This window comes from Haliaeetus leucocephalus, unplaced genomic scaffold, assembly GCF_000737465.1.
Source record: "Haliaeetus leucocephalus isolate CR32 unplaced genomic scaffold, Haliaeetus_leucocephalus-4.0 Scaffold68, whole genome shotgun sequence".
NCBI classification, from domain to species: domain Eukaryota; kingdom Metazoa; phylum Chordata; class Aves; order Accipitriformes; family Accipitridae; genus Haliaeetus; species Haliaeetus leucocephalus.
The window spans coordinates 1,513,710-1,584,388 of record NW_010972504.1 but is presented as its reverse complement, the minus strand read 5'-3'; the positions used below and the strand labels follow the sequence as shown (position 1 = coordinate 1,584,388).

General features: G+C 48.6%; 2 protein-coding genes across 2 annotated transcripts; one reads left to right on the top strand and one right to left on the bottom strand.

The window, feature by feature from the left end:
* Positions 1-22,995: 22,995 nt before the first annotated feature.
* On the top strand, positions 22,996-34,635 carry CAMK1G (calcium/calmodulin-dependent protein kinase IG). Its single transcript, XM_010579049.1, has 12 exons — positions 22,996-23,087; positions 25,966-26,094; positions 26,627-26,701; positions 27,475-27,613; positions 27,756-27,879; positions 28,458-28,533; positions 29,113-29,225; positions 30,259-30,337; positions 30,763-30,850; positions 31,623-32,050; positions 32,579-32,709; positions 33,740-34,635. The coding sequence occupies exons 1-11, from the start codon at positions 22,996-22,998 to the stop codon at positions 32,670-32,672; spliced, it is 1,437 nt and encodes a 478-aa protein (XP_010577351.1). The 3' UTR covers positions 32,673-32,709; positions 33,740-34,635.
* Positions 34,636-35,119: 484 nt separating this feature from the next.
* Positions 35,120-59,673, bottom strand: LAMB3 (laminin, beta 3). The gene is made up of 22 exons (XM_010579035.1): positions 59,625-59,673; positions 58,953-59,107; positions 49,711-49,825; positions 49,481-49,554; positions 48,827-49,009; positions 48,357-48,420; positions 47,843-48,018; positions 47,025-47,145; positions 46,439-46,627; positions 46,189-46,344; positions 45,389-45,585; positions 44,359-44,470; positions 43,529-43,901; positions 42,862-43,022; positions 41,626-41,834; positions 40,448-40,651; positions 39,600-39,744; positions 38,046-38,253; positions 36,885-37,026; positions 36,323-36,499; positions 35,715-35,868; positions 35,120-35,256 (listed from the first exon to the last, which is right to left on the bottom strand). Exons 1-22 carry the CDS (start codon positions 59,671-59,673, stop codon positions 35,120-35,122), a joined length of 3,501 nt encoding a protein of 1,166 aa, XP_010577337.1.
* Positions 59,674-70,679: the final 11,006 nt, after the last annotated feature.

Genomic DNA, 70,679 nt, shown 5'->3' with positions numbered 1-70,679 from the left:
CTGGTACATTTGGTAATGGCATCAGGAAAAGGCAGCAGCCAAAGACCTACGTGGTGCCTTCCAAGGGAGACAGCTCAGACCGACCCTCCTCCCTTCTTGCCCCAAATCCGGGTTCCCCATGGACTTGCAAGCAGTTTAAACTTCTGCTAAGCCTTTTTCAACAGCAAATTGTGTTTCTGTAACATAAATATTTGTGGCGAGTGTTGCATTCTGAGATTTTTCATGTATGCATATCTATTTGAGAAATACTCCAGCAGGGTTTTTGGATCCATCAGCTGTCTGTGGGAACAGATTTAAAGGAAGTATCTACATCTGAAATGGAAATCCCCAACTCCTCCCACACATTTTCCAAGGAGACCAAGCACTGCTCTAGTTGGTTGACTCGTGCACTCTCGCAGTCAAAAAACTTACAGCAAATGGCACCTAATTTGCCATAAGCTGATACATTTCACAAACGCACTTTGCATATAAAGACTAAAATATAAATCCCAGTGCTATATTGAAACTGGATATCACCCAAAAGTCAGGAGTCTATTTCTTGGCTTTAAATATCACTAGGAAATATAAAGGGATCCTTTTAGTTAATACTAATTATTATTCAGTCTATCATTAACAGCAACTGCACACGCTTTGATAGATGGGTTGAGAAGAAGCTTCGGGGTTTTTTACCGATAACATGACTAGTTGCCAAACTTTTCTTACTACTGATAATTAGATCCTGTTAGTCTAGCACCTGCTTCTGCTCCAGCACCAAGTGCAGGGGGCTCCTCACACGAGGGGGATCTGTACCTAGGACAGGAGAGGTCTCTGAGCAGACTTCCCAAAAATTTGAGTAGGCAGGAGCTGCTGCCTGCACAAGGGCAGGGGAATACATTCTTTGCCTCCTTCATCTGAACCAATTTTAATAAGATGACCTTTGCAGAACACCAAACTGCTCCCCTTCTTTCCAGCATATGTAACAACTTACATGCAATAAAATGATTGGCAATGGCAACATTTAGGTTTCCTGCTGATAAACGTGGAATAGCTTAAGGTATGTTTTTGCACTTCAGACACGTCCATCAGGGTATGGCAGAGAAAGCTGGGGCACAGAGAACCCATTACAGAGCCTCTCTCAAAATTCCTGTCAGTTGATTCATACTTCTGTAAAACAAAGACCCTGCTGATGTCTCCTCAGGGCATAAGAAATGTTTATAAAATGCCTATTACACACAGGGATTATGAGCAATTTGGAGATTTATTTTCATACCTAAAATTGATAAAAATCTCTAAAAATGTAAAACATTACTTTAATGAAACGTCAGTTTTGCAATTCCTTTGTTCTAACGTACGATGGAAAACAATGTTCCAGTGACCTCCAGTGGGCAGCAGGGGAAATACACCTATCCTCTGCTTGGTATGGCAGAACTCTTTTTGTTTGCAAAACCTGGAGCAAAGACAGTTGGGCTAAGATGCCTCAGCAGAGGCTGCCCACTTTTATTGCCTGATGAACAAGCAGGCCAAATGGTCTGAGATATCGTCCTTGGCATTTTTATCCAAATAAGCTCAATTAACCTGCACATCCCTCTCATATGTAGGGAACACAGGTGAAAGTCTTCACTGTTCTGACAACAGGATAAAGGGGGGGGAAAATCACATGGAGACCTTGCTGCTCTCTAAGCTTGGGTTCATATCTCCATGGAACACAGAAGACACATGAAATCAACATGAGCCAACATGCATGGAAAGCACAAGACAACTGGATGCTTGATGCCAGAAGCAAAGCAGCATTAACTATTTTCAGCTCAAGAGCATTAATCTACTGGAAGTAGGGACATTTTATTTGTAAATAAATTCATCATTATGGCCTGAGTTCAGACTTCTTCAACTTGTGCACACTGATATAGCATCCTCAATTGTTTTACCCCAAATTTTTTGTATCTCAAGAAATACAAGCCATGAGAAGTCTCCAAAGACATGCTAACCTCTTGAATCTCTCCAGTGGGGATGAGTTATCTTTGCCAAAGTTATGGAACATGTGTGGTCTGCAGAGCAAAGATCGTCTCCATCAGCAGCTGCCATTGTAAGGCTGTGCCATATCTTGTACAAAGCAGCCTGATCCCAAAGAAAACAAAAATGCTGCAGAGTAGTTCACCCTCTCTTCTGTCAACACAATTCAAGGTCTCTTACATCAGCCTCATTACCTGGTTATCTTACTAATGACTTCTGGAGGCAGGCATCAACTGAAACACTTTTAGTCTAAGATTAATCCCTCCCTTACTTTTGTTGGTGGGGGCCAGGGAAGAAAAGGAGGAAGCTAATTTTTAAAGCAGAAGTCCTTCTTATCACCATCTGGCCCTGATGAATAGGGAAAGAACTCCATTGATACATTAATAAATCCAGTATTACAACATAGAACAGGTAGCAGGAAGAATGCATCAGTCATCAACGGAAAATCCTCTGCTAAACTTAGAGGAATGACCTTCAAATTAAGAAAAAAAACAGTAATAGAAGGGGAAAACCTGTGTCACATGACGTATATTCTGGCCCTGATTCAGGAACCATTTGCCGTTTGGAAGGTCAACAGGACTAAACATATTAAAAATCTTCTCCGGATCTCACCTTTCCATAGCCACCATCCAGGCCTAAGACCTGCAGCAAAGCTTATCTGTAAGTGGGTGGCCTGGGCCACCATTCCTTTTAATGCACCTATAGAAACATCCTGCAATTTCTGCAGCTTGTTGGTCCTGGAGACACAAAATACCCACAGGCTATCCCTGGCTCTGCTAACTCAGGTGGATTCCAATAGTCACATAGCCATGCTATGACCCTCGGTATTCTATTTTCTAAGTCATCCCCCAAAACAGAGCAGCACACGCGGAAAACTCTTCTCCCGTACCATATTTCCAAGAGGATTCACACCATTTCTTCCCGATAACGCAAGACAAATAATTGTGCATTTTGCCTGTTTCTTTGTATAATGAAAGAACTAACATTTCCATAAGAAATCATTTAATGTCCCAAAACATCATTCCTCATTGAAATGAAACTTCACGGAAGGGCAATTCTTCATCATGGAAAAAACACTAACACTAGTGCAGGGTCTCTATTTGCTACTGTCTGCACAATATTAATGTAGAAAATAATATATTGGCTTGAATCAATACTTCCCTGACTTGTCCATCCATCAGCTCCCCCTTCGTTTGATAAAAGTCTTTCCATGTCACGTTCTCCCAGACTGATGAGATCACAGTGCCTCTTTCCAGCATGAATGATGGTGTGTAGATGTATAATTGCCCAATAAATCACACCCTCTGGATCAAAGATCTGAGATCCTCTGGGTGCCAAGGAGGCACACCAAACATCATAAAATACAATAAGTTAATTAATTACAGCAAGATTTTTACCACCTTTAGACAGGGTGAGAGTATCACTTGTCACATACAGATATCAAGAAAGATTCAGCCAAAACCACCTTACTGCAGAATTGGGACCTGAAACTATAAACATTTCAGGGTAAGGACTGTGGTGGCAGTGTGGGCAAAGGGCTCCAACACCCTACTGCAACACGGAATCCTGAGAACTACAAATAAGACTGAAGCATCACTGTTGTTCCATGCCCAACACAGTGACTGCTTTAGGAATTCAAGCAGGGCTTCTAGCTGTGAGAGGACTGTCTGCATCTCAGGAATTTCATCACATGAACCACAAGAACAGATTGGGCAAGGCCAGGTAGAACAGGTCTGCAAAAGGTACTTCTTGTTTAGTATCTGATTTCCATTACCAGCCACAAATACCTGCTGGAGCAACCCTTTCCCTGGTGTAACCTCCCTGCACACAGCCCTGGAGCAAGCTGGGATTCCCAAGGTGCCTCTTCCTTTCTGCTGACCTTCACATATCAGCTGCTCGGCATCCCAGCACTACAGAAACAAGGGTTCCAGTTTGTCACAATGGTGGGAAAAAAAATGTGTTTCTGGCTGCTGTCTAGTGGACCTTGTATGGGTGCCACGGGCAGTAGTCACATCACTGGGGCCCTGCTGGCCTCAGGTCACGGGAGTTCACAGGAATAGGTGCTGATAAGATGCATGCTGTGTGCCTGCACCCCACAAAGCTTCCTAACCACAGCAGCAAGGCTGTTTAGAAGACACATGAATTGAAAAATAATATTTCATAGCCACAAGATGCAGGCATTATTTCAATTATTTCTGATAGAATTTGATACCATCAAAGCTTGAAGGAATTAAGACCTTCCTGGCAGTTCCCACCCTTGGCCCAAGTGCAAGCCACGCATCTCCGTATGCTCCATCTCAGACTCGCACCAACAAGCACGTTCACCCAAGCAAGCGAAGCTGCAATCTGCTGACTCGAGCTCAGGAAAAACAGTAGTGCCCAGAACCCTGTGTTTTACACGCATCTGATTCCACAACCTTTAATCCTTTCTGTCAGCCCTGCAAGATCAGGTATTAACATCTCTGTAACCTCTTGTACTAATTAAGATAGCAGATCTTTGGTATTTGCCTCTACTCCGGCTGGAAAGCCAAGCAGTGACAGGTTGCTGAAGTGTTTGTGCATTTCAGTGAGTCGCCCTTGTAAAGCAGAAATTACGACCACACCACAGGAAGCTTTAATAAATGTAAAAAGTATGCAATCATTACAAAATTACTGGAACGAAAAAAACTTGAGCTAAGCTTTGGAAATTAACAGGTGAGAAGCTTGCAGTTCTGGGTGGCAAGCTTGGTGCTATGGAAAGTAGCCACTGTTCCCAAACACTCTGCAGGCACTTATTAGAGACCTAGACACTCTATCGAGCATCTGTCCTTTCTACAAAGCCACATTTAAATGGCCCCAGAGCTTTTACTTCTCCAAAGTATGCATCATATTACAAGCAACCTTAAAAGCAGCAATGGCTTCCAGTAGACTCTGAAAAGAGAAGGCAAGCAGTTCGAGATAGACTCCCTGCTCATGTGTTTGTCTTCTCTGGGCTAAAGTGATTTTTTAGAAGTACTTCAGACATGCAGACACATCCCCAACATTTTAGTATCTAGCTCATTTCTTAGCAAGTCCAGCCCAGACTTTTGCAGCAGTGAGAGGTTTTTCCACTCCAACAAGCTCACCAGCTCATCTCCTCTGTCAGTGACCCCGCTCCTTGCCCACACACCTGGAACAGGGCTGCACAGGCAGGAGCCAAACTCCCCCAACACAGCCTAAGGCTTTTGGATTCAGGCAACACTAACCACATCAGGAAGGTTTGACCCAGCTGTAGATGAGGTTTGAGCTTAAGGCACAGCCCAGGATACAGGATTGAATAAAGTTTAAATCCCAAAAGCTGCTTAAGACTTAGTATTGCTATTTTTTGCCTGTCTGTACCCAGACGTACTGCACTGATGAGAGACTAAGCACTTTCTGAACTTGCAGTTTGAGATACCACAGAGTTACGGGGAAAGGGAGCTATAAAAGATACTTTCTATATAAATATCACCAACTCTCTGCACAAGCAGCATGGGACGCAGATAGGATACAGTTAAGAAGAAACTTCTGCAAAGAGACAAGAGAAACAGAAAGTGGGTTAAACTGGCAGGAACTAGAATGACTCAGGATCTCACTCAACAAAGAGAAACCTCATTGCTTTGCAGTTTCTGTGGTTACATAAAAGAAGCTTGGTAAACAGGTCCCTGTCTCATGCCCCAAGACCAAGGACAAAAGAGTTCCCAACTTCATCCCTTCTCCAGCCTTAAACAGAAAGGTTACTAAACATGAAAAACTTTGTGATTTAGAGAGAAACAATCCTCTCTTCCTCTGATTACTCACTCCAACAAAAACATCAGAGCAAATTTCTTCCAGAATTCCCTAACCACACATTATATCTAAGTTGTGTAGCAGCCAAACACTCAGAGATAACAAAAAAGCAAGAAAATGAGAAGGAAAAAGAAAGTAAAATCTCCAAATACCTCTTCTTGTCCAGCTTTTTCAGCCTTCCAAGGCCCTGAACTTCCATTTCTCTTTTGTTACCCTATCACAGTCTTTGCTAAATGGGGCTTGCTGCACATGTCACTGGTGGAGCCTCCTCATTTCAATGCAATTCACCTTTCTCCTATGATTCTGCATCTCCTTCACCTGCTGGGTCTCAGCTAGGCCAACCCTATCCCAGAGCAGCTGATTTTAATACAACTAATCTGGCCATAGAAGTTCATATCTTTGTACCCAGTGTCCCTGCTCTGCCCTTGGCAAAGATGCAGAATTAAAAAACAACAACAACAAAAGAAAAACAACCAAAAAAACCCCCCTGAAACAAAACCCCAAACAATCTTGGTGGGAAAAAAAAATCGTTCAACTGGAAATTTCATTACTTTTCTAAACATCTCTACTGGATTTCACTTCATGCTAGTCTCTCCTAACTTAACAGCATACTTGGCCAACTTAACCTTTGAAAAGGTTTTTTTATTGATCGACTTACACAGACATTTACATTTCTTGGAGGGAGGAAGAGGCAGGGAAGAAAATTAAATTACTTTGCTTAGTGATCTTAATTATCTGAAATAATTACCTTCAGTCAATTCTCAAACAAGAACTCTCTGGAGAACAGTGTATTTTAGTTTGGATAAAGGAAAAGGAATTGAGTCCAAAAGAATATATTTTGTAACTTATTCAGATATACCTAATTAACCATCTGAGTGAGGATTCCAGTCAAAACTTCTCCATTACATTTAGTTATTAAAAGCTGTCTGGGGGGGGGGGGGACGGGGACACAAAAGGAGGGGTCTAAACAAGCTCTTTACAACTCAAAGGATGATTTTAGCAAAGAACTCAACAAATGGGTGAAAGGAGACCAGAAGTAAAATATTTTTAATAAAAGCGATTCATTTTCTAGCCAGGCCCCGAGAGAGACTTGGTAACTCTAATATTTTGTATACAGCTCTACGCTGGAATGAGCACAAAGATTTTTAGGCTTCCCAGAAATGGGCAGAACTTCATTAAGACCTTTTCAGTGGAACGCAACGGAGACGCTTTGTTCTCTATGCAGCAATGACTGACAGTTTGCAGAGACGTTGACCAATTGAAAGAAATGATCCCTGTTATATTCATTACAGAAAGCACTAAAAAGTCCTCCAAAGAGTTTTCGCATGGATTTGTGCATCCATATGTGTACCCCCCAGCCCAGAGAGCGAGAAAGCAAGTCTTGCTGCTGAATGCTTGTAATAATGAGAGAGAATGGGATTTGGCTTGCTTTGTTTAGCCAAAACCCCATGACTAGATATTTGCAGCTTGGGGCGGTTAGCTTCTCTGCAGAGCCAAGAGCAAGGAAGCAGATGCCAGGGGCTGGCGGAGGTGCTGTATGTCACCCCACCTGAGCAGAGCCTTGTTCCCAGCAGTACGCTTCTTCCCTCACTCTGCTTTAGCTTTTCACAAATTCATAAGGCAGAGGACAATATTACTTTATTTATATGTGAATATATTTAGCAGGAGTGACCCCTTCCAAATATGTAATAGACTCCGACACAGCGGGATATTCTAATTTTGATGCAAAAATTCCCTGTCTGCATCCCTGTGCTACAGTGGCTCTGTCTCACTGCCCTATCGCCTCTCTCCACCTCTGCAGAAAGGGGCTGTGCTTGGGATAGCACATGGGCGCAGGGATGGATTCATGGCTGGGCTCCAGCCAGCTACTGGTCACAGGAACATTTTAATCCAGGGGGTTTATTAGATTAGCGAGGCCAACAGGCCAGTCCGCTGCCAACACACCTAATGTCTCATACAAATAATGGCACTGGAAGGTTCAAAAGTCTGAAAAGTGAAGAGGAAGGATAAATTTATCTTACTTCTTTTTTTTTCTTTCTAAATTGCAAGGAAGTTCTTGGTGGCTATGGCTCTCCTCATTCAGACAAAAGAAAGGAGAACGTTAGTATATAACTGTTGCTTTCCCAGAAAAAATTGTATGCACAGGATCATGCAAACAGGGGTGACATATCTGTCTTAATGCTATTTGACTCATTTCTGTCTTTTGTCAGATTTGTGGAGAACTAAGACTGAAGATGACCTTACACAGTCATCCAGCCCTTACTGAGGTGACGTTAATCTCTGCTGTTTTCCCTTCTGTAAAATAAAATTAATAACTCACTGCGCATCATGTCAGTTAATAGTTATAAGATACTCCAGGTCCCCTAGATGAAGAGTAAAACATTGGTTTTATGCAGGCAGGATAGTTCCTCATCACAGGTAGTTTCTCTCCCAAATTTCCTTGTGCAGAGAAGTTCAGCCTAGCTTGTTAGCCCCCAAGGTAATTCAAGGACTTAAAAGCAGGATACTGTTTAAGGGTTCAATCAAAGCAAACAAACTGCTAAAAATAAATTGGCATCCCATCTGTTGCCAGGCAGGGAATTTAGTCTCAACAGTCAGGGGACAGGATGAAAGGCTGTAATAAACACCTTGAAATGGATATCTGAGAAATTCTGTGGCCTCAGGAAAATGGTCTGAATTTCTCTTCCTTCTCTTACACAAAAAGTTTTAAAATTCGTTTTTCCTAAGGGAGAGAAGTGAGTGTAGGCTTCTGCAGTACGGGGAGGGAAGCAAACAAATATCAAGCCTCAAAGATTAACAACGTTCAAATGAACTTTTGCTGATAAACTTTATTTCATTGGCAGAATGCGAAGCACAGGGAGGGGTGTGACATGACCACAGTGCCAGCCTGTACCTGTACCTGCTCCCAGCAAGCCGTATGGCAAGCAGTGGTTTGAAATCCCATTCCCACAGCATCCTGGGAAACTACCCCATATTCTGCTCTCTCCTGACAGCAAAAGCCATTCTGTAGCAAATCCTTTGCTCAAGGAGTAAATATTTTCCAAATCAACAGCATGCTTATGTACTATAATAGCTGCTATTGCTGCAGCAAAACATACGGTCCCTGTGAAAGTCCATTTCCACAGGAAGAGGTAGAGAACAGTAGCACCCTGCACTATGCTTCAGATAAAAGGTACCCAGAGAACAGTTTGCAGAGAATCATCACTATCTGCTAAAGGTACGTACAAAATACATTAAAAAGAAAACGAAGAGGAAAGGGCAGCAATTAAAGGTCATCTAAAACAAACCGTGTCATCCTGCCAACAGCAGTGTTGCGTGCAGGTGCTCAGCAGGACCAAAACATTGGTAAAAACTGCACATCCCGTGTCCTGCCTGTGACTGGTGCACCCCAGTGCTGGTAGAATTGTTCATTTGGGTTTAATAAATCAAATATGAAGTGGTTTGTGCTGAACAAGAGCACAAAGTAAAAACATGATGAATAAAGAGCTTTCATACTAGTGAGATGCCTGGACATATCATTTTGGGATATCTCTGCAAATTCATTAGTTAGTTCTGGAAACTATCTTCCTTTTGGCAAGTGTCCCTCTTGTCCCCCGAGGAGCTGGCATCCACATCCTCCAGGATACTCACTGTTTGGCTTCTTATGCTGGCAGTGATCTGCATTAATATATCATATGTGATTGGACATATTTTTTCAAGCAGAGTGGGAAGGCAATAGAAAATAATAAGGAGAAAATGCTTTGCTAGGAAGTATCCGGTAGACTCGTCTTTGCTGTTCATCTGCTTCTCTATTAATTATCTGCAGAAAATATTAACATTTTAATTCAGTGAAACACCATGTGAGAATGATTTCAAGTCTGCATTTGCATCTACAGAGGCCTTTCTCTTCCAGAAGGACCACCTTTTCCTAAGAAGCCTGTTTTTCCTGGCTCTGAATCCCATGCCTCCTTCCAGCTCCCATCCTGTCTGTCCTTTTGCCTTTCTTTTTTTCCACACCCAGCTTTACTGTAACTCAAGAGAAGGCAGCACTGATCAAGTCACCCACATGCACACAAGAAATAAAAAATTTGACTCTGTAACCATGAAGCTTTCATATTAAATCCACCCTCACCTTGTGTGGTGGCAGCTCTGGTGTGCTATAACCATCTCATACTTAAAATCTTTTTGTGATTTTCTTCCCATATCCTCATGAAAGCTGCTTAGAGCTTTTGTTGTGATTTGAGCTGTGAGATTATTATGAACCAGAAGCTTGAAATGAAACTTGAAGATGTAAAACAATAAAGATCACAGCCAAGAAACCTATTTACCAAACAAAAACAAAGCAGCTGTTTGAACTCAGGAGAAACTCACAGACCAAGATTAGTGGAGCTCAAAATATACAGACTGGTTTAAGCAGAAAGAAAAAAGTACTAAGTCCCCTCCATGCTGTCTAGAGCTGTTTGTGAGCATGCGGGTGGTGGTAAGCAGGACTTGTATCTCCCCACAGCACGTTGGTACTCTGCATGCCAGCACGGGAGTCGCGAGCAGCATCTCACATAGAAATAACACTTTCATTCCTCGTTTTGCTCCTTCTAAGGTGGCCTCAGGGCAGTTTCTCTTTTACATCTTGCACATTGGTAGGGATGCTCAGAATACCCTGCATTCCTCTCTGCCAATGCCAACCTGAAAACAGACACCTGACAGCTATTTCTAGTTCTTCGCAATATAAATAATGAATGGTTTCATACTGGGAGGAATCAAATGGCACCAGATGACTCTCGTAATAAATCAGGAGAAAGGCAGGTGGTCTCTTGTCTGGCATCTCAAAGCTGATGTGCAGCTTTATGAGGAGTGAGGTGGCTCTGGTACAAAACCCATCAATACAAATCTTAGACGTTAAAAGCTATAGCACTTTTCATGCCGGTTTTAAGTGTTGTCATAATTCTGGTCTCATATGAAAAACCCTTGGCAAAGAAACACACCTGCACCACTCTAACTTTGGGGTTTATGTTTATCACTGTACCCTAAATCATTGTCATTCATTAGGGGAAAACTCTCTTGCTGCCAATTTCACTAAAAAAAATTAGATATTTAGGAGTGGGGAAAATGGACCTAAAAATCATTTTCTTCCACTTGGCCACGTAGGTAGCTTGACTTGCTTTTAGACCTTAATAATAAATAATCATTTTCTCACATTAATAGCTAGGCACCTCTTTCATTGCTGCCATGCAGTCCACGATGTCCGTACATGTGTGCCCATGCAGGATGAGGGGATCCATGGGGTGCCAGAGAAGGGATGCCCCCGCCACAGGCACTGTGCTTTTGTGGTTGTGTGAGGAGCAGAGACTGCAGGTTTGGAAACTGCCCCTGCCTGAAACAACTGTGAAAAGGGTTTAGCTAAATAAAGCCTGTGAACCTGGGGGTGTGCTCATCTGTCTGCCAACAGCTAGCAGCTCCCCGGGCACATCAGCTCTATTCCCTCGCCACCTTCTGTGGTTTTCCTTCCCAGCATGCAAAATGTCAGGGACATTCAACACATATTTGAGTAATTTATCCCTTTCTTTACTCAGCTATTCTAGCCTTATTCTATAATGTGCTTAGAAAACTTTTACTTCTGGGGGGAAAAAAAAAAGAGACTATGTCACCATCTCAATTACCCACTTAGACGGCACGGCTGAGACAGATCGGCGGGTCACCTGAGCAGCAAAGCCATTATCTTCCGTGTACACTGTCAAATTTCATAGGAAGGAGGTGGGAAGGTTCCTTCTGACAAGAAGTGGTTTTGATTTAGTGCTGCTATAACGAACTGCATGGTGTGTTTAAAGATGACAGAGTACCTGGAAAGTAGTCTATTTACCCTTAAGGATAACTGCCATCTCTTTAAACAGTACAGAGAAAAGATTATTTAAATAGGTTTGGATATATTCCCTGTGTCATAGCAGACATGTTAGCTGCCAGCAGCCATCCTACAGCTATTTTCAAATGGTCAGAAAACAGATATTCTGAATAATTACATCTAGCAGGATCCAGGCAGATAAAAATTTCTCCGAACATCACCAAACCGGGGTAATGGCCCGTTACGAGTAACAGCACCTCAGGAAATTATACTAAACCATGTCGCTGGTCATCTTACGCGTTGGTGAGTAAAGCGAACGCTTCCATATCCTGATGGTCAGCCAGGTCTCGTGGGAAACGTGAGGGCAATGTTACAGAGCTCCAATCAAGGGTACTAAAGTGCACTTTACAATTTCAGGCAAAGCCGGCTTTTATCAGTACTCCCACATGCCGAGAGATGGACTCTGTGACTGCTTATGAAATGTTTTGTCATCTAGCTTCCACTTTTCAGCAAGCTGATGAAAAAAAAGCATAAATCCATCAGACATGTTGTCTTACCAACTCCTGATATGTTTTGGCTACTTATAGAGAGTAAGAGAAGTCTTTGGAGCAGATGTGAAATTCAGATCTTGTTTGCTCACTTGTCATCACTCAAAAAGCAAAACAAACACTCCTGCTCTTGCAAAAATTAGCCCTCGTGTCCTGCTGCTCTGCCTCGCCACGCTGCGCCCTTGCTCGATCTCCCCACGGGCGACAGTTCCTTTTGGTCTGTAGCCCAGTCCCACATTCTTCAAAACTGACTGTGAAGCACCAGAGAAGAAGCAATAGTTAGCCCAGGAAATTCTGTAAATCAGCCTGTGTGGCAATTATGCTGAAGATACCACTCATGTAAAAAACATCTAGAATGCCATCATACTGTACCTGAGAGCAAAAAGTAATCCAGAGAGAGTCATGAAAAACAATTTCATGAACAACTTTCTAACCACTGATCTCTAGGCAGTGTGTTTATCAGTATTTTCACTGTGTGAGTTCCTCTACCTCAAGAGGGGTATTTTACAGGTACACAGAGCCACCTACAAACTCTGGATAACACAGAAGCAGCCAGGATATCGGGTTATTACAAATGCCCATTTTCTTTCTGATACTTCACCATGCTTTCCAAACTTCATGATGTTTCTCATGTGATACTCCCAAATGTGGAGCTGGTTTGGCAGGACTTCCACATAATTCTCCAGAAGTGATGTATGCAGTTTTTCAGCATCTTCTAATACCTTCGCTGCCCTCCCTGGCGTTTTGCAGCATTCTCCAGGCATGCGTAGAGCCGGGGTACAACCAGCTGTGTGACCGGCAGCAGCGAGGGAGGGAATGGAAACCCAGGTCAAGGCTGTCTCCATCCTCCTCCTGGGCTGCTGAGCAGATCAGGAAGGTGGTGTTGGTGTGTCACTTATAGGAGGGTTTTTTCCTTCTTGTTCTTGCACCTGTAATCACAGATAAAACAGAAAAAATGATTTGAAGCTGCTATCTGGCCCAAGAGGAAACAAATCTTAACAGAAACACACATAATCCCATATGAGACAAACCCAGAGGAATCTAATTGGATTCTTTCTTAAACTGAATTCTACAATACTGTTATCTCCTTGATTATTTACTGCACACAGTAATAAGAGTCAAAGAAAAATTGCTCTTGGTAAAGTCTTTCAGCCAGATTTCAGCATCCTGAAAGATTACTTTTTTAACTGAAAAAGAAGAAAGCTATATTTTTACTGGGAATGCCTTAAAAGGTTTGATTTTTAACAGCCATCACATGGTGTAAAAATAATTGTTCTGGAAATTCTCAATTTTATTGCTCCTGTTATCTATTTTTTCTGTAATGACTGATATACTTAACCTTCCCCCCATCAGGATTATGTAGCAGGAAGGTGTCCTGCCATTCAAAGGCAGCCAGTTTCCCATTTAGAACAGGCATGTCACTGATGACTTTTAGAGGATGCTGCCAGGCGCACTGCCGAGGCCAAAACCCACTCTCCACCATGGTGCCTGTCCCCAGCCCTACGTGGACCAAAGTTCCCGGGGCGATTGCCAGCTGGAGCCCGAGGGACGGCAGTGGGGAGCGGAGCCCAAGAAGGCCAGGTGAGGCGGCTGTGGGACCAGCCCTCGATGCACCCACAGCACTTCTGTGGGAAGGACGCGGGAAATAAAGCAAAGCGTGGTCCCGGGCTGTCCTTGTCTGTGCTTTGCATCAGTTATCTCCACCTTGTCAGCGAGAGACGGTCGCTCCCTCTGCGTCTCTCCAAAGCCATGAGCAATTGTGGCAGCAGTTGGTAAGGATGAACTTTTCAAGGCTTCACATGGATCACCAGCCAGCAGTCACTGTGATTTCCTGAGCCTCTCCTCCCCAGATGCACAAAATTAAGTTTGGCTTTTTATGGATGCATAACTAACCCCTTGAGTAAACATCTATTCAAACCTATGTAATTAGTACTTAATTTTTCAAAAAGCTACTGAAAGGCCCTTTTAGGTTCCTAATTGGCTGCTACTTCCTATTAGTCAACTCTGAGTATGAACTATCAACATGGGAAATGCACTACATGGCAGGAACTCTGCAGACCGGGAACACGAGGCTGAAAGCCAACAAGCAGGATGACCAAGCATCTGCATGCGCGATCAAATATACCTCATGTGGACTGTTGTTGTGCAATACAGGCTAAATGTGATTCAAAAGCAGCCATTCTTCGGTTGAAGAAATTCAGTCTCAAACTCCAATCCACCATGTTTGATCTTTAGATCACAGGGTGGTTGTAGATTTTGGGATGGTGGTTTAGTAGTGGGTCAGGACATGTCCCAAAATGACAGTTTTCTATGAAAACAATAGCAATATGAGGGACACGTTAGTTTGAATTATTTAGGGACAGATAATCAAGCTGTACAGTAAACGTACCATTGAACAGCTTAATTAACAGCACATGCCTATCAAGAGCTAATTACATGATTCTTTACGATTTTAAAATGAATGGTTACCGCTTAGTTCTCAGGACCATAATTACCAGGTTAAGAAGAATGCGCAAAACCTGCAGCTTTTTGGGGGTAACTCAGCTACCAATTTAACTGCTTTATTTATAAAAATAAAGCCTGTAGAAAAGAGCAAGTCTTTCCAACTGAGACAGTATAGATTCAAAGCATCAGCATCTAGTTCTACATCAACCCATTCCCAATCACGCTATAAACGAAGGAACCTCCTTGCTTTACAGTCAGTGTCTGTGTTTTAAGACAACAAGAGAAAGCAAGTAACGCTTACAGATTCCACCTGAGAGGAATAAGTTATTGAATTGCACGTTATTTCAAGGAGGTCATATAGGATAACACCTTCCCCCAACAAACCGGTCAGAAACTCCAGCTGCATTGCTCATAAAGGTCCTTATTTATTTACTTTTGCTCCAAAGGCCATGTTGTTTTCATTGGTTGTGCTGCAGTGCTCTCTGCTGGCACCAGCCTGGGAGTTGCTGGGATGCTACAGCTGAGCAAAGGTGGTGACGAGGCTGTCGCACCCCGAGCCTGTCCCCCGGGGATCGCACTTCTGGTGCTCTACAACCCACGAGCCAAGCTCCTGGAAAACCCCGAGATTACCAACACCGGTTCTTTGTATTTGCTTTCTGAGTTTGTATTTACGTTCAGGGTGTCACGTCTCAAAACTTCGCTGCTTGAAACCCCCTGTGTGTGCATGGCCCTGCTGCCCTCTTTGCCCTCTCACTGATATTCGGGAGATATTTTCTTTTCTCGCTTCTTTCCAAAAACACACAGAAGTGGTCCAGGTCCCTTCTCGCCAGAGGATACCTGAGTTAAGTCCCACCATTTTATTCATTTCCAAGGTAAAGGTCTCTGGCATTGCCTGATGAACAGCACCCAGGACCAGGATCAAAGATCAGATGTGATTTTCCTTGAAAATCTCCTTTGTGCGTAGTTCTCTGGCCTGACGGCACCTTTCAAACACCTCTGCAAACAGGCTGCTGTAATTTGCACATTGTGCTGTTGGTTTCCATCACACCTCCTCACTTCTGATTCATGCCATTAAAAACTAGATTGTTGCTTGCTCTGAGTGTCTTTGGTTAATAACTGCTATTTTAGCTCGAGCCCATTGAGAGCTCAGCAAAAGTCCCTGAACTGAATTGCCTGTTGTCCTAGATTTCTATCAGGCAAGGTCGAGAGCCACCATCTCGATTGGTTCTTTCCACAGCAAAGCACACAAGGGAGCTTTTCCCTCGCGCTCTGACTGGGTTGTTGGTGTTTTTCTCCGTGTGTTTCTGAAGGCCAAACTCTGAACACTGTTGATGTGGGGAACATTGCAGCACTCTCATACTGAAGAGCCCTGCTCTGCTTTCCTTTTTTTCAGGCAAGTTTCTTCCTACTTCTAACTGATGGCAGTCCCTAGCATCGCCCTGCTGCAGTCATGAATTTTCTGTAAGATTTATAATACATTTACAGCAAGTGCTACAAGAGCAAGACAAGGAGTGCATACCCACTCCAGTTTATCACAGCCATCTTCAACACAACCAGTAAGACCACACAAACTCCAAGGACTGGAGCACAGTAAATGCTTCCCTTTTGTTCTCGTTATCTCTGCCTTAAACTTCTCCCAAAGCAATCACATTATCGTGAATTGTATCATTTTTAATTTCATTTGCCCTTAATCACCCTCCAACTAACCCAGCCTGGCCTGACTCGGTGCCCCCCCCGCAGGGCTGGCGAGTGCTCCTCCGTGCAAGGCAAACAAAACCTGGGGGTCAGACACCAGCATCGCAGGGAAGATGGATGCTCATGCATAGATGCCAGTTTGTTCTCCTTACTAGCGCTCTTTTTGGAATTATGATCGTAATGAACCTATTTCAGTCAAGGACTTGTTGCTGTCCTCCTCTGCACGTGTACCGGCTACCTTGCCAGTGACTGCGGGCAGCACTTGGCTCTGCTGTGGGAACGTAGGTTCCTTCAGCTGAATCTCTCTTAAAATGCCCTCCATGGTCCAGGGTGTCCTTTGCTTCTGTGTTATCTCACAACACAAGTTTTAACTGTGGCCACTGAATTTCTAGTTAGGATACAACTGCTGAGAGCTTTTCAGAAAGTAAATGAAGTTAGTAAGAAAATCTAAAATCTTATGAAATAATAAGAAATGAGCTGAGAACTGAATATGGCAAAGACAATAATACTGAAAGCATTAAATTGCTTTTATGTTTTAAAACTGGAATTAACAGATGGGAATGAAAGAGGAAGAGGCAGAAGTGGCCGGCGCCTTTCTCGGTCCAGGTCTGTCCCGAGGCACAGCGGGCAGAGCAGCCCTGGCCAGGCGCAGGATGGCACTGGGCACCACCAGCACGCAGGTCCAGCAGCTGGGGCAGGTGCTGTGCCTCCCTGCCCAGGGCTTCTGCTCTCTGCCAGCTGCCATGGGTTTTACACCGGGGCGCAAATGGAAATGCCTGTGCTGCAGCAGGACCAGAGGGATTGACCTGCACGTCCACATTTATACCTACATGCATGTAGGGCATATATCTGTATGTATGATATAGATACACCCTAATAAATGACCTCACGTTACTCTGATTTTGGTGCCTTTCCTAGGATGCCGGCAGTGGGACGAGCTCCCCCTCACTCCCGAGGAGCTGCAGACGAGGCCACACAACCGCTTGTGGTGGTGACTGACACACAGAAGAGATTAAAGGAAGGAACAGATGAAGCTTTACAAGGGTTTCAAGATCAGATCAATGCAAATTCCACCAAAACCTAGCACTGAAGAAAACCTTAGCATTCAAATCCATATCCAGAAATTCTGGGCAAAATCCCTGACTCTATGGAGTTCACAGTGGTGGAGTCTGGCCAACAAAGAAATGAAGAATACCAAACAGCCTTCTCCTTGGAACTAAGCTACTGAAGAAAAAAACACTAAGGAAAATGTGATTTTCTAGTATTGCCTCAGAGTTGATTTATTCCTGATATAAAACTAAACTTCGCAATGATATGTTCATGCATTATTCTAGATGGCAGTGTAAATCAACTGAGACTGCAGTCAGTAAAGTTGTTATTGCCATCTCTAAAAATCCTACACTGTAGAAAAGATTCAAAAAATTATTAATATTTCCTATATTCACATGTGCTGTGCTTCTCAGGAAGGCACACACATGGAGGTTTTGAAAATCAAAATAGAGCCATTCTATGGTTTCAAATAGTCCAAAACTCTGGTGATAGAGATTAATCTCTGCTGCAATGGTTTTTCTCCATGGTTTTGTGCCATCTAAAAATGGTGGAGAGCATCACCTTCCCAGTGTTGGAGATGAGAGAACTGGGGTGCTGGAGCATCCTGGTGGGAAACCCTGTCCTGCTCCAGTCCTGCTCCACCCTCTGTGGCCCCACAGAACTCGCAATGTCACACAAAAGAAAATGGGGCAATTTTTTAATGCCGAGAAGTCATTTGTTCCACTAAGGCAAATTATATTTGCATTCCACCCAGGAATATTTCAATACCGAATTGGATACTTGCAAGGAGCGGCTGCTGCTGCACACCCGCACCATTTCTCTCTCCCGGCAGCAGTTGAATCAATTCCTGCCGGCGAAGCGCTGGGGTTCCCGTGTCCGCGCTGCCAGGTACCGCTGCCGTTACTGACGGCGACGTGCATGCACACGCACACCCACAAGCAGCTCATGCTCGTGGCAATTTACTCCCCGTGAAGTGCTGCCTGGTTACCATCACGGCAGAGCCATCTCCTCCTCCTTGCCGCCGGTGAGCACCCAGGCAAGCTCTAATCCCCACAGACCACGGGAGCCGAGCCGGAGCAGCAGTGAACAGGAGTTGCTTTGTTTGTGCTGACTTGGGTAAGCAAAATATTATTTTCTTCATAGCCATTTGCTTTTCCTGTCTGTTCCGTGCAGTGAAGCAGGTGGGATTCTGGCTAACCTGTTTTTTTTAAAATGAATTTTATCTAGTAACAGGAAAACACCGGAGGACTTCTCTGCACAGACTGTTAGTCTAGTATCCTACAGCACTCACGTTATATTTAGCAATTTCATAGAAAGCTGCCTTCTGACATTTTACTTCAAAAGTATTTTAAGGAATCTGAAATATTTGTAATGAAGATTGTGGGTTTGCAAGTGTTCATCAAGGACTACTAAGTTAACACACTGCTTTTGAATTGATGGAATGGTGGGATGAAAACAAGATGTTTAATGTGGGTTTAATGGTGAGCTCATGTTTTCAATTTCTTGTTCTTTTGTCCCTGAACACAGAGGCTAGCCTGGCAGTTAATTCATTCACATGCAGATTGCTTGTTTTGGTGTATTTTTTAAAGCAAACCCCTTTGACTTTGTATTGTCCTTTTTTTCTGTAAACTTCTTTCTAATTCTAAAGGCAAAATCATGAAAGCAGCATGTATCTTCCCCCTCCACATGTAACTTTGTCACAAGACTATTAATCATGTCTTACAATAATTTTGCTAATGCAGTATATCCATTCAGAAGCAGAGTGTCTGTCTGCAGATGGATTTGTTACTGTGCGATATGAAAGCGGAACAAATTTCTTCAGGAAATATTTAAGCAAGGTCATAATAACATTCATTACATTCTAAGTGATGATGTGTCATTTGCTGGATCAGGCAGAGTATAGCAGCAGTTACGTTTATTGACTTAGTCTGTAGAAGAGCTCAAAGGTTAGACATTAATATTGAAACTATTTACTACTTTCAGCATATACTCATCAGATTGAAGTCCTGCATGTTGCTTAATCTATTATGATGGGGAAGAGGGAAGCTAAACAAATTAAACCAATGTTATGTACTTCATTTTAATCTCCAAAGGTCTTTACCTACATTAATTAATAAGCGTTTCCATTTTATTATGCAATCTTAACACACTACTGTTCTTGCACTGTCGAAAGGTGAATGGGCAAAAGGGCGAACACAGACCCTTCTCTAGATTAGGTGTTTAAAATAATGTATTTTTTAAGTGCACATTGGGTATGCTCTGTCTGTGCATCCCACTGCTGTGGCTGGAAGACATGCCCACCAAGCCAGGGGTGATGCACATGGGAACGGGGTGACAGGATGGATCTGACAGACGAAGTATGTCAGGAGCGTGATGGAAGTGCGCAGACGGGCACATCATATGGCAGGAAAACCTGACAGTCCAAGCACCAAGTCTGTTTGCCCAACTTTTGTTTTGATGTTTTCTATTCCTGGGGAAAGTAAAGCTTCTTCAACTAAGCGAGTAGATACATTAAACCCCATTTACCCATATGCTGTGTACCAGCACCAAGAAAGATCAGGACATTTTTGGGCCAGAGCCTGCATAAATAACAAAAACCAGACAACAAACATATCAAACATTGCATTCTCACAAACTGCTGCAAAGTGCAACAAGTGGCTTAACCAGATCGAGAGACAAAGTAAAGGTGAGTTCCCAGAGCCTGCATCAGGAAAGTCACAGGTCTCATAATCCCATAATCACGGCTGGACCGAGAGACCTCTGCGTCCTGCACCAAGCCCCTTTGCAAATCCTCTCCCACGTATCAAAAGAGGAGAAAGTATTGAGAAGAGTGTGATCCAATGTGAGGAAGGAGGAAGGTGGGCAAGTATTCATCACCCGAGCATATATGCAGCTTTATATTTTAGGCAATTCAAACATTTCATTATTTTGCTCTCAAAATAGCAGCACTTACTCCCCTTCCTCGCAGAAAGGCAAGGGGAGGCAGGAAATGACTTGCTCATGATGGCACAGAAAAACTGAGAAAGCAGGAAATCAAATACACGTGTAGGGAGTCAGAGCTATTCATCCAGCCTTTCCTCCAGATATCAGCAAAACCAAATGCTGTACACAGAGAGCGACAGAAGGAGGAACTATAAGATGAACTGATGATTCACAGGAGACTAAAGAAAACACGATACTACCTTCCTTTAGAAGCAAAATCCATTTAAAAAAGAAACTTGTTGAATTCACAAGGAATTAAACTTGAGAATACTAGGGGAATCGAGCTTAAAGGAGCAAATATCGGGCAAATTTGACACTTGTACTCGAATGGGCCAAATTCACAAAAGTGAGCGTAGACGGCTCCACTGTCACCTCTGCCCTCATGCCTGCGGCACGGTCCAGCCTCCCCAGGAGGCATTTCTCTGCACCGCGCTGCTCTCGGGCTGCCCCCCCAGAGCTGGGGCCAACTGGGCTGTGCTTCAGCACAGGGACTGCACGGGAACGGAGACTAAAATACTGTTTGTCCCTGGGGCCAGGCTGACCTACTTTTTTTTTTTTTTTACTTCATATTCTTTGTTTGATGGTAGGATGGGAAAGAAACAGAGAGGTCATCTGAATTTTATCCATCATTCAACACCACACTGGCATCATGCATTCGCTATTTATTTAAAGTGCATAAAACTCACCTTCCACCAGCAGCTGAATGCCTCTGCTGAAAATTCTTTTTTTGTGATCCAGATCTGTAGAGATTTGGGATGGGCAGATAACTGCGAAAGAAGACTTCATATGGGGGCTCAAAATATTGGCAGAAAGGTTTCTGCTAATTCATCAGCATTTTTCTGAAGAACTTTTGATCTTCACTGATTCTAAACAGCAAGATATGGCTGGTTTTTGTAAGGAGTTGTATTTCTAGGAGTTACACATGCATCAGAATCCAGAAGGTAAATAAAGGTCAAGTGCACACTGGCCTGTGGTGATTTTATGGACTGAAGCCTTCAGGTGTTTACAACTGAGTCAATTTTGTTTTCAATAATGTTAAATTAACTTTTTAAAAAATCGTGTCAAGGAGCTCAAAACCCTGAAACCATGCTAATTAAGGAGATAAACTAAGTTCAGGAGGAATTCAATATCTAAGCTGTCTGTCATAAAACAAGATCTTTCAGCTTTTTCTCTGCTTTAATACTTCTGCCTTTTCCAAATGCTTGTTTTTACACAAAAGATTGTGCTTTGTCTTTCGAAGGCTCAGCTGTGTCTCACAGGCTTTGGGGCAGCCGTTCCTGCTCTCAAGAAGCGCCATGTTCCACGTACCAAGGGGATGCTTCATGTGACAAGCGTGCTGCTGTCAACACCCAAGCCCCTGCTGCCTGGGGATATTTTCAGTGCATTTCTTTTGTATCCTGATAGTGTTGACAAGCCACTTTTTAAAATTTTTTTTTCTAGTCTCAGGGCTTCTTTCTCACCTTCCAGGATACTTCTAGGTCTGTAACGTTAGACCTGATCTTATTAAGAGTGCTTAGATGTTTGTATAGCATTTCACACCTCCCAGACCTTGTGCAAGCTCTAATTCTCCCACCGCTCTGGTGAGCTCCCTCCAGGCTGACAGCGTTACTTTCTGTATTACAGCGGTGCTGCCCAGCCTGCACTCTAAAGAGCTTAGCAGTGGGGGACTGAGACCTGACCAAGGTCAAGCCGCCCGTGAGCGGCAGCGTGTGTTTCAGACATGCGGATCAGCCGGGAGTCCCGTGGCTGCATTTATCAACAGACCAGATTTCTTGCAGTTACATCCTCCAACGCCGATAACACATGCTTAGCCGCCGCCCCGCAGAGCAGGGGCGACTGCAGAAAGATGCATTTTCTGCGAGCCGCTCTCACCGTCCCCTGCACGCCGAGCGGGTGGGGGGGACTGCAGGCGGGGACCACTTGCTGCAAGTCTGCAGTACGGACGCCCCATCAGGGCAGGGCACTAAAAGCTGGGCACCCCTTCGCCTCGGCAGCGGCCTCCCGCCAGCCGGCACCGTGGCATCGCAGCCCTGCAAGAAAAAGGCAACGGGAAGGTTATGACTCAGAGCAAAAGCAGTCTGTCAATTAACAAAAATTAAAGATGACAGCAGCACAAACTCTACAAGACAGATCAACAAAATGTTTTATATCAATTCCCCTCCCTGCAGTCATGAGCTCTTTAAACTATTTATTATTTGAGCGATAAAGCAGCTCAGCTGAAATCCATCTTCATCGCTAGTTGTACCTAACTTTTAATCCAGGAAGTCATGGATGCTTTGGTTAAAATTAGCAACCATTCAGCAGGGCTTTTTTAACCACTAAATATGTAGCACAATATAAACATTTGTAATTGCCAACACGCGCTAAATGAGTATACTGACAAGAGAGTATTACCATATGGTCACCGGCTCCTACCCAGCTGATCTGGTATTACGCTGCACTGACGGCTGGAGCGGGACGCAGCGGCAGGGACATGGTCAGCACGAACAGTTGTGAGTAGCAAGAGCAGCACAAAATTTCACATGCTTGAAAAGTCTGACTCCTCCGACCCAGTAAACACCATTCATGGCATCCTGAATCCTGCTGGCTCCTGGGTAGTCCCGTTGTTCACATGAGCACCTGCCACATCAGTCACCTCTCCTCCTCCTCTTCCTCACAGCGCTCCCTGCTTCCACTCTGGAGGAGATGGGTCGTAAGGAAGAGGATGACAGCAGCTCCTGGAAGAAACAGACGAGCAACATCCGAAAAACATTCATTTTCATGGAGGCCCTGGGATCGTAAGTACCACAGCTGCTCTCCAGACAGGGCCACCTCTAGATACTGGCTTCCCAGCCCAGGGCAGCGACTCCCTTCCCAGCACTGGCCAATGTCACAAGAAAACGGCTCCCTCTGAGACAGGCACCAGTCTCCAGGTGAGGGCTGGGAGCCCCACCACTGCTGCGTGGTTGCTGCTGGTGCTCTGGTTCATGGCTAATGCTTGCCAAGCGGCACCGAAGCAGCTCCTTCCCACCCAGCCCCGCGGCACGGCTCCGGGTCAGCTCTGCCCTCTCCTCCTTTCCCTCTAAGCCCGCATGGCAGCTTAGTTAAGTTTTTGCTCTTTTCCTGCTGAGCACACTGGTCTGCTGCTGCTGCAAGGCCAAGCAAGGTCAAGGGATGGCTCTGAGAGAGGTATTATAATAATAAGTTGTATATTTAGCTCACAAACCCTGACTCAGTTGAGGGATGAAACAAGAACAAGGATGTTCAAGTTGTACGTTACTTCTCTGTGAGTTAACAGCTTAATTTGCCTATTCATGTGAATCAGATGAGAAAACATTTCCAAGGTGGCGGAGGAGGAATTAGATTACCTCCACCAGCGAGTTCTGTCATGGCCAAATTTTCTGTGACTTTAGAACCCACAGCAAAGCTCCCAAAATACAGCTACTCCAGAGCCTGGCGAGGTTTTAAATTATCATGTACCTCGTCAGCCTTAGAAATTAGTTAAATTATACAGCAGCGTTTTCTAAAGGAATGAGGTTAGAAAAAGCTTTGTTCTCTCCTAGCCAACTTGTTGATTCATCATTTTTTAATAAGGGGCATAATTATTATAAACTGTTTGGGACAGATATATAGAACAGATGCCCCAGCATCTGATTTGTAGGTTGTTCATTTCCTACTATTATATTAATAGGAAAACTTAGCATTAGAAATTGGGATTTTTTCCACATGCACTGCTTCATCTAGCTGAAGACTATAATTGAAGATCTGGGACCTAAAACTACCTGGAAACTTACTATCACCTTCCCCCAGCATCCACAACTGTTGAACTAGGGACCTTAGCAAGGAAGTCCCTGCCTATTCCCTGAGAGCTCTTGGGAACTTGAAAGGTATTTCCACAAAACAGCCTTCGGAGTTTACATGCATAAAAGGAGGAAAATGTGTGAAACAAAGAAAAGGTCCCAACACCACCTGCTTTTTGCACCAGAAGAGAGAATACTGTTACATATAATTTACTGGGTGAAACAAAGATTCGAATTCATCTATGGGAAGGGATGCCTTCCCAAAAATCTATGGGTTTTTTTGTTTGGGGTTTTTTGTTGGTTTGGGGTTGTTGGTTTTTTTCCTTGCTAGGAACCAGTGCTGGCACAGCCCAGTTCCTCACGACCCCAGTGGTTTTGCACATTGCTTCTGCAGCACCCAGGGGCCCGCTGGAAGAGGAGGACAGCAGAGTGGAGCGAGGAGCTGCCTTCGGCTCCGGCTCTCCCCTGCGTCATCTCCGGCTGCCACTTGCTAACAAAGACACACGAGCAAAGCGCCGCATGCCAGATGGGTACGGCTCCGTGCTCAGCCAATCTATCTGCACAGCATGCTGGATTCTTTGTTTAGTGGATTACAGGAGATACAGGTTTTCTGCCCTTATTTATTGGGTTTGCCATAATAGCGTCCCAAGCAAGAAGGTGCTTTCACTGCGCTCACCTTCCTTGCTCTGCCCTCCAGCTCCCTGCAGGGCTTTGCAGACTCAGTGGCAAGTTCCATTTAACTGCCATCAATTAATCTGTTGCTCATTTGATGAAGATTATTGAGGACTGACCTGACAAAGTATGCACTGTCACTGTCTCGAGACACGTGTTCAGCTGCCTAAGACAAACCTTTAACAGGATTGTGAGCTTTAGGCATGTTATAAATACCTGCTCATCGCCGCACTGGGCTGAACCCTTATCAGGAATGTACAAGACACTCATTGTCACTAAGGGTACACACGTATTAGAGGTCTCTGCAGAAAGAAAAACACATTAGATGCTGAATGAAAATATTAACTGAGGTTATCCAGTTATTTTGCACTTTAGATAGACAGAACATTGTTGATTTACCCAAACTGCAACATAAGTGGGCTCTCCTCACTGTAATTAGGCTATCTCAGTCCTCAGGGCAATGCTGACCAGGGAAAGTGAAGGACTACTTTAAGACGATGGAGGCTTTGAGGAAGCATGATTTATATTAAGCAGGAATTTGGCCCTGTTAGAGTGGAGGCTGTTGAGGTCTTTCCACGGGGGGTTGTTAACCCCAGCGAGCACTCAAGCTGCCGACCACCCCATTAGTGAGGTAGTCATCGATAGAGCCCCTCAGCTGGGCTTGCACTTAGCCCAGGAAAATCCTCCCAGTCCCAATGGATTCAAGTGGAAAGGTTCCTTGAAAGGCAGCGAGCCATGAGTCCACAGACGGTCCTTCCTCCTGCACCCACCTGAGGCACGTGCCGAAAGCCGTGTTTGCCATCTGCCTCCCCGGAGCTGTGCTCTGAACCCGGCACGGCTGAAGTTCACCCATAGCTTGGCACATGCAGGAGCAAAACACTTGACTGTCTTTACAGATGGTCCCGAAGAATGTGATTTAATTTCATGGCAGGGGCCTTTTTTGTCCGCTACCTCAACACAGCTTCACGATGAACTATGCAAAAATAACCTTTTCTCTACAAACAGAAAATTGTGCATAATATTGCATTGAATATCCTAAGTTTGGGGCTGATGGAGATGTAGTTCTAGCTTTACAATCAGCACCCACCTAGAGTTAAATTACTACTATATTTTTTTTTCTTGCAATTTCCTTTCTCTCTGTAAGTATCCTTCCAGTTCACAGCAGCAGCATCTACTGAAATACAACTTCTTCTCTTCTCTGCAGAGGTGCCTTTTCAGAAGTTTTCCTAGTGAAGCAAAGAAGCACTGGCAAGCTCTTTGCTCTGAAATGCATCAAGAAGTCTCCTCTCACAAGGGATAGCAGCTTGGAGAATGAAATAGCAGTGTTGAAAAAGTGAGCATATATACATTGTAATGTCAAGTAGAACAAATGTCCTTTCCTAAGATGTGTGGCTCTACAGTAAGAATAATATAAAGAAAGAAGTATTTCTTTTTAAAGAATATATAAATATTACTGTGAATTAGTAATTAGTAAAGTTTCTTCTCTCATTCCTCGGCTGGGTTTGTAACCCCAACACAGCCATACCGCCCCAGATCTGTGGAAGGCAATAGGTAGAAGCAGAACAGTACACAGGGAAAGAAGAACTAGGGCCAATACTTTTGCCATCCAAGTAACACGCCTGATGCAGAGCAGGCAGCTGCTTATAAACGAAGGGTCTGGTCCTCTGCTGTTGGTGCCTGGTGCTCCAAAGGGAGTTTTCAGTGGCGTCAACGATCCTCTGCCACACAGGGCAAGGGAGATCAGCCACAAAACAGGCCAGTGAACTTTCACTGGTGATTAAAGCAAGGTGACTGTTGGGTTTTCCACTTGAAAAGCCACTTTTGTCCTTGCCAGGTTTGTTTCTGACCCACGTTTATCTTTGCAGAATAAAGCACGAAAACATCGTCACTTTAGAAGATATTTATGAAAGCACAACCCACTTCTACCTGGTCATGCAGCTGTAAGTATCAAGCAGAGCCATTTCTTCATGGGCCACAGAGGAAGAAGAGTGGCAGGACCAGGGTGATGCATCATATTTCAGTACCTACACACCAGAGTCCCTCATGTGTAAAAGTTGCATGCACAGGAGCCATTCAAACACCCCTCACTAATGAGGCGAGAGCCGCATGGTTTGAACTAACCTGGACATTTCTCATGCTGTCTTGGCCTATGCTCGTTTCCGCAGCAAGTTTCTAAACCAAGATTAGGATCTATTTATGCAAATTAATTCATCACAGTTTAGCAGGGCAGAGACAGAAGTATTTCTAATTAAAGCTGTGCCATGCAGGGTTTCTAGAAATGAAAATGGGCAACATGTCAGCTGCAGAGAAAGCAGCTCACTGCGGGCATCAGCTCTGAGCACCCGGCTGCTACTGCTAACTTGCAAATTTAGCTAAAGGAAGCAATCACACAAAAACATATACCGGCTTGTGTAGCTTCTGTATCCTGCCCGCAGTGGTGGATGCCTGCGGCTCAGACCTGCTGGGAGTTGTTGCCTCGTAACCTTACCCAAATTTCCTAGGTTTACCAGTAATGCTTACTGACACCCTGAAATTGCATTCAAGAGCATCCATCAGCCTCGGTCTCACAAAAACTGCTACCCAAGCAACAGTTCTGCTGTAGGTAGAGTTGTAAAAAGACCAGAAAATTAGCTGGCCTAACACAAAAGCATGATTAGCTTTGTTTAACCTTTTTTTTCCCAGTCTTTTTCTTTCTGAACTACCATTTCCACAGGGTATCTGGGGGAGAGCTGTTTGACCGAATTTTAGAACGGGGCGTTTACACCGAGAAAGACGCAAGTGTGGTGATCCACCAGGTCCTGACAGCAGTGAAGTACCTCCACGAAAATGGAATAGTTCACCGCGACTTGAAGGTGAGACCTGTCCTGCAGCAGCAGCAGCGCCTCGGGGAGCTGGCGTGACTGCAGGCTTTACTGGCTCTGCCCCATGACTTTCTGTTGTTCCCTTCTGGCTTTCGACCATAAATTTCAACCTCTGACCACTTTGTGTTCACAGCCTGAAAACCTTCTTTACCTTACTCCTGAAGAGAACTCCAAAATCATGATCACAGACTTCGGCTTGTCTAAAATGGAACAGAATGGCATCATGTCCACTGCCTGTGGGACTCCAGGATATGTTGGTAAGCCAAGGATCAGGAATGGGCTTGTGCTGGTGGGCCGTCTGGAAAAAAGCTTGTACACGTACAATACGTTGCCTAGCAGAAAGGAAAAAAAACCCAAACCATAATTACATTAACAACAACATGTTACTCACAGATGCACTATGTGGACGACATAAAGACTGGATTACAGATGAGTTTAGAGACTGCAAAATCCCAGAATGTTTAAAAGTTTGAAGAAAAGGAAAATTTTAAGAGCAATATATTTCAGCATTAGTCATGTATTTATTGAAAAATTACAAAAATAATTTTAACACAACAGGATTTTGTTTAATGTCCACCAGGCTGCATTGGCTTGATCCACAGCTTACTGGTTAAAACCTCTGGATGCAGGCAGAAATTGTCAGTGGTTCTTTCCATTCAATGGCATAAAATAGATACAAAAAGCACAGACCAATCCAACTGGTAAATGGGGTTCGTACTGGCTGATTCTCTGCACTGGCCCCTCAGAGACCAAGTGTACAAGAAACTACTGCTTTTCCCAGTATTGGATAATTTACTATTGCTTGGAATTTTCATTTGGTTTTGCTGTTCTGCAGCCCCTGAAGTCCTTGCCCAAAAACCGTACAGCAAAGCTGTAGACTGCTGGTCCATTGGAGTCATCACCTATATTCTGTGAGTAAGAGCAAACAGCATCCCACTTGCTTTTCCATGAGTTTCCCAACTCCTCCATCACTTCATACACCTCTGCAGAGCGGCAGTGCAAGTGGAGGCGATACTGGACCTCCCATTTTGCTGCGGGAACACAGCAGCGCTGTATTCTTCCTTTGCATAGATTCACTAGACCACAGAAATGAAAGGGATGTGGGGAATCAAGTACTGGAGCAGAGATGAAAGGAATCACATTTTCTCTATTATGTGCCTCATCCTATGCTTTGTTTTTTTCAGTTGCCTACAAATACCATTCAGTCTTCCTCGGTACTTTTTGTTTCATTTCCTCCCACACCATGCAGTTATGTACCAGCTGTGGCTTTGTCCTTTCGCTGCTGCAGTTAAGTTTTTAACTCTTTTCTGCAGCTTTACTGATACACTTAGATGTGAGTGTGGATGGATGGATAGAGCAGCCTCCTCTGTCACTCACTCACTTGCTCACTCGTGTTGCACGCGCGTGCCCAGCCTGGCCGGGCTGCGGAGGAGCCTGTGCAGACGTGGACAGCCCTGCTGAAGGACCGCTGGCTTTCTGCTCTGTTCCAGGCTGTGCGGGTATCCTCCTTTCTACGAAGAGACCGAATCCAAACTGTTTGAAAAGATTAAGGAAGGCTACTATGAGTTTGAGTCTCCGTTTTGGGACGATATCTCCGAGTCAGGTAAATCTCTGGCACTGGAAGTGCCGCGCTCCCTCCCACACGCTGCAATTCAGAGCCCTGCGTCCTGCGGGCACAAGCCTGCACTGGCCGAACCCCCACGCACCCCCAGCCCACCCCCCCAAATACCCTTCGCTTGCCTCAGCAGCGACGGGAAAGGATGAAGCGTTGAACTGAGTCACTCATGCAGCAGCAAACCCCCAGACGTGGGAACTGATTGCAGAGGCTCCCGGCACCACAGGAGCGGGGGTGATGACGCCAAAGCCAAGCTGCACTGGCAGAGTTTGGGGTACTTTGCATCCTGCCTGTAATGCAGCATCCTTGGCTGAAGTCTTTGTTAATGTAACCCTGATTTTCACAAACGATTAGCGAGATCAGAGGGGGCTTAGGGTTCCCTTGGAAGTAGGGGAACTCCAGGGTTTTTTCACCTTGCTTTTCTGTGTTCAGGTTTTTTTCTTCTTTTCCCATTTGCTTTTCTTCCCATCAAGTCACACATCCTTACAGCAACACAGCAACCCGTGTCAGCCACCAGACTAACCTGCTTGTGGAGCTCGCCTGCAGAGAGTTTACTGAAGTCAGCATCTTAGCAGCATATTTTGAACATCAGTCTTTTATACATACAAACAAAACTAGCAGGAGGTTTGTTAGGACTTAATAACAAACATCGCAATCCTCCCTGCAAAAGAAGAAAAAAAAAAAAGAGGGATGTAAGTGCTCTTTAGGGCAACTTCTAAATCTGCTCAGTTTGCACTTTATGTTTTTTAGAGTTATTTTTTAGCTGAATAATTCAACTCAAATTCATGTAATCTAAGCGTGAAGTTTGGTACATCCCTCCCCAGTTAACATTTTTTCATCTGGAGCCCTTCACTGCAAATACCTCCCTTTAACGGAGTAATGAAGCGGTACAAACACCTCCTTCTTGGGGCTGACCTTTGTGATGTTTATCCACCAGCGTTTGCCATGTCCTATTAGGATCATATCTTGGAACAAGGAGAAAATAACCTTTTCTCTCTGTTTTTCCTCCTCTCCAAAACAGCCAAGGATTTCATCAGACATTTACTGGAGAAAAACCCAAACACGAGGTTTACCTGTGAAGAAGCCCTGCGGCACCCATGGTGAGCAGACCGGGGCCCTGGCAGTAGCTGGCGGCCACGGGGATTTACCAGCCTCCGCGTCTCGCTCCACGTGCTCAGTGGTAGCTGAGAACAGGGGTGTCTTCCCAGCCCCCGTTATTAACGTCACCGTCTGCCTCCGCGTGGCCCTGGGTGTTTCTTTTTTGTGTGCAAAGAAAGAAAATGATGAATAATTAAAGATGCAATTTGTGCATATTTGCCTCCATAAACAGAGGCAAAGAAGAAATCCCATCCTGAGCTTTTCCAAGCTTTGAAGTGTGTGTTTGTGTTACATTTTGTTGCTGTTTTTCCTTTGGGTTTAATTATTGCTGATTGAACGTACAAAGCAGTTAGTTGCCTCCAGAATGTGGAATGCCTTACAAATGCCATCTGCCTACGAGCCCATTTTCTTCTCTCCCCATCTGCAGGATTAATGGAAATACAGCCCTTCACCGTGACATATACCCATCTGTCAGTGCTCAGATTCAGAAAAACTTTGCAAAGAGCAAATGGAGGGTAAGTCGTTTGCTGGTGGGAGCCTAGAGCCATTTCACTAACAAATGCCAGTTGCTGCCATCTAGCAATAAGCAAGGCTTCAGCTGTGTGGGTAAGCACCCAAAAGCTGAGATCCTCCAAAGGCTGCCTGAAAATTGTATGCAGTTACTGTTTATAGTATGTTTGGACCAATATTCCCTGCTGCAATGCATACTGGTAGATTCACCACAAACATTGCACTATAGTGGCCTCGCCAAGAAAGCAAAGGGGAGGGAGAAAGGAACATTGCCTTTGTACTGAGGGAGAGAAATTGGTGCTCCATCAGCAGATCTTTTGGGGAGCTTAATCCAGCTTTTCCTTTCAGCCTCGAAGATAAATTGGTACTTCATTTACATCAAGAGTTTTAGTCAGAATTTAGGTGGAGAGAGGAATGCCATAGGAACCACGTGTACGACAGCATTTTAAATACTTACATTCAAAATTCAGCTCTAGTCTCCATTTCACACTGTGGGGTAATTTACAGCTGTTCCCCTGATTTCCTCACATAGAAGTGGTTGTAATCTTCAAAAGCATCAGCAGTTTGCACTCAATGGAAACCGCGGTGTTTATGCCAGGAACGAGCACATCCCACTTTCTATGTATTGTGCAAACAGACAGTCCGTGCTAGCCCGTACGGCAGTCCCCCCCCTGTGCACGCAGTCATCGCCGCAGGGGGACAGCCCCTTCGTCCCGCAGCACCCGCCCAGCTGGCATCACCAGGTGCTCACCATGGGCTTTTTGTCTTCTTCCCCAGCAAGCCTTCAACGCCGCAGCCGTTGTGCACCACATGAAGAAGCTCCACATGAACGGTCACGCGGCGGCTGAAAGCACCCTCCCCGTTGTACAAGTCTCAGAGGCATCCAGACCCAACACACCCATGGTGGGCACCCAACCAGCAACGCCAAACAAAGACAAGGACGCATCCCTCCCTCTGGTCCCCACAGAGAGCTGCCCAAACCGTCCCACTCAGCTGGAGCAAGACACCGGAATGAGAGAGGGAAAGCTGCAAAGCCAATTGGATAATGGACCGCTGCCCACGGGCAGCAGCCTGGTCCTGCCGGATAACCATAGCCCACCCACCAGAACTTCTTGTGGCTGCAGTCCAGCCTGCATGGGGCACGAGAAAACAAAGACGTCCTTCTGCTCTGAGACAGTGCTTCTTAAAAAATCTGCAAAATCCCAGTAGGTATCCAAGTCATTAACCATAACTTCCAATAAAGTATATGGGAATAACCATCTCTGGAAGGAGTTGCCTGGCACATAAGTTGCCAGGCCCAGGTGGAGGTAGAAAGGAGGGAGGAATAAGGACAGAAGCAAACCCTCTGACTGGCTGGAAATCAGTGCCCAGCCAAGGGTTTCCATGCTCGTGCGAGCATCAGGTGAGGCACATTGCCCAGGCTGCGTGGCAAAGCTTGCAGTGAGCTGAGGCAGCAGGGCTCCCCTGCCGCACTCCATTGACTTGAGCATATTTGCTTTCCAGAAACTGAAATTGCCTGTGGTTGAAGCTGCTGATGCCAATTACTCAGCTGGTGCCAAGTGACTGGACCCTGCCTTTGCTGCAGCATTGACTCGCACCCAGCTCTGCTTTGCTTTCAGCAGCTGATGTTCTTTATATTAAAAATGCAATCTTGATTCACCTGCAGAATGATTGTAAATATTGCTATTTCTCTTTTTAATTCTTTCTCTTCCGATTCTTCCATTTCCAAGCAGTCATTTCAAATCAGAAGTTCTTGTTCCAATGAAAACCAGTAAACACTCTTCCCACTGTGGCACTGGGCAAACTGGAGTTTGTTTGATTATGTGATGAGGAGGCAGCCACCGGGCTCCCCACAGCGCCAGCGGTAAGTGGTCCACAATCCAATCACCAGCTGCTTTTAATTAATCCCATTACGGCATGAAAAAGGGAAAGGCACAAATAGCAAAGAATTGTACATGAAATAAATTGACTCACAGGTTTTTTTTCAGCAGAAAAAGCCTTAACTAAATAATCTTTCAAGGAAGAAATCATCTTTCAGCTTCCACTAAGGCTAGTCCAGTGACTCTGAATCCAACAGGCTTCACATTACAACAGGGTTGCCCAAGGAACATGTGAAAGGAAGCCAAGCGTGGACCTGTCATATCAAACTCTACAATTATTCAAAGCTACTCACTGGGAACCACAGTGGAACCAAACAGCTTCATCAGCTGGGATTAGGGCTTTTCAGCTGGGTCTTGGTTGTGACCATGAGCAAAGGGCTGCCAACAGGCTGCTGGTCCATGGCTGAGCATAGGCAGGACAGCTCTGCAGCCTGAAGGGCCGTTCCCTTTCACATATTCGGTCCAGGCTGGTCAGTTTAAGTTGCTTTGTTACCAGAGAGCAGAGCATGGAGATGTTCACTTTGTAGGTAAGCACAGTACAATCAGGAAAGTTTCATCCCGTTCGACCATAGCTTGGATTAATTCTGGACTACCTAAACTGTTATAATTTGCACCACATTATATATGAGCAGTAAGAAGTATTGCTATTAGATTCTGCAATAAAGAATATTCCTCAAAGGTGAGCATATGCTAGCATAGCTCTCCACAAAAGCTATATAAAGTGAGCTACCTCCTATCATCTTTTATGATACTCTGTACTGATAAGATTGTATGAACAGAACTGTAATATACAAAGGATTAATAGAAGAGACAAATGCAAGCAAGATCTACTATAGGCTCCAAAAAGGTCCATTCCAATGATTAGAGATGTAATAACCCTTTATAACTAAGACACACAAAGGGATCTAAGCTGTTCCTAACCCCCATGCTACTGCTTATTAACAAAGCACAGTTTGAAGGTAGCAGTCTAGTGAAACAAAGTTCAATCCTCAATTGAAATTCCCTCTCTTGCAGAAACAGAAGGGCTGTTTTACTCTTTTCTGCACTTCAAAGCCAGATATCAACAGTGCAAGGAAGAAACGAGGCTGTGTCCCGCCAGGAGCAGGCAGGCAGCAGCGTCTCAGAAAGCAGTGACTGACTGGTGACAAGCAGCACGTTCGTCCCAGGAATCCATCAATGCAGTGACCTCGGGGTGTTTCTGGATCGTTAAAGCTAGGAGAAGGCAAGGGAAAGTCTGAGGCTACTGCTAGCATATTCAGTGTATATTATCCATACAACATCGCTCAATGCTGTAAGCTTTTGTTTTCTGTATACTGTTTAGTTGTCCAATGCATAATAATTGCACTGCACAACGTAAATCCTATGAACCAAAGCCATGCAGAGTTTTACTCACTGGCAGATCAGTTATTTTTTACAATCTTCACCCTATCCACTACTTGGGTTTCAGTTAGTCCCTGGCTTTGGCACTCTGAAGTTCAGCATCCACCAGCTGCCCAGGCTGCACAGTTCTCACTTCAGCTACAAAAGGAGAGACAACCTGCTAGCAACCTCCATATGTCTGATAATAATCACAGCGAGGTCTAAGTTCCCTGCTTCCAAGTCTGTAATTGCACAATAAATACTTGCTTAATAAAGCTAAGTTTTGTTTTGTAAAGTGCCTCTTGGTTATTCATAGAAATTTGATGTGGAAACGGTCTATTAAGTCCCTTCTAAAGCATTCCCTGTGCATCTGCAGACCTTCTCCCTCTGGTATTCTTCTGGCAAAGCATTACATGGTAAATAAGCAGATTGTGGCAGAAAGTCAAACAAGACATTTGACTTCACCTTTGAGTATGAGATTGCGTTTCTCTTATTTGTATAAATATAGGTATGTTATATAGATATGATGGAGATAAAATTCTCCATTTCTGTGATCTGGTCATTTGAAGAAAGCTCTAGGATGGAAGTACTGAAGCCACAGCAAGTTTTAAGGATTAACTGCAGCACAGATAAAAAATTTTAAAAGACCCCACACGAGGGTTTTAATTTGAACAGTGAAATTCAGCATAAAGAGCTTGAATTGGCTAGAACAAGAAGAAGAAAGAACTTCTTGGTTTATAAACCCCTCTGGAAATAACAGCTTTGGGGATGTTTTTATTTGCCATGGAAGATTGAAGTCTCTCCCTCTTTTTCCTCCAACCACTGGGCAGCTCCAGCCAGTCCAACCAAAGTTAGCCCTCTCCATGCGGTTGATCCTTTGGCTCAGTGCAGCTATTTTCCAGAGCTACAGAAACTCAATTTGCTAAAAATAGAGACTTTAGGCACATGAGAACTCCAGGCAGAAAATGGGAATAAATACACAAGTCAGTGTCTGCAGAGGAGGAAGGCAATGCCGTCGGAGCGCAGGCAGCTCAGTCAGGAGCAGCTCTCGTAGTAGGCGACTCGCTTGTTGATGGCGTCCCGGATCCTTCCCACCCGCTCCTCCAGGCCCGACAGCCTGGCCGACTTGGACATCAAAGCCTTGTTGCTTTCCTGAATTTCCATCTCTAAAGCTGAGGAGAGAGGGCAGGAGGGGGTTACATGATGATCGGACTGAAGGAAGGCATCGTGGCTGTTACCCACCCCAGCAGGTTGGGCTGAGCCTCCGCCTCCCTCCTGCATAGCTCTGGGGGGGCCAGAAAAACTGACATCCTGTGTTGCCCCTTCTTCCCCTCAAAAATACCCCAACGTGACTGCTCTGAACAAAGCCATTAGTTTTGAATGCCTAAAAATGGAGGAAAATGGGGGCACATTGGCATTGCAGGCAGGGGGTCCCTTCCGCGGCAGCACACACACCCTTGTGAACTCTAAATTTACCAGGGCAGCACCAGCAGATACAGCCCAAATGCACACCATCTCACTGCCGAGAGTATGTTGTCTTCCTCGTAATTTCTTTCCTTCAGTCCTCTGGGATTCAAAAGCCCTTCCCCAGTGCATGAGATTATTACACTGAGTTCACAAAGAGCCTTACTTTCTATCCTGAGCATCGTGGCCAAAGTTTCCTCAAACAGAGCCTGTGCCTCCAGGTCTATGCTCTGCACCCTGCTGCCCTGCTCTCCCAGAGCCGGGCTCTGCTCCATCCTTCTCTTCAGCTCAGCGTACATTTCTTTCACTTGTTCGAAAGCCTGTGGAAGAGTAAATAAGCAGTGCAGGCAGGATCGAGCAAACAGACTGGGGGGGAGGGGATTTCCCAACGTTGAATCCATTTTAAATATTAAATGGCTACTGCACTAGAGCTTTGTCGCTCTGTTATCATGCGAATGAGTAACAGTTTGTGATGCACTCACAAAGATGCTGACTGACAGCTGTATGGGCTACATACAGGTGGGAGATACAGCAGAAATAAGTTTCCAGCAAAGTGCATTAGGACTGAGAAAGGTCCTGGAAAAATTCACTAGTGGGACACTACATCAGATTAATAAGTGACACGACAGCACGCAAGCCGTGGCTTGCACAGGAAAGCCTCCTTGCCTTATCTAAAAACGTGCCAGGACACAGCTGGCTTTGCTGTCTGATGACAGCGGGGGAGCGGAGCACAGCTGTGACCGTCCCGGCCGGCGACGTGCCGGAGCCCGGTACCTGCTGCGCGCTCCTGGCCTGCTCGCCTGCCTCCCCGGCCGTCTGCCGCGCGTCGGTGGCCCGCAGGCGGTTCTGGTCCGCTCCGCGCTGCAGCCGCGACAGCCTCTCCGCCAGCCCGTCCAGCTGGCCCGCGATGGACTTCACGTTCTTCTCAGCTGGACCAAGAACAGCCTTGATCTAAAAGCAGAGCGCTCCATGTGAAGAAGGAAATCACATCCAAAGCCCACTCCTAATGGTCTTTCCCTCTGTGCAGGGACCAGCTATGCTGCCTGATGGACGTATCGTAGAAGCGGGGTTTCGGCAGGGAGTGGGGACCGCTCACTGCACAGCTCAGCACGGCAGCCCCGGGGTTTGTCTCGGGGGCTCCAGCAGGGACCGTGACTGGAGTTTGGAAAAGCACACAAGTGAAGCACAGCAGAAAGAAGAGATTTTTACAGCAAAAGCTTCACCAGGTCCCATTTCCCAGCTGTGCTGGTGCAGCACTCTACCAAGCAGGGAAGTTTCAAAGGAGCAGTGAGCAGGGCACAGTATCGTTATTGGGAAGTCACTGTGCATCACTTACCTCATCAACGCGCTCCTGGATGAACCGAAGGGAAGAGCCAGAGCCCCTGATAGCACCCCGAGCCTCCAGGAGCACCGTGTTTGCTCGTCGCAGATTCCCAACCACCTCTTCCACGTTGCCCTCCACAGCATTCGCCCGGTTCCTGGGGAAATGTGGGAAACGGCCAGGAATGAGCGTAGGTAATTGCATGGACTGGAAGTCAAGGTTGCAGAGACAAAATAAAGAAGCTTGAGACGCAAGACAGGATTGTTACTGAGAAGGTTGCAATCTCCCTCCCCCAAAAGCCACAAACCCACACATCTGGACACACTGCACTCCAGCAGGTTTCCTTTTGAGAGAAGTGTTACTTCCATTTCATACCCCCAAGCAGAGGAGACAAACTGAGAAGGGGAGAGAAACACCTTCCTTTAAACTAGTTAGAAACATTTATTTTGTAAGTGGTGCAAGAAGAAGTATTGAAGGGAAAGCAATAACCACTGAACCAGTTTCAACAAATACTTTTCTGCTTGCAGTGGGACTATTCAGGCAGGGTGACAGAGCTCTCCATAGAAAGCCAAGCTTCCTTGTCTCATCATTTCCAGCAGGTTAAGCAGGTGTCAGACATTATCAAGGAGTTTACATACTTATCCCGCTAACCTTCTCGCTGGGATATTGCTGCAAGTCAACATGTGACAAAGTAGGTGCTCCAAATTTGCAAGGACACTCTGTAATTACTTTTAAGGGACCATGGGATAATCCTCCCAACTTTCACCCAGAAAACAAATAGCCCATTTAATCTCCTCATGCTCTCTTGTGCAATTAGGATGTAGGTCACCAATATCAAGTAATACCAGGGCAACCCTCTCATCTCCCATCACAGGGACTCAAGAGATAGAGAAAAGCCTCCATTACTTTTGGTAAAGACCTTCTTGTTCTAGTATCTATAAGAGGATCTATTCTTGGCAGCCAGATTTTTTATTTGTATTGGGGCACCAGGGAGGTAGAGATTGCAGACTCAATCTTTTAGGCACTGTACAGACATAGAAGAACCTGGCCTAAAACTTCAGATTGTGCAAGTCAGTACAGCTCCAGCAGAGCGAGATTTCAACCCAACCGAGAACCATCACGTTCACTCCAGCTGAGTGGCTCTCAGCTGCCAAAAGCCCTTGAACCCCAACCAACCTGGCCTGTTCTGCCTCCTGCTGAAGCTGCTTGGCCTTAGCGATGTCCTCGGCCGTCTGGGCAAGTATGCTCTCTGGGCACTGCAGCTTGGTTGCCAATTTTTGGATCTCAGTCATTTTTCTCAGGACTGCGGCAGCATCCGTGGGGAGACGTAGGGAGAGAACAGATTCACTGATTTCCTGGAGAGTGGCAGGGTCCGTGTCCTTGTCTACAGAGCAAACGGACAGACAGCGTCAGAAACGGGAGAGGGGAAAGGTGGGAGTGCAAATGCAAGGGAGGGTGAGGGTAGACATCCAGCCGTGCATGCTCTCACGGACACAGTCTCTTCATTTCAGACAGCTGTCAGGATCCACCCTGAATTTAATCCCCTTGAATTCAACATACTTCTCATTCACATCAGCAAAACTTTCAGGAAAGGACTGAAATGATACCTTTTGCTTGGCAACAAGAACACCATGGCTAAGCCCAGAGCAGTCAGGTAGACCTCACTGAGCAGATGAGGTTGTGTTTCAAGATGAGCCTTTTTTTTATTTCACAAATAAAAGTTAATAAACCTGAGGAATCAGAAGCAGGCAGAACCCAAGAGACATTAGCCCAGCAATTAGCTCAGAAATATCTTCACTCATCATTAACACCAGGCAGCACCAAATGACCCGATTTTCTTATTTGGCTAATGCTCATGAGGTTCATTATGTTATTACAATCTGTCTGTGAACAATAAGTCATCCCATTGGCTTATAGGACAACAAGGAATTCTCATCTGATTAATAGTCTGCTCCAGAGAAGAGTTGTCTTGTTTATCTCTGGTCAGCGAGTGTTGCCACTAAACTTCTGCGCATCGGGTCAATGCCGACTGCAAATCCTTGGAGAGCACCAGCCATGGGGACGGGTTTGTCCTCGAGCCCCCGGCGATGGCACAAGGCACCGAGGCAGAGAGCGGGACTCAAAGCAAGCTGTTGTCCATGCTACGGACAAACAGACCGCCTCCTTCACAGCCTTCCACTTAACGGTAATTCAGTTCATTGTTTTAGAGGTAATATTTGAGAGCAGTTGCTGGGGGGATGTTGGAGACCCCTCCACGAAGCCCCACGCACAGAAGGTCACGGCCCTGTGGACCTCACAGACAACCCCAAAATGTCTCTGTAAGGAAGCAGGCAGGGTCTGCCCCGGTGACATCCCAGGGAAGCCAACACAGATAAAACAGCCAGGATTAATTTGGGTCCATCTGAACAGCACGGTTAAGCCTGAGCAAGTCAGCTGGCCAAACTGCAATTGCTGACAAAGTCACTGAGGCTGGTATACTGCTGGAATTTCTTCTCTGTTTTTCAGAAAACATTGTCCAAGCTTGCCTTGCTGCCTCAGAGGATGTGTGTTACCTTTGCTATGTAAATACCCACGTGCAGATAAACTGGATATTTGAGAGCTTAACTGGGGTGAGCTATTCAGCTGCCTCCCTTGTACTGTACTCTCATACATAGTATCACCGTAAAAAATACTTTTCTCCATGCACAGACCAACCTGCATACAGATACTTTACAGCTTGCAGAGCACTACCTGACAAGAAGTTTCGAACTTGCTGGATGAACTGCTGGATGCGCCGCACATCTCCTTCTATCTGGGTCCTCGTTACGCTTATCTGGTCCACAAGCAGCCGAGTATTGGTTTGAATCTGATTTGCAGACGTCTCCGTCATTTTAATCTGCAAACAACAATATCCTGATGGAGCCATTTCTTCTTGATCTGGAATCCCAGCAGCCCTACCTCAACTCCGAGTGAACCGGGCAAGGCACTTTGAAATTACGCTATTCCCCATTCTTAATATGCCACCACTTTAAAGGATTGTAAATGTTAAAGATTGAGGGTTGGATTTGCAAAGGAAACTCTCAAAGAAGGACAGTACTGTTTAGCTTTATAAAATATATTTGAAATGGATTTTGAATTACTTTGAAAATTCACTTTATCTTTGCAAGCACCCGAGGGGCCATAGGAAGAAGCCACAACAGCACTAACACATCCTCTAATAGACTGCATCAAACGTTAGAGCAGATACACCTGTGGAATCAGAGAGGTTTCTACATCCCCACTCCTTCTGCCATACTAATCCCAAACCAGGAGGAAGTCAGGCTTCCTCAGGACATTTCCAGATCCGCTCGTGTGCCTCCAGCTCTGTGGCTCCTATGCTGGGGGGAGCCAGCACCCACGCATGCAGCAGGGAGTCTCCCGCTCAAAAATTCCCGCATTTCTGAAGCTGCCCGAATGACCAAGTCTCAAACAGAGTTTGAGATGGGGTATTTCTCACAGCTCGCTCTTCCCCACAGCCATCCCCGCAGGCTCCGCTGCTTGACACCAAAGGACCGAGCGTGGGGCTTGGCTGTGGGACGGGCAGCGCTGCCCACACTCACCAGCTGTGCCGTCTCCTCCAGCCGGGCGCTCAGGCTGCGGAACTCCTTGGAGGCTTCCCCGGCCGTGGCGAGGGCTCCGCTCGACAGCGGGAAGATGCCGCGGCAGGGCCGGCCGGCCCCGCAGGCAGTCCTGTTGTCTCGCGGGCAGAGCAGCCCCTCGCACCGGGCGGGCGTGCAGGGCTCCACTCGGAAGCCACCGCAGATCTGGAGAGGGAGAGAGCGGTGGGGCAGCGAGGGCACTCGCCTCGCTGGCGAGACCTCGGTGCCCTCGGGGAGGCAAACCAGCCCATCGCGGCGGACAAAGTTTCGACGGACCCTCGCCGAGGGAGCTGGGGAACTTGCTGCGCTCGCGCTGCAGAAGCTCTGCACGGGAACAGGGATGGAGCCAGCCCTGCCCGACGGGCTGACGGCGATGTGTGTGGCACAGCCCAAATGACTGGAGACCGTGACCGTGTCAGGGAAGGGCAGCCAGAGCTCCGCTCGTGTACAGCAGCGCTGAATGCCCACACCTGAGACAGCAACACAAGGTCGCGGTTTGCTTTGGAAGAGAGAATGGGATGGGAAGACCCTGCCCTCCTGCCTGGACATCAGTGATTTTAGTTGCATGGCATCTTCTAGAGTGACCACCCACCAAAGAGCGCACTGCAGCAAGGGCACATGCAAACCCAGAGCCAGTGCAAGCACCAGCACAGGCTGGTCGCTTGGGAACGCGTTGGTGCCCTGAAAAGCAGAGAGGGGAGGTTGGTGGTCTCCACAGCAACCGTGCATTAGGAGACACCAAAATGGATCTCCATGGCAATAACAAAGCAGCGAAGGAGAAATAAAAGAAACCTCATCCAGAAATTAAGTGGGTCTTCGAGATACAAGAACTGACACACGAGAGAGTCCTTGGAGGAAAAAGCGCGTGCCTGGGAGGGAGGGGTGGGCAACACTTCCATATCTGTGATCCCCAGGCAGGGGATGCTCAGACAATTCTCCACTGATGTCCCAAAGCAGCAGGATGCTTGGATGCCGCTTATGAGTCTCCCTGAACAGAGACTTTGTCCTGCCATGCCAGACTGCCTGAGAAAAGATGCATGACTGCAGGATGAGACTTCTGCCTCCCTGAGCACTGCAGGGCCCCCTTGAAAGCTACAGACACACAGCGGAGAAGTCAGAAAACCACTTTGTATCTTCACCTTATTTATGACAGGGGTCAGGTTGGGAGCTGAGGCTATCTTGCCCTTCAGGGTCAGCAGCTTGGAGGTGGACTCCGCAAGCCCCCCCTCCAGCCCCGCGGCGTTCCTGCGGCTCTCCCGGGACTCGGCCAGTAGCCCGGCGGTGCTGGCAACGAGGCTGCTGGCATTGGTGGACGTCTGGTAAGCAGACCTGATTGTCTTGAAGGCTCCTGCAGGAATAAAACCGATAAATGACACAAATGCCTCCATGACTCATAAATGCAGCAGAGCTACCTAAACGAAGGCATCGACTATACCCTGCGAATGGATTCGTGCACAGAGAGGAGCGGGACACAGCCAGGGTGATTAGTCACTGAGGCATAACGAAAAAGCTCCTTTTATTTCCAAATGCCTTTCAGCCATTCCTTCAGTGAGCTACAGACCTCTCCTGAAAGACTGAACTCTGGCTTGGGGTTAAAAGACTGAAACAAAACTAAAGCAAGATGACGTGCGCGTGCTGATCCTGGGCTTTGCTCTGTGCAGCCCAGAAGGGCTTTGGCAGCGCAGGACAGGGCTTTCAGAGCCTTTTCCCTGGCTCCCGAGCAGGCCCCGCCATTCCCCTCCAGCACAGCCTGGAAGGAGGAGAGCGGTCAGGATGCGGACCTCGAAGCCCTGCTCGGACAGCGAGGTGCAGAGCCGGCCGGCTGAGCTGCAGTGGGGAGGGGGAGGCAGCAATGAGACACCGGGAGAGAATTAGCTGTAGCAGGGATATAATGGCAGCCTACCACCAGCATCATCACAGGGCTTAATTAGCTCTTCTAAGCGCCTGACAGCCGCCTGGCTCTCTTCCCCACCCTTCCATCCCTTCCATCTGTGCACAACCCTCATTATCTCAGCTTCCTCCCGGGTTCAGTGACACGCTCCCAGCGGGGCTCCCCCCTTCCCACCGCTCCCGCTGCGCCCCGGCAGCAGAGTTTGTGCTGGCCGGGGGACAGGAACACAGCGCCCATGGAGCGAGCCGCCCAAATAATGCCGGAGCAAATAACCCGATAGTGTGAAATCCTGGGTCACGGACCAGAGGCTTGGTGCAAAGCATCCCGCTCGCTGGGGAGGGAAGATCTATGTGCCGTTCCTAAGCTGACAGCAGGTTAAAAACTCCATCTCATCCACCTGGCCAATGGGAAACCACCAGGCACAGTCACGTTGAGATAAATTAACGGCTGAAAATTAAGAGATATTACACCTGCAGCACCGTACCTGACAGATCCGTGCTGCGGCTGCTTTCAAACTGGGTCTTCTTGCTCTGATACTGGGTGTTAGTGATAAGCAAGCTGCTGTTGAGGGCTTCGAGCTCCCTCGATAGAGAGGCGGTCTCATCCAGAAAACGAAGGTCAGGATTCATGCCTTGGACCTGCTCTCTGGGAGAGAAAATGCAGAAAACATGAATTCAAGTAGAGAGCAAAGCACCTGCAGACAGAGAGCAGGGCTCATCTGTGCCGGGACACTGCCAGCACCCGGTGAAGAGGCACTTCTGAGTTGGAGAGCTGACGGCCGAGGACACGCCACGGCCTCGCAGGTTTGCAGAGGCAGCAGAGAGCGGGGCTGGGCTACAGCTCTCCTGCACCCGGCCAGCTTGCAGGGACGAGCCCACGCATGCTGAATACGGCCTGAGGATGCTGACCGTCCGGAGACTGTCCACCGGCCTCCTGCCTTTGCAACATTTTGCACAGGACGGGCACATGTGGAAGCGCTGTTCTCTTGCATCCCTGGTCACCTCGTGAGCGGAGCAAGATTTTCAGGTATAGAAACAAAGCAGAACACGTGCAAGGGGCCCATATATGACAAGCGGAGTGAGCGCACAGAAAAAAGCCAGCATCTCCTCCCAGCTAAGGGATGCACCCCGTTAGCAGCACCCATCCCTCACCTGATCGTGGCGAGCACGCTGCCCACCTGGGCCAGGCTCTGGTCTGTGGCAGAAGAGCGGCCGAGGATGCTCTGTGCCTGCTGCACGTTGCCCTCCGCCTGCGAGAGGCGGGGGCCGAAGCGGGACCCCCCGCTCCCAAGGGGCAGCCGTGAGGTGGAGTTGCTGAGGCCAGCCTGGCGCAGGCGCAGGCGCTGGATGTCCGCGTCGTAGGCGTGGAAGCAAGGGTGGCACAGCTCGCAGCCGGGGTAGGTGCTGCAGTGGCCCCGCTGGCACTGGTCGCAGCGGGGACCCGTGACACCCGGGCGGCAGAAGCATTGGCCCGTGGTCTTGTCGCACCCCACGTCCTCCGTGCCCTGGAAGTCGCAGTCGCACTCTGGGCGATGGAAAGGTGGAGAGATATAGAGATGAAGCCCACCGAAATGGCGGGGGGATAAATTTTTTTATATATACAAAATCAGACCCTGTTAAGGGGATGCCAGCACAATCTGAAGTCCAACCCCACCCATCAGCCCCTGCAGCAGCATCTGGGAAGAAGGTGGCACAGGCAGAAGAACACGAAAAGCCCCCAAGCCCAGTCACTTGCCCAGCCCCTGACCCTGCAGGGCCAGACCGGCATGGCCAAGGGGCTCACCCACGGCTGCCGGGAGGGGACTGGTGGATACCTGGAGATGGAGGTGAACTGGGAGGCTGTTCTAGACAGGGGTTTTCTCTTGCAAAACAGTGAGGGAAATGCTGATGTCAGGACATGGGCCAGGTGCTCTTTCCCAGATAACCCGTGATTTCACAGTGCTAAGAAACACCGAGCCAAAAATGAAACAGATGCTTCCTACCTGTGCACCCTACCCGGACATCTCCGTAGTGCCTGTCTGGGCAAACCTGCTGCTGCATGGCAGAGCACGTCCGTCCCGTGAAGCCTTCTCTGCACGGACACTGTCCTGTGAACTGAGGAAAGAGAAATATATCAGAGAGACACGGCTCTGGGCACTTTCCTGGGAAAGCCCTCCCTCCATTGCTCTTGAGCACTAAAGCCAGCACACGGACAACCTTCTCTACTCAGCCTGTGCCCCAGGACATGCCCGTGCTGCTCCTGACAGGCTACAGGCTCAGCCACGATGATGCAAACAGTCTCCAAACAGCCCAAGCATTGCAAAGCTGAGTTTTGAGCTTTGTTTCAAAGACAAAGGAATCGCCCACAAGCAGCCACTTTGAGATCTCAGGTCTCCTCCCTGCACTGAGCTTGTTTGGGCCTATCTTTGGCTCTTAGAATTTGTCATGGGGTGGTTTTTTTCAGTTTTTTTCACGTTTAACTTTAATTTTCCCAGTTGTCTCTTAAGCCTGAAGTGACACACACGCTTTTCGTTGACAAATGAGGATAATTAACTTGCCTCGCCTGTATGAAGATCTCTTATTAGGACTTCCTTACTAAATATCAGGCCTTTTAAAATGGCTTAATCTTGCCTTGATAATTACTGCGTTCATTCATTTCCCTGAGTAGTCTGTCACATTTTCTAGGAAATGGGAAAAGGAAAATAAGAGCAGGACACGACAGGGAATGCATGGCCCTTTTTGTGGAGGCTCCCATGGGTGGGATGGGATGATGGAGCCATGCAAAAGGTGGTTTCGATGCTCTGAGCAATCCCTGGCTTGGTGCTGCCTAGAGGGGACCCATGGCACTCTCGGCTGTGCAGCTCAGCCACTGCCACCGGCAGCCCCTCACAGCAGCATTTGCAGAGTTGGGAAAGGAAAAAAGCAAGCAAGCTTGCAGGTGCACGCATGAAAGAAGGCAGGGAAATGAAAAAGAAATATTGCTGAAGTATGTTGAATCTGCTCTGAGGATGCTGAGGGTGGGCTGGGTGGTACCTGGTTGCACTGGGGGCTGCGGGAGCCGCGCGGGTGGCAGCCGCAGGGCCGGCAGCCCTGGCCGCTCCCCACCTCCCAGTGCTCGGCCGCGCACTGGTCGCAGTCCTTCCCCACCACGTTGGGCAAGCAGAAGCACCTCCCCGTCTCGTCGTCGCAGGGCATGTCCTGCCGCGTTCCCAGCGCGTTGCAGGTGCATCCTGAAACGGGGAGGGTTTTGTCATATTAAAAACAGGTGCAGAGCACCAGCCTGGCTTCCCACAAAGCCAGGTCCACAGAAGGACCTTGCAGCCGCCCAAAGGTGAGGTCTCCTGTCTCTGTCTTCAAACCTGAGCTCGGCACAAGGGACCCGTGCCCCTGCTCTAACACCACGCTGCCCCATCAAGCGCTGCAGCAGGGCTCGGCAGCCCGAGAGGCCTCAGCATCCCTCCAGCCCAGCCACACGCACCACGCCGACCCGAGCCCCGGCTGTGCACAGCCCTGCTTGCCCACACGGCATCACCTCCTGCATCCCCTGCGGCTTCCCGAGCCCTGCACGACTGGGGAGGCACAGGGAAGGGGATACAGCCCTACACATACCCCAAACCCCGCTTTCCCTGTGCTTTTTGCCAAACTTATACCTGAGACAAGCCACAGCCTGAGCAAGGAGGTTTTATAAGCCTTTGCAAAACAGTCCTTTGGCTTAGAACCCCCAAATCAAAGCTGATCAGGAACCAGGTCTCTTTCAGAGCCACTGAGGATGCTGAGTGCTGAGGTGGGGTGGGAGCACCCCGGGAAGCAGGGATGTCTCCGCGTGTACTCACTGCGGCACCCCATGGGGTTGGTGTTGGCCAGCTGGGCAAACCCCGGCTTGCAGAGGTGGCAGCGGTCCCCCTGCACGTTCTCCTTGCAGACGCAGCGCCCCGTCAGCGGGTCGCAGATGGAGCCCGGCACGGTGCCGTCCGGGTCGCACTCGCAGGCTGGAAACGTGCAAGAAACGGCACTGCCGAGGGGTGCGAGGGGCGGACAGGGGGGTCCAGGGAAGGTGCTACGGGGGGGTAGCCGGGCACTCACGCAGACAGGCTTCGGGATGGGCGAGATCTTGCCGCTGGTTGCGAAAATAGTTTGTTTTGCAGCGCTCACAGTTGTTGCCTTCGGTGTTGTGCTGGCAGTGGTCACAGACACCCCCGCTCGCCCCTCCGCTGGCACGGTACAGCTCCGGGTCAAAGTGGCATGAGGCCGAGTGACCGTTGCAGTTGCACCCTAAAAAACAAACAAAAAAATCCCCAACATAACGGCCCAGCTAGTGCTGCAACCGTGCAAACCCCTCTGGCAGCGGCAGCTGCGGCACTAGAGGGTGCCCGAGGCCCCTGCGTGACACGGTGACACCCGCCAACCGCCCCAGCATGAAGCTGGTCCCAGTCAGACAGCGTGGCCGAGCACTGGTGCAGCTCACGAGCCCAGAGCATCGCCTGGCCGCAGTCCCGCAGAATGCAAATGTATCAGGGTGCCTTTTGCACAGACACCCCTGTTAACATCCAGCCCCGCAAAGCGTCCCAGCAAAAGGTCTCCGGAGCTCGCTCCCACTCCCATTGCTCATGGACGGGGAGGATTTAGGAAAGGCCTCAGGAAGAGGAGAGGGGAAAGGCACTCGCCGTACTCTGGCACTCGTGGGGATCATTGTCTTCTGCAGGTGCCCACGGCCGGTCGTTGTAGAGAGCGGCGCAGCGGTCGCAGTTGGGACCGTCAGTGTTGTGCTGACACACGCAGCGCCCCTGGACCTGCTGCAGAGACGACGCTTTACCCCTCCTGGATGGTAACTGCTCAGTTCGGAGCTTCATCCTCCTGATGCCTTTCTGGCACATGCCTGGCCTGCTCCCACCCCTGCACAGCCCCCCTTCCCGCGCAGAGCTGAAGCTCCAGCACCCAGACAGGGCTGCTGCAGCACCAGGGACAGGCTGCTCCTCACTCGCAGCCGCAGGGAGATTCCCACCACGTCCACCACCTACCCAAGGACAACCACGCTCAAGGCAAAGCGGACAAGCATAAGCTGGGGACAAGAAAATCCCACAACAGCTAACAACCTGCACTGGCAAATCTTCCTAGGCATGAAGGAGCCTGCTGAAACCTTCAGCATGTCCCCCCCACCCAGCTGAGAGACCCAGTGCTGGCAGGAGCAGTTCCCCCCAGAGCACGACCTCCCACAGCCACTTCGTAACTCTTTATAAAACCCCTCCTCCTTCTTCCCGACACAAAAAAGGGGTTTACGTGGGGGTAGCAGAGCCACCATCCCATTGCTGCAGGCAAACTGGGGCATTGTTTCCCCCATTACGAGCAACCTCTGACCAGGCAAAAGACTCCCACACCCCAACGCTGGTCATCCCGGTCAGGTTCTCCCAACGAGCACTCCTGGGCATGTGGTGGAGCCTGATAGCACAGAGCTTGTCTTTAGGCTTTTCGCTTCCCCCCGACGCTCACCACGGCGTGCGGATCTTCCGAAGGGGCACAGCGGTCGGCATGTCCGTGGCAGAAGCAGCTCCCCAGCACCCGCATCTCCGCCACAGCGTAGAAGGTGCTGGGCGAGTGGTAGCCCTGGCGCGCGACGTGGGGGAGCCCGGTGAAGTTGATCCGCAGATTGGTGAACTGGCCCAGCTCTGTTGGGGACCAAGGAGAGGGGTGAGGGGGCAGCAGGCACCCGGGCACTGGCTGCAGAAGCGCATTGCAATTCGTGTGAAGGGCTCGGAGCAAGAGACAGAGGCATCGGCACAAAGAGCAGCAGCCGAGGCATCAGCAAAGACCAAACGCTGCTCCTTGACACCTCGGAGGCACCAGGGCAGCAGTCTAACGTGCAGCTCGAGGTCTTGTTTGCCGAGGACCTCCTCTCCCCTGCAGGGTGACCCCAGCTCAGCGCTCTCCATCACACGTAGGAAGAACCGCGAGGTGCGTTATCCCCCTCTCCCTTTCTCAGACATGAAAGAGACTGGTCACTTACTATTGATGGTCTGGCTGTAAGAGGTAGTGATGGTAGATGCCAGGTCTTGGACACTGAATTTCACCTTAGAAGGAAAAAAGGTAAGTTAAAAAGCAGGAAACACAAGGTGCTTTCTTCTCATGCTCTGGGCAGTGTGTGCTCTGGACCTGCCTCTGCAGAACATCACTTAACGCAGGCAAAAGGCTTCAGAGTTGCAGAGGATTTTGCAGGAAGACCAACAGAACACCTCGCTTGTCACAAAGCAGCGAGGGCTTTCCTCCCAGAGGAGCAGGAATCCTCCCGAGGACTCCCCTCAGCAGTCCTGGATGTCCTCGGGCTCCATCCCTTGCCAGGTGTAATACATGTAGAAGACTTCCAGGCCACCACATGTTTCTCCAGCGTTGTGCTGGCCATGCGCCCCGAACCCAGGGTCACAGCGGGGGAAACGGGCATGTGTGGGAGTCCCTGCCACAAAACCCCACAAACCCTACCTTGCCCCCATGCAAAGGGTACCCCTGCAGCGCCTGGCACCGAGCGTCCTGCCAGCTCTCGGGGGAGCCACGGGGGACGTGGGGGAAGGCGGCAGCGCAGTCGGAGGCCAGGTACTGGTACACCTCCCAGGTCTTGCCGAAGTCAGTGGAGCGCTCGATCAGCATTGCAGCGGGCAGCGGCGACTGCAGAGCAGGGAAAGAGGCACATCTGTAACATGGCACACCCCAGCCAGCTCCTGCCTAGGGCCTGGGGATGCCTCTCCTCCTCCTCCTCCTCCTCCTCCCTCCCGGCTCACATCTCCGCAGGCTGCTGGAGCAATCGTCTCCCCTGCAGGTTACCAACAACTTCTGGGTCCGTCCATTCCCTCCCCTCCGCCAGCCCTGCTGCAGCCGCAAAGTACACATCTGCCCCAAGGAGATTTTTTGGCAGACATTTATGGGATGGGAACCCACCACCCTGCTCTGCTCCTCCCAGACACCCAGGGGAATGGCCCCGAAAAACAGGGGAAAAGGAAGGATGAGGACCCTGGCGTGCTTGCTATCAGGAGCCCAAAGGGAGCTGTGCACCCAGATCCCCACATCTCGCGGGGAGCCAGCGGGGCCCATCCACCATCATCTGTGAGCTCCTCGCCAGCAGAGATGCCGTACACGAACCCTGAAGTGAAGCAGGACGCTGCCGAGCTGGAATGTCTGGTCCAGGTCCAGCTGCAAAGAGACGCGCTCGATGCCTGCGGGCACAGAGAGGCAGCTTCAGAGGAGCGGACTGCGGACTTCAGGAAAATAAAACGCTTAGCTGCCCGAGCCAAGCCATTTATTTCCTTTTTTCCTTCCAATCTATTGAATTCAATGTCCTGGGACAAACCAATGCGCCCAGCAGTACTCACCGTTCTGGGACTGCCACCAGCGCGAGTGCCCGGCGGAGGACAGGACGTTCTCCACGCGGTGGCCGTTGTAGGCGTGCGGCAGCCGCGAGTCGCACCGGCAGCATTTCATGCTCCACTGGAAGAGAAAGCGTGGGTGGAAGTGACTGGCCCGGCTCGGCCAGAGGGAAAGACCCCGCTGCAGACCCCGGAGGCGAGGAGCCCAAGCGCTGCATGGACTCACCGAGGAACAAATGGCGTCAGTAAACTGGTTTATGAGAGACCTGAAGAACCGTGGTCAGTAAGGCTAACGATACACAGGACTCAAGCGGTCCCCTTCATACCCCGTTAAAAAACACAGCTCCTGGTTTTATGGACCAAAAACTAAAACCAAAATGCTTTCGATTAAAACACATTTTTGGCAAACCATCAAAAGTGCCTTTTTTAAGCAACCCCCCTGTTTTCCACCATGACAACACTTGATAGAAAGCTCTTTGCAGCTTTTCAGGACCAGTTTGCCTTTTCCACACAGCCGAGGGGGCTGTTTGTTTGGGTGAACAGAAAGGCCTTTCTCTTGCACCCAAAAGCCCTGGGTGATGCTCGGCCCCCCCTGCGCTCTCCCCTGGGAGCAGAGTGGAGCAAACAGCTCAGCGGGTGAGAAGTCAGCGGGTGGGAAGTCGAGTGGCTCAAAGTTCAGCCCTTCACTTGAGCAAGTAATTCAAGAGGCAATGGGGATGTAGCACGGGGAATGTAGGGACAGGAGAAAACAGAGTCCCCGAGGAGCAAACAAATACCCAAATTTTGACTAACCAAGCAACAGTCCGTGCAGCCACTAACATGGGGCCACCGGGTGCGTGCGGCACAGGAGCAGGCTCAGAAATGTGTAGAAAGCAGCAGAAAAGAGATTGAGCAAGAGATGGGAGCAGCCAAGGTCCAGACACCAGCCAAGGGGAGAGGCAGGCACGGGGTGGCCCAGCAGGCTGGGCAAGGACCACCACAAAACGGCGGGGAGACACCCAGGTGAGGCCAAGGTGAGGAAGGGCAGGTCCCAGAGGGATGTTAAAATAGCAGATGGAGACAGAGCCTGCAGCAGCATCCCACTGGGGACGCGGGGAGGCCCCATCCGAAGGGGCTGCAGAGGCCACCGGGAGGGGAAAGCTGGTACTCAAGGCATGAAACGAAGCGTTCGGCATCTCCAGCCTGGTGAAATGGAGAGGGAGAGCAGATTCCACTCTCCGGAAAGGTTCCCAGGGCAGGAGGAGCTGTATGAGCCACGGGATAACACTGCCTCAAAAGGGATGTGAAACATTTCAATTAGAAATTGAAGCTGTCAGTGGCCTGAGCAGTGAAGCAGCCTCCCAAACAGAGCAGTGGCACACACACTTCACACCGACACACCGACCCAAAGCCTGAGAAACTGGGGAAGATCGAGAACAGCATTTGCCAGTCATGGCAGGCGCTGGCCTCGGCGGTGCAGGGCAGGACAGCTCGGAAAGGTTGTCCAGGGAGGAAAGTGGGTTTGGGGGAGAGGAGGGGAGTGTGTCTGGCAGAAGACCTAACAGCTGACACCGGGAAGGCAACGAGATACCCCGCTGCGAGGGCTGGCACCCACTGGGGTGGCATAAGGTGACACCAGAGGCACGGGAATGTTTGGGACCCCAGTGATGAGATCAGCTTTCAGTGGCAGAGCAGAGACATCGGGTGACAAGCGACAAGAAACACTTGATATCCACCTATGTGCTAAAATCTCCACGTCTGATCCTTAAAACAAACGAGCCAATTCCGACCCAAACACTAAGCACGACCCTACACATGTGCTGGCGTCGGGAGAGATCTGGGCCTCGGAGAGGCAGCCGGAGGTGGTGGCCAGTGGCCACAGTGGCATGAAGATTTCTGGTTTCCCCTTTAAAATATTAATTCATGGTTTACATGTATTGCCTTACTCCTGACACAGGCTCATCTAAGCCAGCCAAGTCTCTTATTTCTACAAAAAGTGACTTGGCTTCATAAGAACTATCCTTTTTATTTATTTATTTTTTTTAAAACATAAAGAAAAATTCATGGAAATTTTTGTCCAGAGTTACCTTTTTGCTTGCTCTCACACAAAACCACACAAGGAGTACGCTGGCCTTGACCAGAAAGCACTAACTGGTACCGCACCAGACGCAAAGCCACCCGGCGCTCTCCCAGCCCGCGGCCGTGCTGACCCCCGGGAGCAGACGGCACGCAGCGAGGTGGTCGGGCAGCAGCGGACAGAGGTGAGCTCTGATCGTGGGTTGGTTTTAGTTCCTAAAAAAGCCCAGACCTGACTCTGCTCTGCCCCTGGACCTGGGAACCTTTCGGCAGTTGGGCAGGTACTGAGGAGAGATCCTCACTTTAAACTGACCTGTTTCCATAATATTTTCCACAGTCTTTATGTTCTCTGCCTATAAATATCCCAGAACAGGAGTTGGCTAACTCCAATATTTATAACAATATTGCAGAGTAAGCAAACAGAGAATTCAAAATATATAATCATGCAATTTCCCTGGCTCTACCAACTTCTCCTGGCTCTGCCAGTAAGAATCAGAAATAATATAATTGGGTCCAGGCAGAAGAACTCATTTCAGATAATGACTACTAGCACCAAATTGTCAGGAAGCTACAGGAATTACCCACAGAAATAAACCAGATTAAACAATGCCCAATAATGATTAAACTTCACAACACTTCTGACTGTGATTAGGAAAGGGAGAAGGAAGGCTTTCTGCAAGGGGAAAGGTTAATCTCGGCTAAATTATTCATTAGGAGTGATTCATGCATACTTATTAGACCATTCACAAGCCAGAGACACAAGTGCCTTCTAGTAGCTACAATGCAATGTTGGCAAGGGAGCTGCAACCACACTTAAAATGCAGCGCTAAGTAAAAAATGAAGTTTAAACTGTGTGAGACAGACCCTACCCAGGCAGCCTGGGAGCTGTGCTCGCTGCAAAAATCTTCTACTTTTTTCTCCAGCCCCCTGCCCCACCCCCCAGCTTTTTAGTTAAGGCTAAAATTATCACTGGAAGCAAAATTAATTTCACATCCTTGGAGCAAATTGTGAAACCCCTCTATTGCACAACGGGAGGATTTGCTATTACTGACTGTGACTATGTGTCTCAAAGTTCCTCAGGACAGAGGGAATTACAAAAAGTGACAGTCCAGCGCTGGGCTGAGGGCAGATTTACCAAGCGCACACCTTTCCCCAGCTCTCACCTTCTTTTTTTACCAGCATAGCAACAGGCTCAGTAGATGCCTCGGAGCGGGGCTTGCCAGGAACAGACCAGGGCTGTGGGACTACGTGACAAGTGGAAATGAGGAGGTCACGGTTAAAGCTGGGTCACGGACCCCCGGGGCAGCCCGGGCTCTCCAGCACGTCCCCTCTCTGCCAGGAGCCAAGGGCCCCAGCCCGTGTGCTACTGCCACAAAAAAGGATCAGTACGTGTTTGAGTAGGTATGGGATGTGGGGCTGGAAAGGCCTATAGGAAGGTAAAAGACGTTGTAGGTCTGCATGGAAACCACTAATCACCCTCTGCGCCTCCAAGCTACTCTTAAAAGTCACCCAAAATATGGGTTATGGGGGTTCAGAGATTAAAGGAAATTCATTCCAGCCTTTTAAAAGGTAATTCACAAGGCAGTCATTTTAGAGGGAAAGCTAGCGTGTTGAGAATAAACAGATTCATGTCTTAGAAATAAATGGTGGAGAGTGAAAAAAAAGAAAAAAAAAAACAAACCCAAAAAACCCATGTAGAAGAACAAACAGGTATTATAAAAATTGCCCACACGCTACACCACGCACTGGGGACACTTCTGCGTGGTGCGTGTAGGGACACGGGTGCAGACCCAGCCCTCGCTGGTGCATTCTCTGCAGCTCTGCTGCGGGTTTTTGCTGCTCCCCTCCTGCTCTGAGCCTGGGAACCAGTTGCTGACCAGCCTCCCATGCTTCCCCGCTCATGCGGGGGCAGAAAACCGCAAACAATTTTAAGCTGATGGACTCAGACCAAAGTATTTTAAGTAGCTCTAGCTGCCATTTTAATATGAGTAGAGAGCCCTTGAAATAAAACCTCCTGGCATAGGTGCACAACCCAAAATAAACTGAAGCTATTCATCAGCAAAAATGGGAAGCTGCTTCTCTCCAGTCATGGAATGATGACCTTTCATAGCTGTGGAGACCTCGGTGGTCCTGCGTTTGACCCAGCTCCGTGTCAGCGAGAGGCACTGTGTCGGTCAGGCTCCTGGCACACAGCCTCCCATATGGGAGGAGCCTTGTGTGGTCTTGCACAATTAATATTGTATAGGGACGGTAAATACTGTTCCAAGTTTATTTGGGGACAATCTGGAAAGCAGTGGGAGTTTATATGTATACAGAAAGATTGAAGGTTATTAAAAAATAGGGTGGGCAGGAAGAATAAGTTACCTTGGGAACAAAGACACCTGTTACAGCCAAGTCATGCAATTCTCTATTCCAACCCATTTTCATTCCCTGTTAACACCAGCTGCAGGACATCACTACGCCAGGCTCACGGAGCAGGGCTCATCTTGCCTGTGAAGCACTCTGTACATTTTCCATGGGTGGTAGAAGTTACCCATGGTTATATCGTCATGGTTAAACTTCTCAGTGAGCAATTGGTATTTGCTAAACTGGACTGTGCATCAACTTTGAAACATTCTCTTAGCCATAGCATCTAACGTCACATCTTCACTTGGCCAGTCAGAAGTGACACTGGAAAATGAGCTCTGAGGTTGTGCTCAAAACACAAAAAGAGGGCTCTGACCCACAGCTTGGTGTTACCGGAGACCCCCAAATTCAGAGGCGACAGCAGAGAGAGGGGAGAAGACACAAGGTGGACAAACATCCTAGGTATGGGTTTTAAGGAAATGAAGTTCATTTCTCTTGCTTAAAAGCAGGCACGTAGGTGCCTGTTTTCCTCACCCCGTCTGTTCTCACATCATCTCCCCTCAGCAAAACTTCATTTAAAATCTGCCAGGATGACAGTCTGCAAAACCCATACTGCACCAGCTTATCTCCACACCCCGCACGCATCGCCAGGGTCTTGTTGCCTCTGCAACTTGACTGGGAGGGGATGACGTGATGTCTCCCAGGATATGTGTCAATTTGCAGTCAATTTTTGTGGCAAAAAAAAGATACAGAGAAGGGAGGAGGAGGAAGAAAAAATAATGGGAAATAGGCTTTTTCTTCTGCACATTCACTGCAGGTAGGGACATATCCCTGCAGCAAAGAGCAGGGTGTGTCTGAATGCCAGAATAAAATGAGATAAGCACCGAGCAGCAACTCGGGGTTGCTGTATTACCTTCAACAGGTTGGGAATACAAATTATTGAGTGCAAGCCCCTGACGTGAAGCAATACCCAAAACTAGAAGCCCTGCTTCGAGCAGGGGGTTGGACCTCCTGTGGTCCCATCCGACCACAGTTATTTCATGATTTTGTGGATGCATTTTTCTGTGTAAAAAACGAGTTTGTCTGATGACATGGGACTGGAAAGCATATGAGCTGGGAGGCACAGTGGCTTTTCAGCATGCTCTCCCCTGTTCCAACACGCCTAGGGCCTGCTGAAGCACTCCGCAGGCAGCATGTTTTGGATTGGTACCGAGCTCCCTGACTGACTCATGCAGGTGAGCAAGCAGATGTAACCATCAGATGGTAGCAATAAGGCAGACAGAAGCATTAGTCTTGCACATACTCTCTTTCGCAGACATTGGCCTGTATTTTTGGAAGCAGCCAAAGACAACTCAGTGCTGAGACACCACAGGGAGAGATGCTATAGACGAAGCCCTGCCAGGCAGCTGCGACCATCCATCAGCAGGAGGAGGAACCCTCTGCCATGCCAGGAGCTCTCCTGCCCGGCCGGCTCACACTCCCCCCAACTAACTCATTTAGGGATTAGGCTTCTCTAGTACCTCTCGGCTCAATTCCTACCTGATGACCCCATGTCACCACGACCCAAGGGGGGATAAAGGTGACTTCCCACCCTCCGTTCCTCATATCCACTAAGTGCCCATGAAAAGCAGGGGAGGGAAGGCAGAAAATCTTGGTCCTTGACCTTGTGCAAACAACATTTTAACATCCAAAGTCTCCCAGGGTCGAGGCGTGAGGACCCCCGTAGTTGCCACACACACAAACTGCTCCGCTGTAGGATGCAGGAAACGGAGCAGCAGCACCGGCACAAGGACACCGGCTTCGCTCCTCTCCTGCCTGTTCTTTGGCAAAAGATTTCAGTGATGTGCAGGGTGCTTGGGGTACTCTTCTAAATTATTAAAACAACCAGAAAAGTCTGTAGCTATTTTCTACTTCTAAATACGCCTTTAAGCTGAAAGCATTGCACAAGCCTGGAGGAAAGAAATATACTCTCCCTCCAGAGAAGCATTAATCTTGCTGGGTGTGAACACAGCATGGGTACTGCTGCTTCCAGTGGCAAAGCAAAGAGCCAAAGGCGTGCACAGCCCTCGTGCTGTCACTCAGAAGAGCCAGGCCAGGCGAGGGGACCGGGAACCTGCTAATCTGCATGAAAACCACACTGTGCCTTCCCTTGGCTAGAGCTAGGCAGTGTGAGCTACTCCATTTTCCTATGCTTTACTTAGCATTTAAATAAAGAGATGAGTCAACTGAGCCTTGAATCACACCTCAGTCAATGAGAGTCTTTCCACGCACTTTACGACTCCAAATCCAGGCTCACTTATTTTTCTATTTTATTTTCAGTTTCCCTCTTGCTTTTACTTTCCCTGCTGACTCGAACAGCCATTTCCCAAGCACAAAGTGATTTCCAAGCCGGACCATTGGCCTGCCTGGTTACCACCCCCCATCACTTTTCTAATCATCGCTGCAGTCCCCTGCGCTATAAATGGCAATGCTGAGCGTCCCTCCCGGATTTGACTAGACTGAGCCTACAGCCAAGGAATGGAGCAATCAGTAGTGCAAAGTATAAAGGTTAGAGGGATTTGGAGCCAGAGCAGACAATGGAGCAGAGGCTGAGAGCAGTGACCCACCAGAATTGCAAAAGAGGACCCTGGGGCCAGCGTGGGCTGGTGGCAGGGCCAGACAGTGTGTGCCCACCAGCCGGCACGAGGGCACTGGCAGCCAGCGAGAGCAACCCCTCGTCCCATGCCCTCTGCTGAGATTGCAAAACCGACTCCAAATTTGCACCTATTTGGCAACAAAACAAGAGCAAGACTTGTAACGAAAAAAGTCATAAGAGTCAATAAATTAAACGTGCTTACTTTTTATGGGATGGGAATAGGAAAATTGAGTTCAGGGGGGTAATTTTTCCTTAAATTAGGGAAGTAGAAAAAGGAAGGAAAAAATTAGGAAATGCTCAACACATGGCGATTTCTCCTGCAAAGATAGGAGCTGGTGTACTCAAAACTCCCATTACCCATTACAGCTGCAGAACAGAAATAAGGGTCTTTGAGGAATTTGCTAGCAGTAATGATCCATGTCTCATTTCAGTAAAGGAAAGGATCACATATATGTAAGGAAACAAAGACCCTACCCCCAAAGCTAGAATTGGGGAATCCAACTTAACGTATCAGTGTTAATTGTTCCATATCCCTTTTAACCTTGGTACTTGTAAGGAAAGGTATAAGGAATATGAAAACTGAATAGTTTAGGGACTTGAAGACTAGAAGAGATCGCTGCAATCTTGCTCTTTGCCTTCCTCCACAGTACCGCCATGAGACCTCACTCACTCATTCTGCACTGAACGGATCATTTCTGCTCAAGGTATATCACAGGTGTCAGAGAGACACCCAATCTCCACTCCACAAGATTACAAAAGATGCAAATGATCACAACTGAAGGCCCTTCAGAGTGATCTCTCAAGGTCAGGCAAAGGGAATAACTAGCCCACGCCAGCTGGTATTAGGACCACCAGCTTAGTCAAGGTTTTGCACACACTTGCTTCCCATAGCACAACCCCCCTCTTCAAGTAAAAGTCACTGTCAAAAGTCAATGTTAAGTGAAGACTTCAGAGGTACATTTATGCACAATTTTCCTCAAGTATAAACAGAAATTGGGAAGAAAAAAAAATAATTAAGTCAGAGCAGAAATAACTACTTGCTTTTTTCCTGTCCGTGGGCCACAGCACCCCTGAGAAGCAGAGGGGGTTTGCTGGGCAGGCGAGCAAACAGCCCTGCTCCCTGGGAGCAGCAAAACAGCTCCAAAAAAAAGTGAGTGGGAGCCTGAATGGAGGAAATGCCTGACCACAGCTGTCAGCCTGGAAAATGACCTGACAAAGGGCAGATGCCGCAGCCAGCCCAGCACCCAGAAGGACGTGATGCTCGCACCCATCAGGGCCAGGGACCTGCCTCAGTTTCGTACCAACCAGCAGCTCCCAGCCATCCCTGGGCCCACAGCGGAGCAAAAATCTCTCCAGCCCAGCGAGAGCACCACTGGCTCCGCAACAAATCCACTTACTGCCACATCTTGGCCTTCAGCTTGAAGGCGAATTAAAACCAGAAGGCGGCTGACTCACTCAAGCTGGATTTCACTGTAGAAAACACTGCCTCACTGGAGGTCTGCCATTTCCTTTCCTCTCGAGCATCTCTTCCAAGACCCCTTTTGCCTGTCCTGCCTTGAACCCGCTCCCCTTTGAGCTCCTCCCAGAGCAGTTACGGGGTTAACACTGCCAGACAGACAGAGAAAGGCTTTAGGAAGTGCTCACATGGGGGACATCACCCCTGTAGGGTTTTCAGCTCTGTGCTCAGGCAGACTTATCCTTAAACTCTTACTCTGACTGTGGCAGCTTTGGAGCCTGGGAATCTGCAGCTGGCTGAAACGTTATCCTCCCGAGCAGGATCTCCTGCCCCCGCACGACCAGCGTAATTGAAAACAGTTGTTCGGTTCAGAAGCTTTTCCAAGTCTTTGTGAAAGACCTGAAACATTCCCATTTTTGACAAGTGAAATACGAGTTTAGTTTATAACTAAAAAGTCCAAGGACAGGGAGGCTTGGGATATTTTGGATGCAAAAGCTTCCGTTTTGCCTCCAGTGCTTCGTCGCCAGAGTTTTGCTGCCCTTTCCCTGCCGCTGCGTTCGTGCTCGGCTCCTCTTCTCGACCGTGGGGACGGTAGAGAAGGGCTCGAGGGGACACCACAGATGGTGCAATGACCCAGCATGGCTGGAAGGGGAAATAGGTTAAAAACACCCCTGCAAATGGGTAGGAAGGATAGGACGGGTAAAGGCTTTAGCATCCCCACGTGAGGTTTAGGAGCGCGGCGGGAGGTGCACATACCTCTCCGTGGGGCGTGCAGTACGTCTCGGGCTTGGCGAGGCCGCAGGTGGAGGAGGCTCGCAGGTGGGGGGCTCGTCCCAGCAGGACATCTCCGGCCGGGGGGTAGCAGGCTCCGTGGGAGCAGGTTCCCTGCGCACACACCAGCCGCGGGGCAGCTGGAACAGCAGGAAAACAGGACTTAGGGCTGTGTCAGGGTGGCAGACAGACGTCAGCCGGCATGCCTGCTGTTTTCTACAACAGACCGACTGACTACAAGGTCGTGCCTGGAACAAACCTACAAAATGCGTATGCCAAAAAGGACAAAGGTATTTTGCCCCTGAATTACCTTTATTTTTAATGAGAAAAAGGCACTTTCAAAGTGCTTTGTACTAACAGTTATTTCTGAAACTCTTCTTTGCCATGACCCCAGCGTTTGGGCTGCAGGGATGCTCAGTTCCCTGCCCATCATACTGAACAGCCCTGTTTGGTGTCCCCTCTTTACCCATATAGCCAGCCCTATAGTCAGTTGCTCAGGGCAGAGCAGCCTTTTGACAAACACCAGCACTATTATCAAATACTGGTCTCCCAGCTGCTGCCACAATACTGCGACTAATGCAAAGCTTACATTAGCAGCGTTTCTATTTAGTCAGCTTGCCCCATATCCTTTTAGAAACACTGTATGGTGAGCCTTACCCAGGAGGACAAATAATGCCCATGGCCAAAGCTGGCAGCGAGACTCCATACCACCAAGGACACACCTAGAGAAGAATTTGCAGCATGAGTGAAAATGAGCAGAAAATGCCAGTTTAAAGCTCAATTCAGGTCCTTCATATTCCTTCTCAGTTTACGGGGAGATAATTTTAATTGATCTACGCCAGAATAACATGGGTGAAAAATCAAGAATAACAAAGAGGAAAATCAGCTGCTCAGATTGTAGTTGGTTTTAATATACAAAGAATCCCAGCTTTTCATCTAACACACAAAGCATACACAAGATTCTCCCAAAGCGCTTAAGAGATTACCTTCTTCCCCAAACACTATCTTTGGATCTTTATGATATTGCCGAGGTGAACCACAGGTACCAGCATGGCACCTCACTCTCAGCAGAGCTGGGATTTCTGCCTGGCTCCCTGGGGACATCGAGAAGCCCAGCACCGCAATCCGCAACGGGCAGGGAATCAGTGCCAATACCAGGTCGCAATGTATGGCTAGAAACAATGCCCTAACGAGCGTGCACACACGCACACACACACATGCACACACGCGTGCACACACAGCCACCCCTTCCCAGGCACGCCGCACTTTCTGTTCTCCAGCCCCACCCTTTGCCCTGCGTTTCCAGAATTGATTCCAGATCAAAACTCAGCAGCACACGCGACAGCCCGAAGTCTTGTTCTACCAAAAGAAGAAACCCATAAAAATCGCCTCGGAATAGGTGTCTTCTGCAGGGTCTCCGCGGGGAAGCCCTGCGGGAGAGCCCAGGGGATGCAGAGCTGCCAGCACACCCTCCGCAGCCAGAAACCTCACCTGCCCTCTTCCCTGCGGCAGCGGGAGCAGTGTCCCCGGTCCCTGCGGTGTCCCCGGCTCACGGCGAGGGCTCTCTCCCCCCTGGTGCCACCCAGCAGCCGATCTGCGACCGCGAGAGCCCTCTGAGCACCGGCTCTTTCCTCTCCTGGCTTTTAACAGGCGGCTGCCTCACCTGGGAGAGAAGGTGCCCGTGGGTGTAGTAATGATAAAGGGAGTGATTCAGGGATCTTCAGACATACACACCCAGTTATGGTATAACTCATGACAGCTCCTAGACGGGGCGCACGGCTGCAGGCATAAATCACTCTTTGGCCGAGAGTGACGGCAGCGTGAACCAGCTGCTCTGCAGGTAACCAGTAAGTGAAAGCCCATCCGTAGCTAACCCACCTGGGGCTCGCACGGCCACCGCCGGGACGTGGCCAAGTCAGCTTGGAACCAGCTCCCTCCAGAGCCTCTGCACAGCTCCGCATCGGGCAAGACACCCGAATGTTTACCCACCCTCTCAGACAGGTTTTGCGTATCATGCTGAGCATGGCAATGACAAGGCAGTGCCGCTATCAGCGCCTCAGCTTAATCATTTAAAGCTTACTTCGGGATGTCCACGTGAGTTATAATCACACTGGGTAGTCACATATCAGACTTCAGCCTGAAGGCGACCTCGAGCGCAGCAACTGGGCTTTACAGACAGACTCGGTCGCACAGCCCCTCTCCTGTCTGCAGTACTGGCATTCCTCGAGACACAAAATTACCTGAGATGAGCTTGAGAGTTATCTACGAAACGCAATCCTGCGAACTCACCAGCTGTGAAAAAAGTCAAAAAGTCAATTTTTTTAAGAAACAATTCTTGTTTGGGTACCTAGCTGCACGCCCAGCTGATGAGGAGCCCTTCTCCCCTACTTTGGACCCAATTCAGAGCTCTCTCGCACTTGACATGTTTCAGTGGTCACTGTTGCTTTAGGTGACTATTAATGGAAACAGTCTCATAAGTTTATTTTCTTTTACAATGCCAGCAAAGTAACAAAATGTTAACAAATCTGTTTAAACTGAGGACTATTCAGTGAATGCAGCTGGGAGTGCAGCTCAGCAGCTTGCACACACGGCCACCCACCCCCCTGCCCCAGGGCTCCCAGGCACCCCTTACGTCCTGCCTTTCAGCTGAAATGCAGTTTTTCATCCTCAGCAGCACGTTCATCAAGGCTTTTCCATTTACTATACTGAAATGACCCCAAAATCATGTCCTCTCCCATACTGGTCAGGGGCTCAGCAGACCACGTCGGATGACTCTGGCTCTTTGCTCCCACGGCTTTGCTGGTGTGTGCTACCTACCTCCCCGTCCTCACGCTGAGCGACACAAGCACGTGCAAGCTGAGGATCAGGACCTCAGAGAAAGGGTATACACAGAGCTGGAAAAAAAAATACCATCCCTAAGGCTACAGAATGTGAAATATTGGCTCAGCTTCCGCCGCTGCTGAGGTGTGCCGCAGCACTGGGTGTGCCTGCCCTTACCCTGTAACAGGCTCAGCAATGTGGTAACACCACATTCCTCCTCCTGCAGCGAAGATGCCTCCTCCCCGTGTCTCAGCTGGAAGGGGGAAGAAACACCAGAACGTTTTACAGAGAAAGCGAGGGATGAGATGTGCCACGAGCTGCTGACACCATTCCTGCAGGCCAGCTGCGAGCGGACGGACCTCTGCGCAGTCAAACCCATCAACGGCGTAACCTCCGGCAGTAAAGTGCTAACCACCTACACCAGGCTCTGCAAGAAATCCCATCAGACCCTCTAATTTCCCCCCCGGTGGAGTGACTATGCTGGAGAAGGCAAAGGAGAGGAAGGTCTGACCAATCTGGGTTTCTGCAAGGCTGCTGGTGATGCTGGACATGGCACTCCTGCAAGCCTTGGCTAAACAGACGCTGGTGGGTGCCTGTTCTGCCTGGCTTAAAGCCATACCCTAAAGCACTGGTAGTCAAACTGGGAGGCTGAAGCTGGTCTTGCAAAAGACTGTAAATGCCACCTATCAATCCTGCCAGAGCCAGCAATACTGAGCATTAACACACTCTGAAATGGTGATGCTTCACCCCAAATAACCATAAAGCACAGGACATTGCAATTCTGCCACACAAAGGTAGGACTGGAAAACGCTACCTCAACCACAAGCTGTTCAAATGAATTATCCAAAATACCTTGATCCATCCTTTCCTCCTCCAACCTGCCCCCACTGACTTGCCAAAGCAAGGTAAACCATCACCTGGAATTTCAGGCTCTGCAAGTTGAAACAAGAACAAAAGGAAGGAATAGTCTCCTTTACAGAATGTCTACTGCAAATCAATAAAAACATGAAAGAAAAAAAAGCAGCTGTGATCAACTGGGTGCTCAGGGACAGCGTGGCTTGGCGCAGGGGATCCCAGCACAGCCCTGTGTCCCTGACGGGACTCAGGAGATTCAGGCTCGAACGCTGCTCCAGGCTGTACTCTGTCCACTTTACCATGTACAGATGACAGCATTGTCCTCAGTACCAGGGTATGAAGATGCATTACAGATTGAGACACATCAAGACAGCAGGGCCAGCTAAATACAGAGGAGACATAATGGTAAAAATGCACTACAAAAAAAAAATGTTGGAGCAATCCTCTGTGATCAGTGAGAGGGACAAGAAAGATGCTCTCAGGACTTGCAGTGCCTTTTCAGTTTAGCCTACAGCTGTACCAACCTGTGCCGAGCTGCGTCAGAGTCCGCAAGCCTTGGAGGGCTGGGTAAGACATTCCCTGGAAAACAAATAAAACTAGCTCCTACAGGAAATTGTGCTCTGAGTCACGGGAAATACCCTGTCCCAACATGGTGTTAGGGGACACTATTCTGCTGGAAGCATCTTCTCCAGGACAAGATGCTCAACCAGCTCCTGAGGAGCTCCCGCTCCCCACTGCACCGTCACGGAGCTGCTGCTTCCTTGCACCCGCTGACGTCCATGTGGGCAGGATCATTTGAGCTCCTGCTCCACAGTGCATGTGTGAGATCTGCTAAGCAGCTTCTCTAGCCTATCCCAGAGGTGCTCATCGGAGGCAGAAAAGCTCCACATCATGCGATCCGGTACCCATGGCAATGGGCTGGCATCAGAAGATCTTAGTGCCAGCAGTAGGTTGAAGGGGACACACTCGAGAGGACCCTGTCCCTTCCACACTGGCAGCGATCAAGAAAGATGCTGCTGGGCTGGCTTTAAGTTTCAGGTGGAAAGAAGTCATAGCATTGAGAACAGAAATGCATCACAGCCAGCTGTTTAAAAGCTAATCTCCCCCTAAAAACGAGGGAGGATGCAGAACTGCCCTGCCAGCTGGGGACACATGTGTCACTCAGTGTCACAAGCTCACATTCTGCAATGGCTAATACCTGCCAAGCCTCTGCTTTCATAATTAGGGTCCTTAGCTGGGCAGGCAGCCAGAGCCCTGCTGCCACGTGCAGTCAGATTCCCCGCACTCCTTCTAGGCTCCGACACCAGTGACGGAGCGGGACGAGCCGCAGCGGAGGGAGGAACCGCGGGTTCCTCGTCCTCGGGCAGCTCGCCGGGTGCTGCACCCAGAGCGAACTCAGTAACGAATGCACTCGGGTGGTGGCAGCCAGAGTTGGAAAGGATGTGACTCCTGCATGAGTAGCTTTGTTTTACTTCCTCTGATCTGACATTTGCTTTCTGTTCAGATTAAAGGCACACGAATACTTCACTCCTCTGGGAGCTTTTCCAAGGGCACCATCTGAGTTCAGTAGCTTTTGATTCAGTTGTTGAAGTGTGACACCAGTTAGTCAGCACTGACCAGTCTGGAACAATCGTGTTAGATGAATTTTTAACTCCTCTGTCTGGAGTTCAGAGGAACACAAAGGTAACTGGAAATCAGGGACAAAGCACTGCATGCAAGAACACTTAATCTCTTGAAATGCAAAACCTCCATTAAGTATAATTTTATAGCTCGAGCATATCAAAATTAAAGAATACTTAATGCTGCTGTTGCATTTTTCATTGAAGGATTAGTGAGTACCTGAAAACTGGCTCCTGAAAGTACATTTGCTATATGGGCAGCTGCTATTACACATAGAAAAATAAGGCAGAGGGGTGATTTGCTTAGTGATGCCAAGCAGGATCTTGGCACAGGGGAGGGCAGACTCCAGAGTCCCAGTCCCCTCCAGCCCCTGTCTTCCCAGAGCTGGGATGAAACCCCAAACCCTCTCCATCGTTAGGCCAGGTACAGCCTGTGTGTGTCTTGTCAGCTGCATGCAAACGTTCATGGCAAAAACCTGGAAGGAGGTACAAGACCTGAAGCTGGAAGCACTGAACCTGTACGGGAAGAGGAAGGAAACTTGGGAATGTTTTGTCAGGGGTAGGAAATGCTGCCCCATGTTGTAACTTTTTGACAACTCTGCTGATTTCAGTAATAAAATAATGTTTCCTCCACCTAATCTTTTCATTTCCCATTTTAATTAAAACCTGACTGGCAAACCACCTCCTCATTCCAGCACATGCAGATGATTTAAAACACCATCTTTGCTAATTGTCATGTTTTCTTTTCAAAGCATTTCAGGAATTTCTCATGAAATTCCAATTCACATCCTGAAAACCCTACACCTGCTCTGAAAACTTTGAACCCCAAACCAGCTGACCTAGTTTAGGTTTAAAGTCAAGTTACCTCGGGAGCTGGCTCCGGAGGGCAGTGCCCCTCCGACTCACCCTACCCAGGCTGCTGCCTCCCGTTGTGGTCCCACTACGGCAGGTGCCCGGTGCTGGCTGCAGGCAGGCCCGGGACACGGCTGCGTGCTGCCTTGGAGGTGGCCAGCCCTCGCTGGCACAGCAGCATGGGACCTGCTGCGTACTGGCTGCAACCGGCCAAATGCCAGAGGGCAGCTGATCCGTGCACAGCAATTGCCCCGAATCCCAGTAAAGGTGGGACTAGCTCTCCTTCAGGAGCAATGCACCAGCCGTAGATTAAAGCTGAAGCAAAGGCTGTCAGTCCGTATTTGCCCTTAAGTCAGATTTTCCTTTTTTTCCCACCAGCTCCTTTCCACATCCAGTGGAGTTTCACGTGCCCAGATGCACACAGGGTTGGCACAGGACCCCACGCAGAGCCGGATGGTCTGTGGCTGCCCACCTCCCGCGGCACAGCCCTCCCCAGGCACACACCGATACGGGCAGCAAAGCCGGCAGGGTCAGCGGGCTGGGAAGCCTGCCTGCTTTCCACCGGGAGGTTTGATAAAATTGTCCTTGCAGGGGAACATCTTTATTTTTGTCACGTCCCCATTTTCTAAAGGAGAAAATATTCCATTAGGAAAGTGTCCGGCTGCTGTCTGGAGGATTTCAGCTTTTCCAGGCTATGGTGATGGAGCACAGGGGGGTCTCTGCAGTCCTGCTGCTGCTGGCCAGTGAGACCCTCAGCACAGCAACCCTGCCTCTGCCTGCAACCATCAATGGCAGAAATTTTAAACTAAAGGGGTATTTAGGAGCCCCCTTTAAGCCACATATCCTCCTTGACGCTGCAAGTAGGGACTGAAATGGAGGTCACACTCTTTTCTGCTCCTGGTTGCCAGCTCGTTCCTCCCCCCATCTGCTGGAATTGAAACAAGGGACTTGCTGTGCATGGGTTGTGATCCTGCCAGGGTAAAATACAAGTGGTTTGCTCCAGCTTTGCTCCCCTCCCTGAGCGGCATGTCTGGCTGGAGCAGGTGAGCACAGCCCTGCGTCCCAGCCGCCCCGCGGAGCTCGCACTTGTCACGGACGAAGTCCGGCAGTGCCCGACCCTTGTCCGTGCACGGACGTGTGGAAGATGAGGCAACGTATCTTTTCACCTCAGCACCGCTGCTGCTGAGACCCACCAAAATGATGCTATGCCACATTTTGGGAAATGTCACCAAGAGGCAGAGGTCACCTTGGCATTTTGTCTCAAGTTCCCCTCCACGACTCCGCAAAACCCAGAGCCCCAGAGCCAGGGCCCAGGCTGGTGGGAAGGGATCTCCAGTGATTGTCGAGGCCAAGGTGCCGCTCGGCGTGGGACTGGCCTCCCAGCTAGGTCAGGATGGGCCCCCAGACTCACAATTCTTGCACAAAAGCATTGTGTTAACTATGTTTGAATGTCTTCCTCCAAGGTAAATAATATTAAATGAAAAAAAAAAAAATTTGGATTCAGACTTTGGGTTCAGACAGGAGAACTTGGCGAGCAGGTCGGCTGGAAGAGCACCTGGGTGCAAAACTGTGTGAAACGGGCCATATTAGCTGCTAAGCACCAAAGTCCCTGTGGCTGGTCCTCTGCGACCTCCTCTGCTCCAGGAGGCAGCGATCACTCCTTGAGACACCACGGCAGAGCACAGCCACAAACTGGCCGGGTCACCATGGCTGAGCCACGTGGCCGTCTCACACTCCACGTTTACCCATCTTCACTCTCTGCCCGTCGCAGCCCGTGGGAAGGTTCTTCTGCGCCCGCACCGAGCAGGCACACAGCGCTTCGGTACAGCAGAAACTGCCAGGGTGATGAAACCAAAGTTTTATCATTTTACTCATTTTTAATAGGGACAGGCCCTTAATATGGCTTGCTGGGCTTTGGGGTTTCCTTTTCTTTTTATATCCCTATTTTACTCAACTGTTTTGGGGCGACAACGCCTTACAGCACACTTGTGCCCAAGCAGACCGACTGTCCTGAAGATTTCTTGGAGCTTCTTATGGGGACGGTCTGGCAGCAGGGGCTGGTCCTTACGCCACAGTCGTTTCCCTTCCAGCCCCTCTCGCAGCAGCTCTCCCCCCCCCGTGAGCCACCAGCACGCACCAGCAGCGTGCCCAGCGCCTGCCGTGCCCCTGCCCAGGACAGGCGGCTGCCTGTGGCCGCGCTGCCAGCACGGAGCTGTGTGTCGGCCAAGGGACACAGCTGAAACCGGAGCTGACCCCTCTCCAGCCCTTCTGCAAAGCTGGAAATTCTCACCGCTCCTCTCCTCAAGCACGTCCACCCACAGCAAGGGCAGAGCTCTCGCTCCCGGTGCTCCCGTTCCCAAGAGCATCACCAAGGTTATCCTCATGTAAAACGAGCCACCCCAGCAGGAGAGTTAAATTTGGACTCCTGCGGGCAGAGCTGCCCCACAGCAGCGGTGGTTGCAGCATGGCTTCGCCTGCACCCTCCAAAGCAATTCCAAAGCATCTTTACCTGAGCCAGTGGCTCCGGCGCTGCGCACCGGCCGCCGGCCAAGCTCGTACGAAGCCGGTGAGCGGAGCCGGGCTGCGGAGCATCATCGCCCTGAGCCGCTCTGAGCGGTCACACGTCTCGGCCTTCCCCCGGCCGGCAATATTTAGGTTAAGCCTCAGGTGCTTACGCTGCTTTGCATTTTCAGGTAGAGCTCTTCTTCAGATGACGTTAAACTCATGCAGCTCTCCCAGCTATAAAGCCTGGTTTAATCAAAGTTGCAATTAAACCTGACAACCTCCTTGTGTAGACTCTCCTAAATAAGATTAGGAACAGCTAAAATTAGTCTAATTTAGTGTTAGTCATTAATCCTTTTATCCACTCTTAATCCAATTTAAATGTCCACACAACGAACTTGCACAGACTTTGTTACTCAAATTTAAACCGAAATTGAATTAAATATTATTTAATTAAATCAACACAATCTGACTGCTGCTCTAAGAGGCATTTGCCACAGATGATTATCAGCTGCTTGGTTAACCCTCAGAATTATCCTGAGCTCTGTGCTCTCCCCACAGCTCCAGCTCTTAGTACTTTGGGATTGCATGGACATCTCCATCTATATTTAATAACTAAAAAGTAACCTTCCTAGCCCTCAGTTTGGAAAACAGACTTTCAAATACAAGGTTCAGGAGGCAAAGAAAATCCTGCCTCAAAAAAAACCCCTTTTTTTAGGCAAAATGTTATGATTCCAACGCTTCACACTGACCTTTGTTTCTGGGATTGCGTACTGCACAGACATGCTGCTTTCTGGTGTTTGTGCAGGGCCAGAACAGCTTACACCACTCATCGCTCTCCAGGGCTGGAAGGAGAGAGCACATCTTACACCGCAAAGAGCTCGTAACCTCACCATGCAGCAAGCCCTGGCTGCAAGTATGGTGACCTTGAACTTTCCCTGTCTAATTGCTGTCTCCTCCAGCTATCTTTTCTGCAATGGTCATTTTTCAAAGCGTTGCGGAAGAGAAAAAAACATAGCCTAAATGCAGGAATCAGCTGCAACCTTTGCTGCCAAGTTGGCAGAGAAGATAAGGACCTTTTATTTAAAGAAAAAAACCCAGACACTGAGGAGGGATAGAGAAGTCTTTAGCAACTTTTACAGCCGGTCTCGCAATACAATTTCCTAAGCACATTCAAAACTTGCAGAAAAAACCCCAAGTTTTCACCGGCAGTTTCCTTGGCGTGCTCTGCTTGCTGTGCAATGCTCTCCCGGCTGGCGCGGGTGCTGCGGGGGGCAGGAGGGGCGGTGGCGGGGAAAGCCTCCAGCCTCCTGACGGCGACGTGCGGGATGTGAGGAGCGAGGGGTGACTCACTGCTCCACACATGCCCACGGCAGAGCTCAGCAAGGAAGGAGGAAAAAAAAAAAAAGCAAAACCCAACAAATGCAAGCACCACGTCCCTTTGCGAGGTGGGCTGGTCAGTGCCCACGCTCCCGCAGCCAGGGAGCCGAGCAGCATGCGGAGCATTAATGCCTGCAGCCCGGGGAGGGCAGGAGAAGAGGGGATGAAGAGGAGGAAGACTGCATGGTCCTCACCCAAAGGATTGCTATCCAAAGTTTGGAATTACAGAATCAGAGAATGGTTTGGGTTGGAAGGGACCTTAAGGATCATCTAGTCCAACCCTTTTGAGTCAGTTCAGTGATGTTAGGGCAGAATTTGGGCAGCATCACCTCGTAGGGCAGTTTATCAGAAGGGAAAACGTTTCAATTCTCCAACAAAAGAAAAAAGGGACCCAGCTAACTAACGCACGCTCCAGCAGTTCCCACGTTTCTCAGAGCTCTCTTCTGCCCCTTCCCCACCCTTGGGGACGAAACCGGTGCTCAGCCTCGGCTGCACCACGCACACAGATACGCCAGCTGCGGCACCAGTGATGCCACAGGGGCAGGAAGGGGAAACACGGCACCAGTCATTCACATCACAAGTTATTCACATCACAGAGAGGTTTCTTCTGGGCAAGCTGAGATAAAACCCAGCTCAGGGGCCTCAAACCCCCCTGTGCGACCATCCCTCCTTCCCATGCGCTGGGGGAAGGGAGTAAGAGAACCCCCCTTTTTCCCTCCCTGGCTTGAGGACAAGCCCCCTTCAGCTCCAGCTTGCTTTGGGGGCTGCCTGCCCACCCTTCGGGCTGCAGGAGATTCAGCCTGGGGAGCCACCGGGCAGCAGCTCCTTTACAGCACCTTTTGCGAAGGCTCCCTCTGAGCTTCACCTCTTTCCACATATACCAACCGCTCCTTAAAAGTGCTGCTATTGCATCAGCTCACACTGTATTGTAATTTCTATATACTGCCCTGGCAGAGCAATTCCCACCATCTCAGCTAGTACAGATCAGATGAGAAATCCGTCCAGACGCCATCATCTGCTCTGCAAAATCAGAAGTTGTAAATCCAAACAACTTCTTGTGGCTTTAGCAACCTTTCTAAGGTCAGCAGCCGCTGAAATGCATACGGTTCTTCCAGCCAGAGCAGTATATGTGCACTGATGGAGCCACCTGTGAGAGCAGATGATGTAATCTGCTGTATGTTATTGATGCAATGCTAAGAGGCAGCAAGCCAGGGAAGAAATGTGACTGCTGCCTTCTGTTTTTCCCCAAAAAGGAAATACGCTGTCCTTTAGGTGAATCACAAGGAGTGTGACACTTACAATGGGGTATTACAGAGTTTCAGCATCAAGTGCAGGAAAAGTGAAAACCAGGGTCTTAACAAGTTGCCTGTAACTTTCACTAACTTTGGAATTTCCAGTTATTCTCTTACTTCCAAGAAACCAAGGTGCTGTCACACGCTGCATCTATCTGCTTTCTAACGGTTGCCATTGCCAGGAGCCACCTATAGAAACCTTTAAGAAACGTCTTCACACCTGGTCCTGGGTAACACCTTTGTTACGCTTCGCTGAGGCGTTATTTACCCACTTCACTACAAGAAAGGGCAGCAAGGCAAACACATCTGTTTTCCTGAATTGGACTTTGCCCAAATCCAGGCGCTAGCTCCAAACACCGGAATGTTTTCCAAGCTGCGGACATGGACCGTCT

Bases quoted from the DNA above. Each gene is read 5' to 3' on its own strand.
- CAMK1G (XM_010579049.1), top strand. From the start codon at position 22,996: ATGGGTCGTAAGGAAGAGGATGACAGCAGCTCCTGGAAGAAACAGACG. The intron at 26,095-26,626 runs GTGAGCATATAT...TTATCTTTGCAG, and splicing joins GAAATAGCAGTGTTGAAAAA to AATAAAGCACGAAAACATCG. The intron at 28,534-29,112 runs GTGAGTAAGAGC...GCTCTGTTCCAG, and splicing joins GGAGTCATCACCTATATTCT to GCTGTGCGGGTATCCTCCTT.
- LAMB3 (XM_010579035.1), bottom strand. From the start codon at position 59,673: ATGGAGTCTCGCTGCCAGCTTTGGCCATGGGCATTATTTGTCCTCCTG. The intron at 49,010-49,480 runs GTTCGTGTACGG...CCTGCTCTGCAG, and splicing joins GCGTCCTGCTTCACTTCAGG to TCGCCGCTGCCCGCTGCAAT. The intron at 46,345-46,438 runs GTGAGTGCCCGG...GCACGTTTCCAG, and splicing joins CCATCCCGAAGCCTGTCTGC to CCTGCGAGTGCGACCCGGAC.